The 72089-nt window shown below is 45.7% G+C and overlaps 1 protein-coding gene across 2 annotated transcripts; it reads right to left on the reverse strand.

Annotated features, from left to right (window-relative positions):
- Positions 1-10453: 10453 nt before the first annotated feature.
- LOC142817441 (uncharacterized) lies at positions 10454-40563 on the reverse strand. Of its 2 annotated transcripts, none has more exons than XM_075894460.1 (4): positions 40440-40563; positions 39973-40064; positions 34303-34407; positions 10454-11086 (listed from the first exon to the last, which is right to left on the reverse strand). In XM_075894460.1, exons 2-4 carry the CDS (start codon positions 39994-39996, stop codon positions 10616-10618), a joined length of 600 nt encoding a protein of 199 aa, XP_075750575.1. In that variant the 5' UTR covers positions 39997-40064; positions 40440-40563; the 3' UTR covers positions 10454-10615. The 2 variants fall into 2 exon arrangements, 1 of the variants encoding a protein (XP_075750575.1); XR_012895234.1 differs by lacking the exons at positions 34303-34407; positions 39973-40064; positions 40440-40563 and adding exons at positions 24254-24307; positions 25890-25937; positions 30968-31200 and having other exon boundaries at positions 10964-11086.
- Positions 40564-72089: the final 31526 nt, after the last annotated feature.

The raw sequence follows: 72089 nt of genomic DNA on the forward strand, positions 1-72089 counted from the left end.
CATTCGACGGCAAGGGTATAAATGCCGACGCGCTTCGCCGCTTGTCAGTTGTTGATCGAAGGCCGACGCTGCGTTCGCCGCTATCAGTCCGAGACAGCTATCTGTGCAAGACTGCTGCTGTAATTAGACTTTCCCTTTACCGGGCCCAGGTTCGCCCAAATAAACAGTTAAATCCCGACACGAAGTTTTCTGTCTTTGGCCTTGTCACGACCCCGTGACAGTATTTAAATATACAACATAAAAACGCCTTCAAACTGTCTTCACACAGCCCGACGCTATTTCAGCTATCAAATAATCTTTTTTCCGATGCGTACAACATCACCTAAGATAGCTTATACATTGTTCTCCTTTCTTTTTAATGTAATGGGCTTCCCTCAAGTCACGCACAGTTTTGTACTTACTTCTACCTAGAATCTTGATCTCTTTAAACGTGGTTTGCGCTTGCAGGCTTTGCAATGCATAAGCAAATGTACCAATCCATCCTTCGTTAGATTTGATTCATGCTGCCTAACTCGTTAATAATACAGCGCCTGCTGTACCCGATGTATAAGCTGCCACAAAAAAGGGGAATTTTATAAACCATGCTTTTGGCACATTTACCATACGCCATGCCAAGCTTCATGTGCCCAAGAAATGTTCTAGAGGAGGCGAGCCTTCAGGGATGCAGCAACAAACATGGCACAACCTACAGATAACCTGCCAAAAGCGTGGTTTATGAAATACATTTTTGTGGCAACTCGTACATCAGGCGCACCAGGCGCTGTACTAGTGAACGAGTTAGGGAGAATAAATTTTATCTAATAAAGAATACTTTGGCGCATTTGCCTATGCATTGCAAAGGCTGCAAGTGTGAACCGCGTTTAAATAGATCAAGATTCTAGATAAAAGAAAGTATAAAACTGCGCGTGACTTGAGTGAAGCCTATTACATTAGTATATAATACAAAAAGAAGTATCGAAATGCGCTGTTGATTTTGGGTGGTGTGCTCGTGCGCGTGTTTTTGTCGCTAGCTGTCTTTTCAATGAAACGGTGGTTCAGCTGGCACTACATCGACTATAAATTTTGCCATACATGTGTAACCTATCTCCTGTGAGCTTAAACCATTTTTTTTTGCGTTTAGCGAATGCAATGGGCATTTTTCTTGCCTGTCGCGTAGCTAAAGTAATCTACTGTGATATAATTTGCTGACCCTTTCAGTTTTGGACCGGACGCAAGACTTTGCTGCTTGTCTTTAAAAAAAGTTGGCTTGGCTGTGATGCGCTCCTTTTTGCTGTCTCTGAAGTTTCTGAAGCCTGCGCACATGTTCTAGTTGTGCGATTGTCAGAGAAATGTTCATTTTTTCGAGCATAACTTGATATTTCATTTTGCAGATGCTGCTCAGAACTAGTTAGGGCTATGTTTTATTTTTAAAAAAGCAGGTTAGACCACCTCTGTCTGTTTTCAATTTAGTTTGAACCTGGAGGTCATTTGTGTCAAATGACCCACAATTTGGTGAAGGACATTATTGGTGGTACCGGTACCGGTTGTCGAACTTGACGTGAAGGTTGATTCAAGCTTAGCAATGCGTTAATCCAAATTAGCAACTTTGTTCGGTCAAGCCATCAGTTTTTCCTTGGCTCACCTCACTGCACTGAGAAGGCTACATGACTCTCCTCTGATATCTGTATTGTTGACTTAGCTGCGGCGAACGCTTCATCTCGAGAAGGCTTCAGCCTGAGCCTTGCTCATGGGCCCTGCGCATACGATTCGACGTTCTCGGACAACATAAGCCACATATCGAAGGGGAGTACACACAATGACGAGCTATGCTTAACAAAGATCGTCTCAAAGCATCAGACCATGCCGCTGGACACCAGAATGGCAAGAACAGGTGGAGAAGATACGTCACAACATATCTCGCCTCGAATAATTGAATAATATGATAAAGTGCGAGCGTTCAGCAAGGCATCATTAGCACAAAGAAAGACTTGGGGCGTTTGATCTGCTCGGAATTTTGGAGAAACGCAGCACCGGGTTTTTTCTGGATTCATTGCGTGGGTTTCGAGAAGTGAGCTCAGGAAGACTGCATGGGGTTCCACAGAATGCTTTTCAGGTGCTTCTACTACAGAATCGGATAGGATAAAATTTTGTGACACTGTCTCATTTCCCCCCACACTCTGTAGAGGACAAACTGTGACATTTGGTGCATTTTTTATTTCTTTCTAATACACCCCTTTGAAATGTGGCAACATGGTCATATATATGCAGCACAAACCTTGTGCCTAAAGGAAAGTTTCTGCATTGTCACGTAATCGTAAAGAAATGAAATATATTATTCACAATTATGACATTTTTGCCGCACTTTACCCCAACATACACGTATACCTGATGCATAATCATGGAAGAAGACTCGCCCGCACCAGGGCACTGGCTGCAGACAATGCGAGATTTCCCGACCCGACTGCTTTCGTGGATGCAGCGCACATACTAGGAAAGCATGCCTACTCTGTAGTAGAAATCGAAGGACACGGACGAACGTGCAACTCACTTCTTTTTTTATACCAAGAGGCCGAATGTAGCCGACCAAACAGCGATGGATCTAGCTCTTACAGACTCAGCCTCCAAAGCAATGTATAGCGACTGTAGAGCAGTGACTCGAGCTTTAGCCGTGGGTGAGGTAGACTAAACAACACTGCGAATATTAGGTGTACATGACATGACCTATCATTCCATCGTATGGTTCCCGGCATACATGTCCAGCTTAGGGAGCAATGTTCCGAATCTGAGCGAAACCACACACAAGGTGGTGCGAGGACTCATCGACCGCGGTACTCTGTTTTCCCACGCTAAACTGCACATGAAGTACAGTGATCGACCATGCATATCACTATTGCTTTAAACTAAAGACTGTGAGAGCCTCAAAGAAAATTCGGAAGCCGTGGTTAACAAGCGAATGCCATGAAATGATTCGTGAAAAGAATGCTTTATATCATAGATTTATCAAAAGTAGAGGCAGCAGTCATCTGTCCGAATTCAAGAAATTTAGAAACACGTTAAACAAAACTTTACGGAACAAAAAGAATGCTTATTTTTTAAACCTATTTTAGAGGGCAAGTTTTTGTAGTGATGTTTTATGGGAGGAAATAAATCGTCTGATTCACTCTGGCACTCGCCAAAATAATTAACTGGAGCTCGTAGTGCATAATGAAATACTTAGCGGTGAAAAACTGGCAAATAATTTCAACAAATATTTCACGACTCTGGTCTCAAATAGCACGTCATGTGTGGACAAACGCTCTATTTTGCAATTTATGGGAACATCAAATATGAAATCTGCGTTCTTAGAACCAGTAACGGAACAGGAAGTACTATCGACTTTTATAGGCCTCAAGAATAGTAAAGCGCGCGATATTGATGACATTCAAATTGGCCCAATTAAACACGTACTTGACCTTCTAGTGCCTCCACTTACCTCTCTGTTCAACTTGTGTCTAGCCACAGGAGTTTTCCCTGAGAAAATGCAGCATGCTAAAGTTAGCGTGTTGTACAAATCGAGAAATAAGAATGACTTCTCAAATTACCGCCCAATCGCAATATTGCCTGTTATTTCTAAAGGGCTAGAAAAGGTTATCTGTAAGCGAAATATATCTTTCTGCGATAAGCATTCCTTGATTGCGTCAGAACAATTCGATTTTCGTCAAGGTTTATAAAGTGAGCACGCTTTGCTAGCACAAAAAGAAATCATCTTAAAGGAATTTGAGGAGCAGAAGCTAACACTCGTTATTGATATTGATTTTCCTAAGGCGTTTGACTGAATACACCACCAAACTCTGTTTACTAAACTAGAACAATATGGTTTCCGGGGTGTAGCCCTAAATCTAGTCAAATCTTATCTAGGGAATAGAAAGCAATGTGTAAGCATTAAAGATGAAAGTTCTTCGCTATTAGACATAAACACAGGTGTTCCACAGGGAAGTGTATTAGGCTCCGTGTTATTAAACATCTACGTAAACGACATGGTAAGTGTTAGCGAGAACGTCGAATTTTCAGTTTACGCCGATGACACAAGCTTGTTCTTCCATTTCGAAGACGTATCTATTCTTAGTATACTAGCTCACGACAAGCTAGAAAAGCTACAAAAATGGAGTGAAGTGAATCCTCTTGTTATCAATGCTGCTAAAACAAAGGCTGTTTTATTCAAACCAACCAATAAATAATATATTGTGGCTTAGACTTATACCTCGGTGACAAAGAGATTGGGCTTGTACAAGACGTTAAAATATTGGGGGTCACTTTCAGTGAAGACTTAAACTTGGATTCGCATGTGTATGATGTTGCCAAAAAGCTTGCCAAGGCATTCGGAGTGCTTTCAAAATTCCGAGATATAGTTTCTCCAAAAGTTAAACTCCTTATTTATAATGCTTTATTTCACTCGCACATTAATTACCGTACCCTCATCTGGGGAAACACCACGCAAAAGAACAAATTAAAATTGATCAGGCTACAGAAGAAGGCGATACGACATATTGCAGGTGTGCCATACGACACTCATACATCAACATTATTTACAACATATAACGTGCTCCAAGCAGAACAACTGTACAATTGCAATCTCTTTGCTAAATACAAACATGGTTTGAAAAGTAAAACCAATTTTCTGACACTGTGTCAGCTCAAAGAGTCACCCGCAAAACCTTACAACATAAAGAAAAGAGACACATGGCAAATACCGTTTTCGCGAACGAATTACGGTTTTAAAAGTCTTGAGCATATCATGCCAAACTTTTTGAATCACCTAAACAACAAAGGCATTACGCCTGATACGGTGACAAACAAGCAGTGGAAAGAATATTTATTGAGCAACCCCAGATAGTCTGGGAGTGATCAATTAATCTCGAGTTCATTTTCACTATCTATTATTTTATATTATCATATTCAATTTGATAATTCGTTTGAATAGAAGTGCATTTTTGCCTTTTCATATGCACATGTACAAACATGAACTGTTTCATGTATTTGTGTTTTCGTTATGCATACTGTTTTAAGGTAGTGTTTCTTATATATACAAATTATGTACTTTTGTATTCCTTCTCACTTTGTTCTCCCATATTAAGCCGCATTCTTTCAGTGTTTGAGATTTTACATTATATCTGCAGTTGAAGTTTGCGACTAAATTTGTTGATATTTTACTTGCTTGTGTTATGCGTTCTTGTACTTTTTCTGTTTTACTTGCTTGCGTTTTTTTTTCTTTTTCTTACATCACCACGAGTCTGCGGCCAATCTGCTCAGAGTCAGGAATCCCGTCAAGCTGCTTTTTAGCAGCTTTTAATTCCTGTCCGTGCATCTTTCTCACTTTTTAATCTGATTTACATTTTGTTTTGTATTGACTATTGCCATTGTATGAAAACATTGAATCACTGTACTTTGACATGATTGCTGAAAAAGATTGCTAAAGAAACTGAAACTGAAACTGGACATTTATCAAAATCTTGAAGCAATTTTACCTAGGCTGGTGAGAGCACCCCCACCCCTTCCCGATGTACGCTTGCTCTTCATACCTTAGCCACTGGCGCATGAAGCATATCGACCAAGAATACGACGAACAACATGTGTGTCGATAGTGTCGTGAACGTTTAGTAGAACCATATGCTGCGTGTTTGTGCGTTGAGTGATACTTACGTCAAGGAGTAGGAACAGTGTGCCAAAGTGCTAAAAAGTGCTTTACTCTCAGACCAGCTTCGGGCTATCTTAAGGAGGCCCGAGAAGTGGCGTAGAGCTTCGGGCTCTTTGTCCCACTTGGGAGATTCCCTCTACATCGCCCAGTCGAGTGTCATTCAGGACCCATTTTTGAGTTATAAAGTTTTACCACCACCACCAAGCGTACATTGTGATCAGGCGTCAGAACATGATTATCATGAAATTGGACCACCCGCTACAAAATGCACAAATATTACTGCGGCGTTTTCTTAAGGCCACCACAAGCCACTAAAAGGCACTACGCACGAGAGACAACATATCGTTATTGTGTTCAACTCGAGGTGAAGCGTTAGGTTCCGACAATTTTCATAAGAGCAGTGACATCGACTTTGCGCATGTCCTGTTATCTGTGTCTAGGAGCACTCACTGAAATCTTAGCAGTAATTCAGTACTGATTATCAAAAGAAGGAACGAAGAAATAAGCAATACTCATTAGTAGGACCCGTAATAAGAGTGATTAAAAATAGACTATGTCTCGCTGAAGAGAAGCATGTGTGGATGCGGAGGACCGGACGCTAACACTTAGGCGGCATTGTCAACGGCACTCCTCGCGGCGTTGCGCCGGAGGAGTGCCGTTGGGGACGCGCGAAGCACGCAATGATGGACCGGTGTTTTCTACTGGAGCATGCCAATCACTGCTGCTAATGGGCAATGAGAGAATGAAGACCCCGTTTGAACACAGAGATCCGCAGTTTTCTTTTAGTTAACCTGCACACTGCGAATTCTAGGGTTAAAGCGTGAGTCTGAACGTACTTTGAGGTATGTAGTTGTGACTGGGAATTCTAAGGGTTAAGGTGTGAGTCTGTACGTACTTTGAGGTATGTAGTTGTGGTAGTAGGTAGCCACCTCTGATTTAGTTCTTGCAGTGTTCACTAGATGGCGATACTTGTCGTTGATTGAAAGATGTAAGATGTTATAAAACTATATGGTGGTACTTGTAGTTGATAATGAAAGATGCGATATGTTATAATAAGAATCATGCCACATATGGCGCGTGTCATTTGTGGAAGGCAATCGCTCAATTTAGTGCAGAGACGTACGCTATGAAGAGTGCTGTAAAAAAATTTATACGCTGTTAGCGCGTGCTCAGAGTAGCAGGATGGACAAGGCTTGAGAGCGGCGAGCGCTCGCAGACAGAACCCCAATGTGCGAGCCGGCGAAGCAGAAGCGAACCGTGAAACTGCGCGATGCTGCCACCAATCCTCCCGCATGAGAGCGGGAGGACCAAGCAACACGGCATACACACAGCGTTTCTCACGTCTTTAAATGATGATAGACTGGGCGAATTGCACGGAATAATCACGGTTTACTGATAATTCCCTCCGGAGCTTCGCCCACTCATCATCATTCACCGTGTGCATATGCTGTGAGGAGGAGGTAAAACTTTATTATACCAAGGGATTTGGGCACTTACGTCCTAGGGTCCCCGCACGACCCCACTGCACTATGCGTTCATGAGTTCATGTAGTTCCATGACGTGGGCGGCCCGGTCAGTGGCGATTTTCTGCTTGGCTGGGTCCGTCGAGCGCAGCAAGGTCTCCCATTCCTCCCATGTGGTCAGTGGCTCCGGGCCCCGAGGGGGAGGGTCCGCCGGGCATTCCATGAGAATGTGGGTAAGGGTAGCGTGGGGGTGAGTGCATTGAGCACAGGACGGGGCGTACGCTCCCGGGTAAATGCGGGAAAGAAAATAGGGGGAGGGAAGGGTGCGGGTCTGAAGGTGACGCCATATTATTTGGTGAAAATTTATGCTGTGATTTTTTGTTGCTTCGCAAAGCAAAGAAGAAATTTCCCACCGGCACCATTTCTGAGGTCCAGATCCGGTGCTTATATTTACGGGGTGAACGCAAACGATTCTGCAGCGCGAGTTGTCAGTTTTTTCAATCAAGAAACTCGAAAGCACACTGCCTGCGTTGGCGTTGCGAGGCGAGAGAGGTTAGAGCGTAGGAGAAGAGAGAGGGGGAGGAAGAGATGCGCATGGCCAATGGGAGTGTAAAGAACCTGTAAACTCCGACGTAACTTCGACGCGTGCGCACGCTTGGCGCACCGACACTATACGCTAGCAAAACTCGAGTTCTCTGGTCGAAAGCCGCGCGCGACCGACGCGATTAACGTCCGACAGCACGGCCTGACGGCAGCCGGCACGCTATTCGATACGCTGAATTTCCCAATGACTACGTTACTCATACACATAGAAGAAGAAAAAAGAGAAGGGGGAGGGGGAGCATGACGGAACACAGCCAGCTTCGGCAAGCCATGCCGTCTTGCAGGCATCGTTGTCGGCTGACCAGGTGACTTTTTACGCAAGATCACGCCAGCAACTAGATTTGCCGTTACTTCGTAGTATGGTACCCGAAAGCTTTTAATCGAATCGCCAGACCAGTTGGCTTACGCAGGAGGTTCAAAAACGAAACTGTGCCAAGAGTACTAAAAGGTACCGCATGCTCCGACATTTTGCTCACGTGTTCGGTGGGCATCGTGGGCTTCACTCTTGTGACGTAATGCTCCTTTTTTTTTTCTTCCTCACTGCTCAGATAGCATCGCGTCTGCCTATTTTCGTGATAGGATTTGCTCAGAGTACTTCAAGCTAACAGTTGTGCCCCTACGATCCCGCCGACTGGTTCGCCCTGTGCGGTCTCCTGATGCCGTGAAGCTCTCGTCGAGTGGTGCTTTGTCCTTGGACTTTTTCGACTGGCTCCCAACTTTCTTACCTCTTTCTTTTTCTGTCACTTGCCTTCTCTCTCCATTAATTTTCTTCTATTTATTTTATCCCTCCTCCACTAGCCCCCCCCCCCCCCCCCTTTCTACAAGGTGCCATGCCGTTTCGTCCAAGAGGCAGACAGAAATTAGGAGTTTTTTCCTCGTCTCAAGAACCACTACCACCACAATCTTCATGACAGAGGGACGCCGGCGCGCTCAAATGAGCATGCGTTAAAGCAAGCGCGGCTCGCGCCTGCGAATGTGATGCCTTCTTTGACCGGTTGTTTCGGAGTGCTCTAGAGTGCTCTCCTTAGAGAGAGATGGAGGCTGATGAAAGGAAAAAAGACGCAACCCATCATGATAGCACTCAAAAGACACCAGTCAAAGAGGCAGATCTGCGCCTGGTGCGGCATTGGCCGGCAGCGTGACGCAATGAATCGAGCACTGGGCGCGCACGCGTTGGAAACGTTGGAATATCCCAGAGCCCTAAATGCCGCCGTCATCATGCACTACATATATCCTGACGTCTGTAGTTCTAATCTATGCCAGTACTGTACCACCATAGCCACTCTTGACCATATCCTATGGGAATGTCCAGCATTAGTAAAAAATCCTGGGGCTTTGGCCTCCAATAAAGACATTCGGGCGCGTTGGCGAACTGCGCTGCTCAGTTCGGGCCTGAAGGAGCAATTTTGGGCGATCCAGCAGGAAAAAGAAGCCGCCGGGAAACACGGCTTCTCCATTGGCCCCTTAGTGGAAGCCCATCCCAGCAATCTGCCGGAAATTAATAAAGTCTACATCTCTCTAAACGCCGCGGGGAGAGGTGGGTAGTATACACACATGGGGGAGCGCTAGCAGACGCTGCCTGCATTGGCGTTGCGCGCCGAGAGAGAGGGGAACGTAGGAGAGGGGTAGAGGCAACACCGACTAAATTCCAAGGCCGAAAGGCTGCTGCAGTGACGTCAGAGGGTGGAGGCCCAGTTACGCCGCGAACGCTGCGGAAAGCCGGCGTTTCGTTCGCGTTTTAGGAGAACAAACGCTCCCGCTCTCGCAGCTGCTGCGGCTTGATTGGGCTGAATAAAAGATGTGGAAAAAAAAGTCTTACTCAGCATGCTCAGTTGGGTAACTGGGCCTCCAACCTCTGACGTCACTGCGGCAGCCTTTCGGCCTTGGAATTTAGTCGGTGTTGGTAGAGGACACATATTTTCTATATTGCAGCACACTGGATTGAGCTCGACCTTAAGCGGCTTCACATCTAAATTAAGTACTAAGCCCACCATTGTTCAGCGTTGGCAGTGCCACCGAAAAGACAGTGTTGCCGCGCAGTAACGTCTCGAAAGGGCGTTATCTCATTATGAGGCCAAAAAGGTGGTCACGTAAGCTTTAGTTGCCCTTTCGTCTGCTCGGCGTGCAATGTAGTCATGTCTTTCTCACCATCATCGTCTTCATCGACAACCTCAGTGTCTACGTATGGTTAAGAACGCAGAAGAATTGGGGAATGCAGCAGGGTGATCCATCTGGAAGTACCGAGATGGAGCTTCACGTTTGACGAGAATAATGTAGGCGATTGCCCGTCTTCTAAAGACTATTTAGAGTTTCTTCTGGCTTTCATTTGCTATAATTTTTTGGTATTCGGCATTATTATTTACGTATGCCCATTTTAGTGGTCTTAGCTGTATGAGGGAGTAAGCAGTGTTTATAAGTGAATTTTCCGCTACTATGCAAATACCGCAAGTGAGCTTGCCGTTATGCTCTTGGTTTAGCCTAAAGTGTACCATCAAAAAAGGTTGTCTACAGATGTCGTTTCTTAACAGAATGCAATGTATACATTTGATGCGGATGAACTCGCACAAGTTTCAAGGAAAACTCTATTATGGTGTTTTTCTAAGCAACTCTTGCTCTTTTATTACGATTTTCACTGCTGTTTTTGAAAACTGAGATTACAGTAAATGAGCCTGCTTGCATTCTTCCCAAGTCGGAGTGAATTGGGAACCAAGGAATATAATAAATGCATACAATCTCAGCTTTGTGTTACAAAATCAGCACAATGGTTCGTTTTATTTATTGATTACCCCAAAAAAGAATGTTTTTCAGGAACAAACTGTACTTGTTCTCACATTCACTAGAGAAAAGCACTGAAATTCCGGTGTTCAGTGCGGTCACAACCATGCCGCAAATGAACCTAGCGAGGGCCGTGCCGTGGCCTGCTAGGACCCGCGACGGCCCCGTCGCCGGTACGAACTGCGGGAAACACGAAGTCAGGAATTTCCAGGGTCTGCTGAGACTGCCGATGTGAGCCTCCGAATACGCTCTCATCGGAAGGCGAACGCGCTTTTACTTCAGGTGACGTCACTTCGGATGGCTGGGAGGGACCGTTGGCCTCATTCTGAGTCGACGCTGAGCTGGGGGACATCGCCGTTTTTTCACCGGACACCCGGACGACTTCCTGCACTTTGCTTACCGACTTCCACCCAGTGCTAGCATTCATCGTCGTAGCCGATGATTCCCTGATGAGGACCACCATTGACTCCTGGACTTCGGCTGTTCCCCCACCAGTACTGGCGACGAACGCGACCGGCGCGATGACCGGTGGAAGGGCCGCAGCTTGTTTGCACTCGACGTAGAAACTGTAGATATAGTACAGCACGTACGCCTGCATTGGCAACAGACGCAATGCGAGCAAGAATGTGTTGTGAGCGTGTGTCACAAATGGGTCAGAAGGAACGCGTAAAAAAAATGGCAGATCCCAAGTACAGTGGGAATCGATCATATGCGAAGCACAAATGAGAACTGTTGATATATGTAACATTAAAATCCCCACAACGTTATGAGGTGGGGGTAGATGATGCCGTACATGACTTCCGTGTCGTGATTATCAGGTTTGTGTGTGTCGTTTACTTTCATCATCAATTAACGTCACGTGATACCAAATTTAGTATATGTGAAGCTAACAAAACGGCCCGCTGTGAGCGTGGTATGTTGTCAAGTTTTTGCTTGAGACGCGTGTCAAGATTATCATGTTTGCACCAGTCATATACTTCGTCATTCATTGACGTCACGTAACACCAAATTTGTTATATGTGGAGCTAGGAAAACTCCCGTGAGCACACAATGAAGGGCCAAATATGCTCTAACGTAGCGTTGATGCGTGCGCACTGTGGGCACAGAGACGCTACGTTAGCAAAACGCGAACACTTCACTGTCTGGCACCAGGCGCGACCAGCGTCCGTCTGCGCGGTCAACAGCAACCGGCGCGAACTGCGACATGCTGCATTTCGTGCCGATGCGTTTCCCAAATAACACTGCGTCTCCCTCTTTTCTTGACGGAGGGACGCCAGACGTGCTGAAACGCGCTTGCGTCAAAGCAACGCAGAGCGGCGAGCGCGTGCGAATATATGGCAGGCCCCGCACCTGGCGTGGCAACGCCGGCCTGAAGCGACGAAATGAACAATGGCCAGCACGCGCACCGCGTCACGTCAAAATGTAGTGGCGCCTTGACTGTGGCATGTAGTCATGTTCTCACATTACACACTTCTCATGAGTATCATGTTTGCACCAGTCCTATACCTTCGTCATTCGTTGGCGCCACGTAATACCAAATTTCGTATAAGTGAAGCTTGCGAAACAGCCGCCAGCGCATCACGAACGTGGCAAGTAGTCATGTTGTTGCATGACACGCATGTGATGATTATCATGTTTGCACCAGTCACATACCTTCATCATTCATTTACTCATTGGAATATCAAAATTGGTATGTGTGACGCTAGCGAAACGGCCCCGAGCGCATCGTGACCGTGGCATGTAGTCATGTTATTACATGACATGCATGTCATGAATTTTATGTTAAGGTCTGTCGCTTGTGTTTGCTGTGCAATCATGTCAAACCATACCAGTTTTGCAAGATGTCATGTGGACGAATCCACTGCAAGGGCTGCAGGTCCATGAAATGTAAATCAAGACATTCATGTCATACATGCCAAATTTTTCATGTTTAATTAGTCAAATATGTTCTTGATACAGTATTGTTATGCTAAACTAAGTTTGGTATCGATACCATTATTGAAACGGTCAGGAGAGCTAAAAGTTGTAGGCGGCTAGATAGATAGATAGATAGATAGATAGATAGATAGATAGATAGATAGATAGATAGATACGCCCAAAGTCGCCGAAGTTCGCTAAAAAATGCTTCGTATTTAAAATAGTTCGTGGCAGTCCTTATGCGCACCAAGACGCGTCATAATTGCAGTGCTGCCTAACACTCCATGTGCATACGATATGCTTCCGTCGCATCAGTTAAAAATAGTGATACGAAGATGCACGCTAAGTTTACCTATGGTGATGCCGTTTGGGAAATATGTCTCACCACCACCGCCATCGTCGCCAACATACCGCATCCATACACCCAGGCAAACACTACGGCGTTTTTCGCACGGTATGCTTGGGTGCGCTGCGGTACGCCGTTTAAACTGAAGTGTCGCGTTGCGATTTTTTTATACTTTCGGGCCCTCCGTCCCTGTTCCGGCAAAACCTTTACAGTGCTTGTTTTCAACCTGTTCGACAGTAACCTGCCCGCGCCGCCAGGCACCGTTTCCAGTACCTGTACCTACTTTGAAGCACCATCTGTCGTACCAGTAATATAGTCTATAGTACCTTCGCCATGAACTGCATCGCCCTTAGACTGGAAGGAATTCAACTTCGGCCCCAGCTTGACTTCGTCACATAAAGCTGAGTTGTAGGCATTTCTACAAAACTTCCCTGACTGCGTTGCCATGTCACCCAATGAGCTCGATTATTATGTAGGGTTTAACGTCCCAAAACCAATGATGATTATGAGAGACGCCATAGTGGACGGCTCCGGAAATTTCGACCACCTGGGGTTCTTTAACGTGCACCCAAATCTGAGTACACGGGCCTACAACATTTCCGCTTCCATCGGCACCCAATGAGCTCGGCCACACTCCTTTGGTGCAGCGCAGAATAGATACCGGCGCTGAAGTTCTTTAGCGTTGAAAGTTGGGCAGTCGGGGACAGTTCATGTTTACTTTTGTGCCCAGCCTCCATTTGCTGCTTCCCAAGTAAACACGAATCTAAAGTTTCTGTTCGGAATCACCCATGTTGAGTGTCTAGTTCTGAACGCGCAGTAATTGCTATGAAACTTGATGACATAGTTAGGTGTGGTATCATATCGCGCTCGTAAAACGAAGATGGCAAAACTCGTTTCTGTGCTGACTATCAACCGCTGGACAATTTTTCTAAGCCTCACTTGTATCCGCTTACACGTCCTTACGATGCTTTTCGCCGCCTGCATGGTGCCCGCTTTTTCACTACACTGTATCTTCATTCTGGCTATAAGCAAGTTGAACTAGACCTGAGTGACGCTGAAGAGACCACTTTTATAACTCCGGACGGCTTACACCAATTTAAACATTGTCTCAACGTGGATGTGGCCCGCAGCCAACCCACGTTCTTGAGAGGCATCAGCTTCTCAGAACAATTTGTGAATAAATTTCGTTGACTGACTAATTGACTTTATCATTGAAATATTCGGAGTGGGCCGCACGTGCTTGTTGTGCCGGTAGCCTATAGCGACAATTGGTGATGTTTATGTGCCGCGACGTCCCGACTGCTGGTCACCTCGGGCTACACAGAACACTGGCACGCATCGAAGGCAGGTTTTAGTGGCAGTGCATGTGCAGTGACGTATACGTTTTGTCGTGCACGATCTGTCAAGAATGAAAGGTCATAGCCAATCTCTCCTCCAGAAATAGCTTTCGAGATAGTGGGCATAAATCACGTGGGACCACTTCCACCTACGTCGCTCAGCAAGAAGTTCCTCATCGTTCCCACGGATAATCTCAGGAATGTTAGAATTCGTAAGATTGAGGGAATTGGATCCTGTCGAATTCGGCATTCCACGGCTACTCCTCAGCACTCATAAACAAACAGCCTGGTGGAACGTACAAACTGTACTATAATGGGCATAATGTCGTCATACGTGAGTCCTAGTCATGACTACCGAGAAGAATGCGTCGCCGCAGCTATTTTTGACCTCAGAACGTCAAAGCACGAAATGACGTAGGAGTCTCCGTTCAAGCTTTTCAATGGAAGGACGCCAAGGCTACCACAAGACCTTCTTTGGCTTGACACAACGACGCACAGCCATCCGGATGATACCAGTACATCGTAGATACCAGTACGTTGGAGCTACTTCGGAAGGCTCGTTTTAGAGCGCACCTGGCCATAGCGCATCACCCAGCGAAATACCGCTCGAAGTCTAACCAAGACCTACCCATATGAAACCAGAAGACCTAGCACATTAGACGCATCAGAGTTTTTCACAGCATCGCCAGAATTTTCTTCCCCTGTTTGACATTGTCTTGGGTGGTGCCGACTGAAAGTTATTCTCGAATTAAGCACAAAAAGTAGAAACCGTCTTCTCGACGCCCATGCGCGCCAGCTGAAACTTTATTTTTCACTTGATTTCTGTAATTACACCTTTTCGTCTTCTGGATGAGACCCCTGGGGGGAGGGGGTAGCGAATGCAGTTTATCATACCGACACAGTGATAGACACGTGAGGGGTTGTCCGGAAAAAGAGAATGGTTCAGACAGTGTTGGATTGTGCTCGCCTGAGTTGCTCTTGTACATTTCAATACTGATATAAATTGTCAAAATGGCGGACATGGCGAGTTGATGGTTAATAAGAATGATGAGAATATTGCGACTCTAAACCATGGTGCAAGAATACTTTAGTTGAGCGAACGGCGCGAAGCGAATGCTTGGCGCGGAGGGACCAGTTATGTTGTCGTTTGCGGTGTGCCGATAGATGACTCGCTGGACTGGGGACCGTGGCGGGCTGCTCGCTAATTTCGCAAAGCACATTCGGCACGTGAGCGATGATTTACATATCTGAGAAAACCGGGAAATCGCGTGATATCAATCACGTGACCTGCATATAGCGGCGCCGCGAAAGAGGGGGAATAGGAAGGAAGGTGACGGGGCGGTGAGGGTGTTATAGCGAAGATAAATGAACACCACTAATTTCCTCCGACACGGGGCTTTCCTACACCGAGAAGTGGGAGCGTTCCTACACCGAGAAGGGGGGGGGGGAAGGAAGCCGGGGCAAAGTTTGAAGCGCCATCTTCCAGGCTCCTAGCGAAACAGAACATCATCGGGCAGCGGATACTCCCAGAATTCGCTCATTTAAAGTACTCTTGCAGCGCGCTCTAAACCACAATTAGGCAAAAGGAACAGCTCCAAAAACCTCGATCCTAGTGTTAACGTCCACGTAGGTCTAACTACATGGTCGTTCAGCAGGCCCGCCGCGGCGTTCTAGCGGCTAAGGTACTCGGCTGCTGACCCGCAGGTCGCGGGATCGAGTCCTGGTTGCGGTGGCTGCATTTCCGATAGAGACGGAAATGCTGTAGACCCATGTGCTCAGATTTGGGTGCACATTACCGAAGCCCAGATGGTCAAAATTTCCGCAGCCCTTCACCATGGCGTCTTTCACAATCATATAGTGGTTTTGGGACATTAAACCACACATATCTATCTATCCTTCAGCATTTCGGCGCCATCTCACTGCGGCCGCCGAGATCAAGATTTATTGCCATGTCCTCCCAGTAAGCAGTCAGGCAACATAACAAAAACGCCACGATAGCGGGTCTCTCTCGAAGCCCTCTCAACTATGAAACTAGCTGATGAATTATATCATGCTGAATCACTACATAACTCGTGTCGAGAGTCTGCTGGCCTATTCGCCAGCAGCGATGGAGTAATCGGAATGGCCACACAATAGCAGTGTTACGTAAAAAGTTGTCTCGACACCAGGTGGGCTTCACCAAACATCCGGCCAACGCCATATGCCTTTGCGGAAGTTACTTTATCTCTTTGTGACTTCTAATAAGTGACCCTGCTTTGCATGGAGTGACCCAATAAAGGATTTGATACATCGCTATTGTAGAGCATGTCACGAAGGGGAATATTGTTCGAGTCATCTGAACATTATAAAAGTATGCTAACGTTTTTCGAATAAGAACGACATTTAATTATGAATAAAATATGTTACGCTTGCTGCTGTGTACGTGCGTCAAAAGAACAAGTTATCGCAGCTTGCTGTCGCTATCAGTCACTTATTAGGTCTGTCTGTGTGTGTGCACAATAGCTGAAGCAAACGTTTTATGGAAAACAGTCTTTTTGTGTACATACTTCAGAATACGCGCTGTCTATCACGCAAAAAAAAACTCAGATCGTCCCTTATGGCTTCACTTAACACGACTGGAAGCCGAAATTCAGCGTCTTTTTTCTCTAATTACATGTCCTGGGGCGCTATGTTGGATCACCCGAACTTGGAAAAACTGGGCTTCAGCTCGGGATCTTTCGCAGCTCTGGCAACCATCCATTTTGATTGAGCCAACAGTACAAAAAAAGTTAACGACCCACCTCTCAGAGCACTGCGTTTCGTCGGCTTAGAACTGTTATGCCAGCGAGTCCTCGTCAAACGTCCGTGCCTCTGAAAAAGGCAATCTGGGTCAAGGCCAGCCCGCAGTCCGCCTGACACGAACAACTCAACGGCGTAAACACGCGCGGCGCCTCTCTGGCCCACGTGCAGTGAGTCAGCAGCGCACGTGACAGCGAGCCGGCGTTCTCGTGTCTGGGGGTAACGTGGCCCAGCGGCGACCCCATTGGAGGAATCTGCCCTGATGACCAGCGGCGCTTCTGATTGGACATTGTGGTTGGACCCGGTGCAAATAAAAGAAGCCCTGCGGCGTGTCGCGATCGGCGGTCCTATGAAAGAGGAGTCCCCATGTCGGAGAGCCGACATGTGTGTGAGTCGGCGGTCTTAGGCGAAAAGTTGACCTATGTGTTAGAGAGGAGAGCTCGGCTCTTCGAGTCTGTCGGCCCCAGTGCCGAATTGTAACGCCTCTGTATATATGCTGTACATAAACCTTGTTTAACTCACCGTCGTCTCGTCCGCTCGTCTTATCAGCACTGCGCAGAAGCAGTCGCGAGCTGAGAAACGTACGTTACCAAACGGCTGGTGACCTTCCCGGCGGAGTTGGAAGCAGTGGCGCCTTCGGGACCGTGTTGGTGTCACCGTCATTCGCAACAGTGGTGGCTTCGGTGGGATCGGTCCGTCTTTCGCAACAGTGGAGGTCAGCGGTGGGATTTCGGAGGTGGCTTCGCAACAGTGGTTGGCAGCTGCGGGATCGGCCGGCGTCAGCGACATCGATGCGGTGAGTGCCTGACGTTTTCCCCTCAGTTCACCAGACTACTCTAGCTCAGGTTGTAGTAGTTTAGAGAAGGGCTGTGTGAAGCATTAGAGTGAGCTTTGATCGTTTCAAGCAAAGTCGAAGTGCTTTGAAACCAAAGTTAATGCGGAGGGGGTAAACACGAGAGAGTGAAAAATTGCTTGCGCGTCTTGCTAGTTGATTTATAGTGGGTACGGCAAGTAAATTGTTAACAGGGGCAAACAGCAAGAGGCTAGTGTGAACGATGGAGAACCTTAAAGTGAATGAACTCATCGAAATTTGTGAGGAACTCGGCATTACTTTGGGCCGTGCGAAACGAAAGCAAGCGATCCTTGAGATCATGAAGGATGAGGGAGTGTCGGCTGAGGAAGTCGATGAGGCCTGGGTGGATATTAAAGCACGCCGTGAGGAGGCTGAAAGGCGAGAAGTAGAAGCTCGCGAAGAAGCTGAAAGGCGCGAAGCTCGCGAAGAAGCTGAAAGGCGCGAAGCTCGCGAAAAAGCTGAAAGGCGCGAAGCTCGCGAACGTGAAGAAGCTGAAAGGCGCGAACGTCGCGAGGAGGCCGAGAGACAGGAGCGTCTCGAGTTGAAACGACTAGAATTGGCAATCCTACAGTGTTCGCAGGCGCCTAGCGTAGCTTCTCCAACAGCTCAGGTCAGCGGTTTTAGAATTTGGGACCAACTGCCACCGTTCGTAGTAGGCGAGGACATGGCGAAGTATCTCGTCAAGTTTGAACACGTCTGTGAGCGAAACGCTTTGGAGCGGCCTCTTTGGGCGCGGAACCTGCTAGCTCTTCTTTCCGGCGAAGTGTCCGACGCGATAACTTGCTTGTCGAGGGAAGCGTTTGAGAGCTATGACGAGGTTAAGGAAGTGCTCTTGAGACGTTATAAGTTGTCACCCGAGGCTTTCAGGCAAAGGTTCCGGTATGCTGAAAAGGAGAATGAGTCACACGTTGACTTCGCGTTTCGTCTTAAAGCCGATTTAATTGAATGGCTCAAGGGCGAAGGTGTTTATGACGATCGCGATAAAGTTGTGGAATGCGTTGCATTGGAGCAATTCTACCGCTGCATCGAGGATAATGTCAGACTTTGGCTGCAGGACAGACTTGGGGAAGTACAGCTAAACAAGGCAGCAGAGTTAGCTGAGGAGTATTATACTCGCCGAAAGTTGCACAGCAGGGCAGTGCGCGTTGAAAAGGATGATAGAAAAGAGGGCTTTTCAAAGAAACCTGATCAATGGAAACCCGCTCCGCACCGTAATTTCAAGAAGGACCCGTCTCTTACGAAGGACAGTGTGGGGGAAGGGCAAACAGAAGCGGATAAATCGAGTGAGGTTTCTACCACACAGGCATTTGAATCGGAAAACAAACGGAAGCCGCTAATCTGCTACAACTGTAAAAAGGAAGGGCACATCGCTAGAAACTGTCAGGAAAAGTTTGCCTTCGCAACGATCCGAGAATCAGAAAAAAACATTCGGTTGTTGGAGCCGTATCTCCAAGAAATTAGGGTCAATGAGAAAACGTGCCGAGCACTTAGAGACTCAGCGGCAACCATGGACGTTGTCCATCCTTCATTGGTGTCTCCGGATGACTTCACAGGAGAATGCGCGTGGATCAGGCAAGTCGCCGAGGAGCAGAGTGTGCGCTTACCAATCGCCACGGTTGTCATTGAAGGCCCGTTCGGTGAGCTTCGCACCGAAGCGGCTGTGTCTGCCGCGCTAAATGATCGTTTTCCTTATCTTTTCTCCAACAACTCAGAGCAGCTTCTCAAAGAGCAGGGCAAATCGTTCTTCCCCAACTTAGCGTGCATGGCTCTCACGCGATCGCAAGCGCGGAAGCTATCGCGGCAGCTTGATCTGGTTCAATGCGGTGAACTCTCAAGTGACCTTGTCGGCGGGTCGACGGAACCCCAGAAAGGAAAGTTTCCGCATGAGTCATGTGAGCAGTCACGCGAGCGGCCCGTCGCCGAACCGACCGGCGCGGTTTCCGTAGAAAAGGGAGACGACATGGCGCCATTGAGTCAGAGCGAGAGGGTTGCAACGCTCTCGCCTGTAGCGGAAAGTTGGAGCGAGCTGCCGAGAGTTGATCGAGAGACGCTCATTCGAGAGCAGCGTGAGGATCTCTCGATTGAAGCGCTAGTGGAAAGCCAAATTGAAGCGCTAGTGGAAAGCCAGAAAAACGCGGCAAAAGTGCTGTCGAAGGAGCACTACGAGGAACCGGTGAAGAAGCGTGCTTTCGAAGTAGGGAGTCAGGTAATGCTGCTGCAGCCGTTCAAAAAGAACAAGCTTGAGGTTGATTGGGAAGGGCCCGCCAAAGTATTATCGAAGCCTTGCGATACAAATTATGAAGTGAAATTAGGAAGGCGGCCGGACAAAATTTACAACTTGATGAAACCAGACGTTCAACATCAAGCGGTCGTAAATCTGTTGTTGAATGCTTCAAAGGAAGAGGAAGCAGAAATTTTGAGTTCTAGTGAGGTAATTGAAGGGGGATCGAAAGTAATCCGGGAGCAGATAAACCTAGAGCCTAGCTTAAGTGAAGGAGGACCTGAGAAAGAGGACCTGAGAAAGATTGGTTCCGAGTTTGAAGACGTGTTTTCGGACCGCCCCGGAAACACGAGGGTGATCGAACACGATATCGAGCTAAGCGGTGAGGAGTCAATCCGTAGCAAGCCGTATCGTTGTTCCCCTGTGCAACGTCGCAAGTGTGAGCCGCTCTTGGTGCCGCATAGGTATCGTCGCCTAAAGGTGGCCGGTTACTGAGGTGGAGCATGTTGCTCCACAGCGCAACTTTGACGTTCGCTATCAAAAAAAAGGGGAAAGCTAAACGCTAATGCAGGTGCATTGAGCAGTGCGTTCTAGCTAGTACCTTCTCAACCTTTCGGTTTCTGGCTGGCGATTAGGGGCAAAATTTTGACCTCATCACGACCTGGGCTGAGCGCTCTCGTTCAGAGTGATCTCAAGGGGCCAACTTTGTGGTATTCTAATTCGTTACGTTGTTGTACGTGGGAAAAAAATTGAGTTGTCATTTTAAGAGTCTTGTGTCCCACATGTGCCTCTTGATGTAGAGGGAACAAAACTCCGATAGACAGTTAGCTAGGTATATGTTGTACTATACTTTGTCTGGTGTTCTGTCGGGTGACTGAGGGCACTTGCTTGTGTCGTGTGTTGTCTGTTGTCGATCCGTTCTTGGCAAGTTGCAGAACCATCGACAAGTGCTGAAACCGAAGGTGGTCAGGAGACGAGTGAAGCTGGCCGGAGAGTTGTGGCGACAAGCCAGTGGAGCTGGGATTCGTTGTCAAAAATGGGATGTGTTTCCGGAACAGTCTGGAGCTGTATTCTCCCCATGGCCCTGGAGGCGAACCTGGAGGGACCTGGCGAACGAGCGCACCTGACATCCGAGCCCAGTGGAAGCAGCTCGTCTTTCCGGTGCATTGTCTGGCGGCGGGGGTGCTGTTATGCCAGCGAGTCCTCGTCAAACGTCCATGCCTCTGAAAAAGGCAATCTGGGTCAAGGCCAGCCCGCAGTCCGCCTGACACGAACAACTCAACGGCGTAAACACGCGCGGCGCCTCTCTGGCCCACGTGCAGTGAGTCAGCAGCGCACGTGACAGCGAGCCGGCGTCCTCGTGTCTGGGGGTAACGTGGCCCAGCGGCGACCCCATTGGAGGAATCTGCCCTGACGACCAGCGGCGCTTCTGATTGGACATTGTGGTTGGACCCGGTGCAAATAAAAGAAGCCCTGCGGCGTGTCGCGATCGGCGGTCCTATGAAAGAGGAGTCCCCATGTCGGAGAGCCGACATGTGTGTGAGTCGGCGGTCTTAGGCGAAAAGTTGACCTATGTGTTAGAGAGGAGAGCTCGGCTCTTCGAGTCTGTCGGCCCCAGTGCCGAATTGTAACGCCTCTGTATATATGCTGTACATAAACCTTGTTTAACTCACCGTCGTCTCGTCCACTCGTCTTATCAGCTCTGCGCAGAAGCAGTCGCGAGCTGAGAAACATACGCTACCAAACGGCTGGTGACCTTCCCGGCGGAGTTGGAAGCAGTGGCGCCTTCGGGACCGTGTTGGCGTCACCGTCATTCGCAACAGTGGTGGCTTCGGCGGGATCGGTCCGTCTTTCGCAACAGTGGAGGTCAGCGGTGGGATTTAGGAGGTGGCTTCGCAACAGAACCCAGGACCGTGTCAAGGACAGTCGACAAAGTTGGGCAGTGTTTTCAAACCACACGTATCCTCTTTCATTTGTTTGTGTTTCCACCGGATGCAGAAGTGCACCCATGCTATAAAAGTGTCAGAAACATTTCGTGATGATATTTTTAAAGGCAAAAAGTGTTGGAAATAATTTTGAGCTCTTTATGCGCTCAACAAGTCTGTTTTAGAATAATCAGCATGTTGGCCTCTGAGATTAGTTCTGAAAGAGAATATGTCATCATGACCTCAGAAACTCAAGGCTACGTATTAATCACCACGGTCGACTTGCACGCTCTAGCGTGTTGCTCGGACGGTGCGCACCTTTCTCGTCATTTTCATTGTCTGCTAGCACTCCAGCACGTGTACCTGGCTCATTAGCCATTTGGCTGGTCAGTACACTTGGCTAGATAGGCGAGGATATGCTATGACCAAGCTAATTACGCCAAGTCACGGGCCAAGGTAATCACGCCCGATCTTGAGAACACAATTCTGATCATAATATGTGGGGTTTAGCGTCCCAAAACCACCATATGATTATGAGAGACGCCGTATTGGAGGGCTCCGGAAATTTCGACCAGCTGGGGTTCATTAACGTGCACCCAAATCTGAGCACACAGGCCTACAACATTTCCGCCTCCATCGGAAATGCAGCTGTCGCAGCCGGGATTTGTACCCGCGACCTGCGGGTCAACAGCCGACTACCTTAACCACTAGACCACCGTGGCGAGGCAGAACACCATTCTAATGAAGCCATGTCTGGCTAGGACTGGGCAAACTAAAGCATGATAGTTGGTGAGCTAACTAAATCATGCTAATTAACGTGACGTACATCATAAGCACGTCAAGTACAACTCTGTTAATCACCCCTTACCAACATGATGATGATCAGAATCGTGGTAATCAGGATTACGTTTAATAGATCTATACTGATCATGACCTTAATTACGCCCGAGACAAGTGTGTTTTAATTGAAACCTTATCAATGAAGAAAAAACAGTTAAGTGTAATTGTCATTAAGCCTTAGTGGATGTGTGTAATCGAAATTGAGACAGAAATAGCTGGAGCGGTCTGCACTTCGAAGCCGACCAAGCAGATGATTAGGCGACCGACTTAAAAAGCAGGAAACAGCTATAGGTTATTACAAGCTCCACTATGATTTCAGCCTTGCACAAGTTGGGCAAGCTGACCTAATTATTTTATATGCAATGAAATTGCGACTCAGTCTTTACCGCATGAACACTTGACAGTCACCCCGGCATCATGACAGTCACGAGTTGAACTGGGGCATTCTCCGAATCAACGAGTTTGTATCCGAGTTTATGCGTCAGTTTGATTGACAGACGCCTGCGGTGAAAATCGGGTACGCCCACCACGTTTGCTCTTGCCGAGGAGCAGTGTTCACGCCGAGCGGCACGATTAATCAGCGTTATTACGCAGACTGTGCACACACACATGCTGAAGTAAAAGTGATGTCATCACGTCTTTACAATGCTTCGCACTCAATTTCACCGCGTTACGACGCATTCACTCATGGCCACTTTGCCGCCATGAAGCGACTGCCCCTGATGACCACCTGTCCTTATAATTCTCTGCAATATTAGGTAGTGCGAAACGAGCAGTACGAGAGTGCTGCGTTTCGCTTCTAGCCTTTCAGAGTACAAATTTGCTGCCTTCGAAACTGGAAATTTCTATGTTGCTGGTGGAACAAAAGAACCTGCTCGAAAGCATTTATACGCCCAGAAACACGATTGTGGAAGACACATGTTGAGTTGGCAAAAAGATAGCGCGATAATCACACTGACGTCGGTGCACTGTTGAAATGTGGACGGAGTGGCGACGCTAAAGTGTTCGCACACGGCGTTTTTTTTTCTTTTTATAACCGCAGTTAGTGTTCCACATGACTTTCCAACGTCACGTGCCTTCTTGAAGCAATTTTTTTTCAACACTGATATCACGCGCTCTGCACTGTCTCCATGTCATGGCCACCGTAGAGCTAGGAGCATGTTCGTCTGTCTGAGAAGCTCGCGTTATCCTGAATAACACCCCTTATCCGGCCTCGCCACGCTTTCAATCCTTTCTACACCTAGCCTGGTTTTGCCCAGCCTCGCAGATCGGAGGCACCTCACCTGTCTTGCATTGACTCCGTGATCGGGCCACGTTTGACTAACTTGTGGTGCTATATGGCGACGTCATCATGTATCGTGGTGTTAAGAAAAGTGACGTGACACTTTGGAGATCTGTGACGTCAATGGGTCATTATGGCATTTTTTTCACTACTCCTCCACGACGCCGTGTGACGCAGACAATAGAATTTTACATTTAATGAGGGGTCAAAGGTCCTAAATGTAAAGAGCTTGAAAATAACCGGGGCCCATAATATCTTACCTTTACAAGCGCGATAACTGAATACGTAATGACGCCGTTGATGAATGATGCTCTCTGAAAGAACGAACAAAAGGACCGGCTCTCGGTACAGGTTCTGATCAACCATGAAAAACGAGAGCAGACTGTATTATAAGCAACCCTAAAATTTGCCACATTCTCACATACAGTTCATTCAGGCAAGCAGGCGACCCCTTCTTGAGATTACATGGCTCTTGCATGACAGTATCCTTGTATAGTAAACTATGGTAAAGTATATTACTGTCACTTATCAGTCAAAATTCTGTTGCAGTGTTAAGAGTCTGCTGCAACAGCGTCATTAAATTCAGGTATGTCAACTTTGCAATCTGATCTCCAGCCAACTGCAGTACTGATAACCTTGGCGTAAATCTTACGCCCAGCAGCTGCGAAGCATAATAGTTTGTTTTAGTTTCACGTGCGCAAATGTGAAAAGTCCACGTGCCTTACGTGCACGCCATAAGAAACACGTTTAGCTGCACGTACGCCACCCGTGGTGAGAGCTACCACGTAGCTCCATCTGCTGGGAATCACGAATACTGCGGTAACCGATTCTCGACACGTCATCTTGTTGTCGCGCTCGCCACGCTATCTTGTTTGAGTGCCCATGCGATGCTGTCTACGTGTGCGAGAAATGCACGCAAAAAATATAATCCCCCGTACGTTTGTGAAGCCAATGCATGGCCGCTATGTTGTGCGCATGCGCACTGCTTACACGTAGAAGCTCGACGTACGCAAAAGCTCCGCGTACGTGAAACTAAAACTGTGTAATGTTTCTCAGCGTTCGCGTAGCGTCTCTCATTATGTTATGGTGGCTTTGGGCCATTAAACCCTACGCACCAATGAATCCAGCCTACAAGTGGACTCAACGGGACGCGCGTCTCGAGCCGATGCTAACAATTGATCATCAATTCCATAGCAAAAAAAAGAGGCCCGAAGGCCGAATGGTGCTTGAAGGGCAGTGATCGGAGCGTACTTTTCTTACTGAAAGGGCCAGTCAGCTGGCTCCGGCTTTTTTTACACCACACAAACAAGCTCGCGCATATTTCCTACGCGTGACCAATCTCCCTCCACGTGCAGCGATGTCAACTCGGTGATCGGTGACGTTGACTTCAATACCATTTGTTGAGACCTGATTTGAACCAATCAACGAGCTGTGTGCTGCGTCACGTCGCCGATCGCAGAGTTGACATCGCTGCACGTGGAGGGAGATTGGTCACGTGTAGGAAATATGCGCGAGCTTGTTTAGGGGGTGTAAAAAAAGCCGGAGCCTGTTGAGTGGCCCTTGAAGGTTTAATGATCTGCCCCATTTGGTCATTCCAGCGATGAAAGCGGCGTCATGCAGCCGTGCACCGAAGCTGTCACACGGTGATAATCTGCAACGCGGCCAGTGACGCAGTTGGTCTCTCAGTAGTCGCGAACCAATGAGCGTGTTTTCATGCTCTGCGACGCTGACGTGCACGCTCGCGACATCAACGTCTCGTCCGCCATTTTGACGTACCGTTGCACCGCCTATAGTCGCTGGAATGGTCAAATTGGTGATAGCTGATGCTACACTTTGAGGCGTAATTTTTCGGACGCCTACTTGCGCCTGCACTGCTGAAGACATTTGAATACTTACGCGATAGGACTCTTCATCAACATCAGAGCCAGGGGTATCGAAAACTTCCTGTAGTGAACAAACCCAGCCAGCTTCATTAGGTGCCACATAGTTGAATTCGTATTGTACAATAAAAGCTTCGAAAAACTAAACGCGTCATGATTCAAATTCCCACAACAGGCGAGGGTCGAACTAAGCTTACCTGGCTTGCCCGCGAACTTATCGAAGCGTGAAAATCCACTCACTAGGTGAAAACTGCGTAGGCTCCCCATCGGTTGTATTATCACAGTTATATATATATATATATATATATATATATTGTCAGTTTACCTGGCTGGTCTTCAGAGCAACCCAAGACACGTCACAATTATACAGTATTTGATCTTGCATTTAATCTTCATTTTTGTAATAATTAATTTCGACCTATGCGCATCGCCTATCTGCCAAATAAAGTTAGCTGAAAGTCAGCGCTCTTTCTGCTTAATTTGACTTTTTTTAGTATCTTCGCGCACACAGATAAAGCAAACTTACCAGTATGACTCCGCACTAGCTAGCCCAAGCGCCCACGCTTGTAAAATACTGGGCACCATATATTTTTAGGCAGCTCTTTTGAATGCTAATGTTAGTGTATTTGAGGTAATGATAAAGCTAAATTCTAAAAGTTGATTTAACTAGCTTCAAAACACCTTGTGAGCTGCACACAAATAACTACAAGTAAAGGAAGTAAACGCACGTGCAGCTTTATGTTAACCCCACCAAGAGAGGTTTCGTCAACTGAATTTTTTTTATAAGTGTCCCGCCACGGTGGTCCAGTGGCTAAGGTACTCGGCTGCTGACCCGCAAGTGGCGAAATGAAATCCCGGCTGCGGCGGCTGCATTTTCGGTGGAGGCGGAAATGCTGTAGGCCCGTGTGCTCAGATTTGTGTGCATGTTACAGAACCCGAGGTCGTCGAAATTTCCGGAGCCCTCCACAACGGCGTTTCTCATATTCTTATGACGGTTTTAGGATGTTAAACCCCACATATAACTCAAATCAATCAAGTTTGTAGAAGTGGGCTGCAAGTCACTGCAAATTTAATTTTAAACGCGTTTCGCATGTCAATGCAAAATATTTTTGATTGCCCCGTTCATTACAATACACAGCGCTTAAGGTCGACAAAAGCGCACAATACATGAACGAGGACGTGCGCCAACTGCCAACATTTGGTTTATTGAGCGTTAACATATGTAGAGAGGGCGGTAAAAAGTAAAGGGGAAGCCAGAGAAAGAGGAGTTATGCAGATGGGTGTGACAATGACATTATACTAGGTGCTTCCGGCTACTGTCCAAGATATCGTGGCTCCTTGTCAGTTAGAGGGAGTGAGCGAGCACTCTGACTCATTTTTCGCCCTTCCACGTGATTCTGTACGTTTCAGAAATTTCGCGTACCACACTTCTGCTTTTTGAGCAGTAGAGAGCACCCATAGTCTGCGCGATGAATAGCTACACTGCTATCGCGCTTGTTTTTGACTTTCTTCGCGTGCTTTCGTAGCCGATCGTTGATAGAGCGCGCCGGCTGGCTGAGATATTTTTCGCCGCATGTTATAGAAATTTCATAAACGATCTCGTTTTCTCACTGGACATAGGGTGGAGCATGGTTTTTTTTTTGCATGATTTGAAGAGATTAGAATTTTGCGTTAATACACTTGCACAAAGAAGGTAGCTTATTTAGGGCAGAAAACAGCGTACACACACACACGCACCTGCTCTACCAGCGGCTTTTCTTATCTGATGCAATACTGCATGAACCTAGGAAATGACCAGTAATTTCGACATGCCAAGTAGAAGCTTTCTTTTTCTTCGGTTCATCTCATTCCTCGAACTAAGACTAAAGTGAAAGTAAAAAGAAAGTGATTTTGAAATCCCAAGCACCTAATACAAGTATCGAAGCTTCAGTCTGTTTTGTGTAGGTACTAGACAGTTGCAGAAGAGGACGTTCTGTATTGCTCCGAGTGCCACAACGCATTTAACTGTTCTCGAATAGGCGAAAATAATGGGCTACAGTTTTATCAACGACCGAGGAGAATAGGCCCAGCAAATGTATGGGCGTCGAAGGGGACGTTAGAGGTCTAAAAAGTACCAGTATCCATCTACTCAAAAGTGAATGGTAGGCCACCAAACTTTGACTGAAAGTTCCACGAGTGCAGGAGCTTGGCAGGAAGAAGAACCAGTTCACGTATCGGTATATTTTCACGGGGCGTTTGAACGCAAGTTGATCCTGAAGTTTTACGTGGTAGGTCATTCAACATACGGGCATTGTACGCACACGAGGCATCTCGTAGAAAACGCACGCGCACTTAGTTGGTTAGGCAAATAACATCATTTGATATTCATCCCCATCATATTCACCTTGAAAGCTCCAGAACTTATCCTGTAGTTTAAAAGTTTTTAATGACACACTTACAAAGTGGGCGAAAATAACTGTCACAATGTCAACACGGCAACAGAGTTCACCAAAAGTATGCAGGAGTAGCAGGAAGAGAGCATAATACAACGAGCATTTCCACTTTCTCGTAAGATTGCAGTGGGGTTGTTCTTCGGAGTAAATACTAATAAATACTCTCGGAAAATGATCAAATGCATATAGTGCACAGAGAACTAAAGGGCAAAAATTTATGGGAAATCTACCTCAGCAGCGAAGGGATCATCGGTCTGAAGGTTTCGTATACGAATACGTAATATAGGTAAAAAATATTGGTTGAATAGGGCTTGCGCGAATGACGAATTTTACCGAATCCTTCTTCGAACTGAATCACACATGACCCGAATCGTTATGAAACTGAATACATTACACAAAAATTAAACACTATTTGAGCAGTTTCCGAAATAAGGCAATGAGTTTTAAACAGCCTTATAATTTTTCATTTACATGTATATAGGTAGTTAGAAGAAACAATATACCCAAGTAGCAACTGCGTAAATTTCAGTGCAATCGCAAACAGCAGCAACTCATCGCTTGAATACATTTAGCAACTTTGCCTTGAAGAGGAACAGTTACGGAAGCATTCAAGATGCTACGTTGACAGCGTGTAAGTAAACCTGAAATAATCAAGCAATCTTTTATAAACCATCATGAAAAATCTGAAGAGGGTGATCAAAGTGCATTTACAGCATAGAAGCACTGGGGTTAAGTAAGGGCAACTTTATCTAAGGTGTCATTCTGGACATCGCAAACTTCCGCCTTGCATTCCCATCCCGGAAAGGTTGAACTTCACACCACAATATGGCCAATTTCAGAAAACCACATAGTTTGACACTTTCCATTATGCGTCACTGTGATGCCGCAAATGCTTCGCCTTCAAGTCAGGCCTAAATGTCAATAACTACAACAAGAAAATTAACCCAGCCATGTTTCAATGATCAGTTCCGTCGAGGCTTTATCATCGCGTATGATAAGGAAAGAGTACTCGAAAATATTCGATCTTTCAATTATGCATTGTGCTATTGTAGTAATGAATTCAATAAAGCAGAGTTCTATTCGCAATACCAAGTTTTCGGACATTTGCACACTCCTATAGCATCAACAGCGTGAAGAACTGCCCGCGAAGGTGAGCTGAAGCAAGTTAAGTGCTCGCAGATGCAAAATAACCAAAAAGTTCGCAATGCCCACGCGCTGAAGATGGCGTGCCGTGCAATACAAGATGGCTGTGGGAGAATTATGAACCTATGAACTCTCATAGGAAAAGATGGGACGCATGGATGTACGCCCCATGCCACTCATCTCCCAACTAACTCTTATCCGTCGATTGGATGTATATAGGACCAGAGTAGTTTTCTAAGCGATGTGAACTGTTCTCTGCTAACTTATCCTGCACTTTACCGGTACCATGGGAACGACGTTGTTGTTCGACGAAGTTTCACAATTTCAGCGTTGCGAAAAGCGTACGCGTGTCTCGCTTCAACATCCTTGTTGCGATCGCGCGGAAGGAACCATCAACATCCGAGTGCAGTGAACTGCGCACTGTTGAGAGTCTGACAATGGCTGTGACAAAATCGTTATTTAACGGGAAGCTGAATGCCTGTGTTTCGTTAAAAAAGAATCATCATGATGATTGTAGCGCAAGTAATGACGACGGCGTAATATGTTTTGAAATTATGGATGTGTTAAACATTCGGTCCCGTGCAGCCGCAACGGCGGGCTAGTCGCTAATGGCAAACAACTGCTGCAAATCAGTCACTCAGGCTCGGCACAAATTATCTCGTTGTGCCGTGCCGTTCATACGTCTATTCGAGTTTGTGGAGTTTTCTGTAACACTTACAGAATTACGCAAGCCATCGTTGAAGCACGGTCGATCACCTGACACCACCACCTTTCGCACTGCGGCAAAAAAGGTAGCGAAGGGTGGCGGTGTCAGGTGATCGACCGTGCTTCAACGATGGCTTGCGTAATTCTGTGAGTGTTACAGAAAACTGCACAAACTCGAATAGACGTATGAACGGCACGGCACAACGAGATAATTTGTGCTGAGCCTGAGTGACTGATTTGCAGCAGTTGTTAGCCATTAGCGACTAGCCCGCCGTTGCGGCTGCATGGGACCGAATGTTTAACACATCCATAATTTCAAAACATATTACGCCGTCGTCATTACTTGCGCTACAATCATCATGATGATTCTTTTTTAACGAAACACAGGCATTCAGCTTCCCGTTAAATAACGATTTTGTCACAGCCATTGTCAGACTCTCAACAGTGCGCAGTTCACTGCACTCGGATGTTGATGGTTCTTTCCGCGCGATCGCAACAAGGATGTTGAAGCGAGACACGCGTACGCTTTTCGCAACGCTGAAATTGTGAAACTTCGTCGAACAGCAACGTCGTTCCCATGGTACCGGTAAAGTGCAGGATAAGTTAAGAGAGACGTGGACAGTAGTCGTAACTGAATGTTTCATTGCTCTAACCATTTCGCTTTGCTGGTCTTGCTCGAGCACATTGGTGGCATATACGGTGCTCCGTAATATACACTGTAACTTGGTTTCACATAATGTATAAGAAAAGGTGTGCTTTCCATTTTGAGCTCGCTGAAAGATATTATAGAATACATAAAATCAAAGTAACTTACAATCGTGAAAAAGCATTAACGCACGAGGGGACGTGAAGTGCAACTCGCTGCCCGTGAAATAGCAGCTGATTGTTCATCGTTGCTGTCACTCTCGGTGCGTTCTACATCCTGTAAAAAATCCTCAACGTAAAGACGGTTTCTGTGAACACCACTGATTAAAGAAGTCTGGGGAATTCTCCACGCCGGTCGACGTCGATAACACCAACCACGCTTCACTCACCACGCACACCAACACTGCATTACTCACCACGTTTGTCTGGGCGCGGAGAACAATTCGCTCCGACACCCAGCAAAAGCAAGTCGCTTGCAGTGTGCTGCCATCTATCAACGAACGCAAAAATCAAGCAGCACGGAGTTGGCTAAGTTCAAGTTTTGGAAGAGAAAATCGGGGGCCTGCGATAATACCCGCATACAGTGAATGTTATGGGATCCATAAACTACAAAAGCACTGACGAATACTATACGCACGTAAAACAAGGTGGGTTTCAACTGCAAATGCCAGAAGATAACATTCAATTATTCAACGTGGCTGCAGAAAATTTTGCGAAGCTGATATGTGAACTATGTGGGCTTTATATAATCGAACGGGCGAGTCGGCACGTATATTCACGAAAACTTCGCGTCTCGCATGAACGGATCAGATTTGTTGCTTAACGAAGGGCCCGCTATACTCATTAATGCACGAAGCATACAAAGTGGTTTGTGTTTGCTTTTTGCTAACGCTTCAACAAAAAAGGCTATAGCACAGCCGAAGAAGGGAGCGACTGCCTACTACTGATCATCCTCGAGAGGGCTCTCCCGAATTACACTAGGCGGTGCGACAGCATTGCGAATAATGTCCCAAACTCCCTTAAAAAAATTTTTACAGTTACTGTGTGGCCATAATATTTGCATGTCCGAGTATCCCTACCCTAGCGTATATTAGGTTGTAGGCCGACGTAGCAAACGAAAAAGAGCGGCGAAATTCTGCGGCAATACGACACCTCAACGCACTCTGACGTCAAAACACTTTTGCTGCCTTACCCTAATGACATCGCTGGAATGCAGGAAATCAATATATGTTTTGTCTTTGACCTTAGAATTGTAGAATGCTGAAGACCTCACAACTGTAAAAGTAGCCACATTGAATTTGAAGGTCATGAAAGATTAGTCGTAGCAGCTTCAAATTTCCCTGCCCCCCCCCCTCCCCCCATTTGAGACAGTTCTTGTAAGCAGATCTGAAATATCAAAACTTCGTATAAACCTGTTCGTTTAGTTGTATGAAATACAATTCAAAACAGCATTTTGCAGGCATAAATGTGTTTTTGTTTGTTTTCAGCATCGAGACGAGTCTTGAGGTTAACAGTGGAACAGTTTAAAATAGCAGAAAACTAGCTGAGCGGGTTGTTACGTATTTATTCAAAAGAAACACGGCATCCAAAATGAACAAAAAAAAACAGTGCACGACAAAGCTGCTTCGAATCTAAAAAAATAATATGCTTACACTCGGGCACGGTGCAAGAATACTTTAGGTGAGTGAATGCGACATAGCGAGCGTTTGGCGGGGACGGACTCCTTATGTTCTCGTTTACGGCATGCCGATAGATGGCTCGCTGAACCGAGGACTGTGACGGGCTGCTGGAAAATTCTACAAAGCACATCAGGCACGTAGGCGACGATTTCCAAATACGAGAAAACCGGGTTATCACGCGATATCAACCACGCGAAATGCATAGAGCGGCGCCGCGAAGAAGGGGGTGATAAAGGAGGCTGACTGCGAGGCGAGTGTGTTGTGGCAACGATAAATGAGCGCCACTACTTACCTACATCATGGGGCTTCTCTACACCGAAAAGGTGGGGGGGGGGGAAGAGCCGCGGAAAAGCTCATAGCGCTATCTCTCGTGTCCTTGCGCAGCAGAGCATTACCGGGCAGCGGATATCCCCGGAGTTCGCTCAACTAATGTATTCTTGCAGCGTGTACTCAGGTGTTGCAGCGATGCCAAAGTGGTCAAGTCAAAGCTGAGCGTTGCCGTCCCTCTCTCCCTCGTTCTCAGAAGCTGTCAGCCCCTCCGCCTACTCGCAATACACTTCTCTCTCGCTTGACCCTCTCCACCACCAGCAAAGCTCGACCGCACGTCGAGTGGACACACTAGACAGATTTAGCTGAGCGTCCGCAGCAGCCGTGGGGACGTAACCTGAGAGCAATTCGCAATAGGAAGCTGCGTCTGTACGGCAGCTGCAGACGCGGAACTAAATCTGTCTATGCTTTCAGCTCGTTTATCAGCGCAAAACTTTCACCAGTACCCAACCTACCTCCCGTGTCGTTGCGTCTCAAACAAATGTTTACTGCAGTAAACGTTTCACCGAATTTCTCTTCAAACCATTAATCCAACACCCACGTCGACGCCTGTTTCAACCGGTTCAACGCCGTGCGCACCACTGCTGCTTCGCGCCCTATCAAAGTTCTCTTTGGAGAGATAGTCAATAACGATTGTTTTTTTCCAATTTTTCTACTTATGTAAATGAAGTGTTCTATCATTGTTACCGCACTGTTTTTAGCCTTGAGAACTTGTGCGGTAAATTATACATGCTCTTAAGATATGTATTGACGGTCACAAATGGTTTGAATTGATCCAGGGCCCAATTCATGAATCCTTTCTTTCGTAAATGCTCCTGGCATTGACATCCCCTCCATCAATTATATGTCCATTTGCTTAAACATTCTTTTACGACCAATAATATGTTAGGCACCAGGATTAGACAATCGCATGTTAGCACCAGGATTGTGTCTTAGCGGTTGAAAGCCATGTTCCATTGAGGTGGGGAGAGGAGTGCTGGTCGTGCTTGGGAGAGGGGGGTGATCGCTGGAGAAGCTTGAGGAGGCAAGGTGATATTGTGCACCCCCTACGGACGCAGAATTTTGGCCTAAGAGCTTCTTGGACGCAAGTCGAGTTTTTAACTACAAGTTGTAATTCAGAGTCGGAGACTTACAGTGAAGAAATTAAGTTCAAATGTTATTTTAGTGCCTAAGAGCAATTGATCGTTTTTTGTCGCAAGCAGAAGTTTCTCGTTTGCATGAAACAGGAATCTTAAGAAAGTTTAGGGTTGAATCCCTAAGTTCCGCAGGTGAACAAACAATAGTGCGTGGCTCTCGGTTCACCGACACTGTACCCACGCAAGTGTATAGCTACCATGTTTTTCTTTAGTGTTGTATGAAAACGCAATTGACAATTTTCTGGGGAGGCTGATTGCACCACCGCTGAAGTCAGCAAGTGATCATCTGGTGTTTCCTTTGAAAGTTGACCATACTCTAGTTTTCTAGAAGCAGACTGTCACTAGCTATGCTGAATACTTACGTATTTTGACGCGAACTTGCAAGCAGCAATATGTCCAACGTAGCAGAACAGGGTCGTTCCTGTGTTCAAAATGAGGAAGGCGTTGAGTGTTTTCACCATTGTTTCCTGCGCACGAAGGAGAGTCATTCGCATCGGTTGTTCGTCATAAACATTTCGAGATAGCAAATAAGTGCTGCACTCATACATGAATCTATGGGGCCCATAGTTTGGCGGTTGCCGTTAGTGCTGCAAAGCCGTCTTCAGTACGACATTTATGCCAAAGTGGGAGCAAAGTTACGACAATTAAAAATTGGCAGATCCCACATACAGTGCAAATAGAAGATATGCGAAGCACGATTGAGGAAGGTTGATATTTCACCTTGAAATCAGCACAACATCTCGAGGCAGATGTAAATTATGCCAGACATAACTTCCATGTCATGATTATCATGTTTGCGCCTTAAATTTGTGTTCGTCGTCCACTAACGTTATATAATACCAAACTTTGTATATGTGAAGCTAGCGAAACGGCCGCGAGCGCACTATGAGTGTAGCATGAAGACACAATTTACATGACACGCATGTCTTGATTATATTGTGTGCAACCGTCATACACCTTCGTCATACATTCACGTCACGCAACACCGAGATTCGTTCACGTATAACTAGCAAAACAGCCTCGAGCGCACTAGCAGCGTAGCTTGTAGTCATGATTTGCATGGCATGCATGTCATGACTATCATTTTTGGACGTGTCATATACCTTCGTAGTCTATTCACGTCACATAGTACCATATTTGGTACACGCGAAGCCAGCGAAACGACCGCGAGCGCATCATGACCGTTGGTTGTATTCATGCTCCTACATAACACGCATGTCATGACTATTATGTTTCCACCAATCATATACCTTCGTCAATGATTCACGTCAGGTAATACCAATTTTGGTATTTGTGAAGCTAGCGAGGTGACCACGAGCGCACCACAAGGGTAGCGTGTATTCATGACTTCTATGACATGCATGTCGATTTTCAGGTGAAGGCATGCCAGTTATGTTTGCCATGCAGTCATGTCATGCCATACTATATTTGCAATATGTCATGTACACAAAACCATCGCAAGAGCAGCAACACCATTACATGTAAATCATGACTTTCATGACATACATATCACAATTTTCGTGTTATCACTTATGCTCGTCATACAATCATGGTATGTGATTTGGTATAAATACAATTATGGAAACGGACAGTAGAGCTAAAGTCGTGGGCGGATAGATAGATAGATAGATAGATAGATAAATAGATAAATAGATGGATAGATAGATAGATTGATTGATTGATAGATAGATAGATAGATGGATAGATAGATAGATAGATAGATAGATAGATAGATAGATAGATAGATAAATAGATAGATAGATACTCCAAGTAGTTGATGTTCGTTCAAAATGCTTTGTATTCGGAAGAAAGTCAATGATAGAACACACGTGCACTCCTACCACGGTAGTAATTCGTTTTCATGCACTTACGGTGGGTACAGCATTGTTGACTGAGACGACCTGTGTATAGCAAAGTGAAAGAAATGGGCATATTCGATTTGATGGCAGCATGGAATAAAATTCACCAGGTTTTACAATGATATCTGAAAATATGTAAGATGAAAATAAACGAAACAAAGTATTATGTGCAAGATTGCACAGCTTCTAAAAGCGCTTAGTAGCGTTTTTGCTTGATGCATTAAGGAATATGGCAGCAGTGTGTCCATGCTGGAAGAAACACGAAAACCAGGCGATGGGGGGGGGGGGGGGGGGCTTTAAAGCAAAAAAAAAACACCTTTGGAGGCACCTATGCGAAATCTCATGGTTTTCATACGGTTAATAAGTTATGCTGGCCCATAGTTGTGAGGTGTCGCTCAATGAAATGGTCACGCTAAATACAATTGTAAGCAACATATACAATGGTCAGTTGCTTTAGGTAACGTACGTAAACTTTATTTTGAAGGCTTCAATATTCAGCACGACATTTATGGCAAAATGTATTTGGCTAATCAAGAATGAGGGCTACTAATTGCAGTTTCGTAGAGTATAGTCGAAGTGAGTAAAATAGGTGAATGGCTTCATGCGCCAAAAGAATGCATCGTATAAAAGTAACGCAAGGAATGTTAGTGGGCTCCGGAGTTATATTGAACCTGCGCGCTTCCGTAAGCACGCTTGTCAAGTGCAGACATCGAGTGTTTTTGTCTGTTTAAAGGCCACCAAAATACAGGTACTGTAACCAGAAATTGGTTCTCCATTTCAGCAGTGCAAGGCCTTAACCTCTGAGCTACTATGGTGGGCATTTAAAATGAAGGGCATGAAAAAAGACGCTGTCTGTTCCACATTTGTTAATCTTGAACTAGCTCAAACAGGACAGAAGTTCGCTGAAAGATGAATAAAACGCGTGATGGGAGTTAAAGCAACAAGAAAGTAGCTGCAGCAGTTGGTTTGATAGAAGTACTTGTCTTCATGACAATGACATTTTATTGCACTAGCTTCTCAAAGACGAATCCTCGTTGAAATGATAGTTCCAGTGACCTTCAATATTTAGTTCTCTATATATGAGCATCACCGAAAAATATTTTAGTGTCGATTTGTGTTTTTTGCAAGCATCATCACGGAAAGAACAAGCAACCGTGCTGAAAGGAAAGAGACCTGGCACATTCCCGCCCCCAGTGGGAATAAATATCGCACCAACTATGGTAAACAAAGGCTCCAATTCACGCTACCTGCTATACTAAATGGAATCGGTAGAGTAGTTTTTTTAATATTACGGAAGCCCCATTTTAAGAACCACGGAGTGTTTTCACCACAATATACTAACGCCATCTCTGTTTTTTTTTTCGTTTCTCAAGGGAAATATTTTTAAGTTTCTTCATAATGTCTGTCGAAGCACGTTTTCTATTTTGTATGGTGATACTCTTGTGCAGTATAATATGTGTACATTTCATTTTTCTGTTTTTGTTCGTTGCCAGCGTTTCCGCTGCAACACGTGTAGGGTGGCCAGGATATCCTCAAGCTGATTGTATAAGCTTTTTTACCTAGGTGTCCCACAACATTCTTGTTGTTGTGAATAATAAATGAATATACATAAAAAATTTAGTGCAGACTTTCGTTTCAGGTGGCATCCCATGAGTACAGCATGAGCAGGTCGTACAAAGGGCAATCGTCGGCTTGCAGTGAAAGTCGCTTTCAGTGCTCAATTGACGTTGGTTATTCTTCAAGGCAAGTATCGAGGTGCTTCTTTTGTGAAACTTTCCTCAGTATTGTTTGATTCGCGTATTTGAGAGCAAACTAGTCATTTCTTTTGTATACGCCTGAGTACCGCAAGGTCATCAACTATGCTTCCCAATTTCAGTAAAAGATACTACGCCAAACTGGCTTTGTGATTCATAAAAAAAAGGCTGTGTGAACCTCTGAAAATGTTGAGGCCGAATACGAAACGCCTTATTACGTCACCAGCCAAGCAGTGATGCGTATTTGCGTACAATCTCCCGTGAGAGCTAAGCTAACAGTGGTGAGATAGTGAATCTCAAAAGCTTTTTTCTCGCACTTTCAGAACAAGTACTATTAAAAGATGAAGTAGAATAATATTTATAGTCTGTTGAAAACATACGTAAACGGAGGTTGTGACAAGCTGACGTTTTGATACTAAGCCGGAAGGAACAACGGAGTGGCACTTCCAGCATAGCGGTTAACATAGGCATACATTCTCATCGTACCAGCTAAGCCAAAAAATAGACAGTTAAGCCCAGATATAACGACATGAGAATAGAGGGACAGTTCAGCATACGAATCATGGAGTTTCCAAAATACACACTTAAGGAAACTTCCGTGCTAGTGTCTATGGGAGCTGCAATGCATAGTGCTTCAGCGAGCGTGGGAAATATGGGTATGACATGGGTTTTACTAGTTTTCACGTTCTTTCTGGGTTCGCGTGGCTTGGAGCTGCTTTGTTCATGTTCTTGTAACATGTTCATGAACATGTAACATGAACATGTTCTTGTAACATGTTCGGCAGTTAGCTTCATCAACTTCATCTTTTAGACTTACCACTTCAAATAAGGTCGTGAAGTAAAAAACGGTTTGTTCTTACATTTCAAGCAAAACCAAAACACAGCAATAAACGAAGTCACAAGTGCATTCGCCACTCGTGTGCACGAAGACTAGGCAAACTCATGTTACAGATCCACAGTAGACTCCAGTTCATTTTAGAAAACACTATAATAGGAAAGTCAACCTGTGGTTGGGAGAGCACAGCTAAGACTTTTGCTCTCAAGTTATTTCTTCAGTTTTGCTTATTTGTCTGTCCACGTTTTTGTGCTTTTTCTTTCTCTCAGTTACTTTCTCTTAAGTGTTTTCTCAATTTTTCACCCACTGCAACGCAATCGCATGCAACCACATATATCGTAGTTTGGCTAACATGACTGTTCAGCCGAGTTGTTACAACGCTCTCCTCTGAAGTTGGATACCCGAGTATAAATCCTGCCTCGTCAAGACGCTTGTGTTAATTTGATTACTTTTTCCTCTTGATCATTCTTTTTTTGTCTACCGTTTCCTACTTCCCTCACCAAAAGCAACGCACCAGTATGGTTTCCATAAAGTATATTCTGCTAGAGCTTGCCGAGGTAGTCGACTAATAATGACGGTCAATTTCCTTCGGAAAGTGGGCGCCCACTTCTGTAACCCACCTCGCTGAAAAATAATTCATTTTCTGCTCCTGCTTTCCCCTTCATCTCTCACTTTTTTCCTCGAACGCGTCGCTCAGAGAAGCGTATTGACATCGTACCTCAACTGAGCTTTGCTAACACCATCGGTCACCAGTCAAATACACCTTTCTACAATCATGCACAAAATCACTGTACGTCTCATTTTTAACAATCACCAAAAAACTGCGAGGGTTGCTTACACGAAAGACATCCTACACCTTGCATTCCCATCACACCACCAAAAACTATCTCTACTCTATCCTTTCCTTAAAATCTACTACCAAAACTCATATTTGCATTACATACTTATCAGCCGCCATCATAAATTTACTCTCGCATCGACCATTGCAAAAAGGTAAAAATTAGACACGGCAACACCGTTGGATTTTTACATTCAATTCTCCCCACAACGACAAGAGACTGGAACAATCGGTCTGCATCCCTCGCAAGCACAACTAATACCAATAATATCAAAGTCGCACATGAGAGTTTTATTTCAAGTTAACATCTCTCAGTGTTTGTTCTCAAACCTTTGATTGTTCTGTATGTTCTTTTTCTCGCTATGTTTCTCGTAACTTCGTTTTACTATTAGTTAGTCTTTGTTCATTCAGTTTTTCCATTATATGTTCCTTGGCAGTGTATACATTGATAAAATTTTCTCAATCCTCTGGGACAATTAAGCGTTTCAACGCTGTGTTATTCACTTGGCGCACATTGGCCTTTGTTCTCGTAAGTCATATTTTTTTAAGTGTCATAGTGATATTTTATTTTTGTATTTTGTACCTATAACCATTAGGGGATTATTACATGCTAGCTTTTTGCCCCTCCCTTTCTCAATGTACGTATGTATTACGAGAATATTCGAAATAATAAATAAATATATAAATGAAAATACGCTCAAGCTGAATCGAAAAAAAGTTCGATCGTATTCGTTGCTGCAACGTACGTCTCTATGTAGGGAGCCGATCATCTTGAAGTCAGAGATCAGGTTGAGCGAAGTCTCGACGCCGAAGGCGACATCGTAGGCAGCTCCTTTGCCTGCACACACAAGAAGTGTTCGTTGATAGATAGAGAGATAGATAGACAGCTAGATAGATAAATAGATAGATAGATAGATAGATAAATAGATAGATAGATAGATAGATAGATAGATAGATAGATAGATAGATAGATAGATAGATAGATACCCTCAAAGTACCTAGTGCGCGATTGAATATTGAAAAAGTACTCATGAAGCCATATTTTACCTACCATGGGCCTCAGGGATTTCTCATCGCTGAGCGAGAAGGCATGTTAAATCTCGCACAACAGTATTAACAATGCTTCCACCTGTGTCCCAAAGTTCCTTGAAGTATTTCAAATAGGCCTTAGTCACTAGATAATGCAGAAAACACTCGATAAGGAAGAGCTTACTGTTTATGTTTCGGTAGCTGCCGAAGACGTAGACGGTAATGTTGATCGAGTTGACGATCTGAAGGAAACAAATCAAGCTAAATGTATTTCATACCTACAAGGAAGCAACTGTTTTCAGGCAGAAAGACACGGAATATCTTGCATTTATGCAATATTGTAAACATAGTCAACAACTGTTGCGCTTTTTTGACAACACTGGCGATAATTATGGCGTTTTAAAGATCGGCCATATCTCACATTGATTGATTTGTGGGGTTTAACGTCCCAAAACCACCATATGATTATGAGAGACGCCGTAGTGGAGGACTCCGGAAATTTTGACCACCTGGGGTTCTTTAACGTTTACCCAAATCTGAGAACATGGGCCTAGGACATTTCCGCCTCCATCGGAAATGCAGCCGCCGCAGCCGGGATTTGAACCCGCGACCTGCGGGTCAGCAGCCGAGTACCTTAGTCACTAGACCACCGCGGTGGGGCGGATCTCACATTGAAATCATGCTTTATTTTCTCTGGATATCAGTTAGTTCATTTATGATTATGAACTAATATTTGAAGGGGATATAAATCAAATAGCCGTAATTGTATATGTTACTTTTCACAATATCAAGGTCACTAAGCCCGCTGCGAGAAGACGCTTGGCGATTGAGAAAATGCGCCAAAAGTAAAATCTGGCGACGCAACCTTAAAACTCCCGTAGCGATCACTATGACGTCACAGATTTTTATGTCCTCTGCACGATCATACAACACTGTTTATATTAAAGATAAAACATATTCTATTCTGAAAGAGCCCTAGGCCCAATGTAGTAGAAATTATAATTAACTCAATGCCACCAAAATATGAAACATGAGACTGAGAAATTAATTACCTCATGGGCACAGATTTCGGCGGGTCACTAAAACTGAATAATTTACCTTGATTGTCTCCTTTAATAGTTAACTGTGAGACCGCACGCAATCTAGCAACCTTTTGATACTTTTGATGAAGTCGCGATGCCATTTCGTATTTGTTTCTTGGCACCCGCGTGCGCCTTGACTCTGTTGATATAGCTGCTGTTTATTAAAGTCATTTTTCCTATACCATTGCCTTGTCCACGTTGCCGAGTCTTCACATTGGGCACAGTCGTCGACGAACCATGTCGAGGAAACTTGAGCCACACCTCCGTTTCGTGTGAGTTGCTGTTTTGTGCTAACTGCCCGCCTTACTGCCTTTGCCTGTCCTATAAGCCTTCTTCAATCTCGCCCGCCCGTTCATCGAGTGCAATGCCGTTTATAAACTGGAATGAGGCCACTGTATGAGGACACTGTGGAAGACCTCCACGGGTTTACAGCGCACTTTATACGCTATAAGCTTTCGCGCCGTAACCTCGAGATGACTGGCTCGAAGAAAAAGATGATTGAACGCTTGCTTCATGATATCAAGTGGAACCATCAACCGTCTGGTGGGCCTGACTCGACAGGTGAGCAGTCGGTTTTGAGTACCCAAGTGCTGAGTGACCTACTACAGCAGTTTTTGATTTTGTCACAACGGCCGACGTTTTCAGTTCAAGTCACTACGTTGCCCGATCTTTTGGCCTCGCTGCCAACCTTTAGTGGCGATGGTAGCATTTAAACTCACCAGCGGCTTGAAGAACTCGAGCGTACTCACGGCTTGGCGTTATGGACACCATCTACTCTCCATGCCGTAACGCTTGGTAAGCTCCGTAGCCTTGCTGTAGAATGGGAAAGCGTTGCAGGAAACCAGTCGGACACGTGGGAGAGTTTTAAAACTGCGCGCGTTCTAGAACCAGTTTCGGGAGAAGCTTATGCTCTCGCAGTGGCAGCACATAGTCACCAGACGCGTCCAGTCAGCCAGTGAGAGCCTCGCTGGCTACTTTGTAACAAAACTGCGCGTAATTTCAAAATATCTCGTCCAGCTGACAGATCCTAAGCGCATTGAATATGCACTACATTGTGTGTGCGTCGCACACTTAGCAACAACTATCGCCACACAACGACCACCAACTGTGAGTGCATGTCGTGCCAACGTCACCCGACTCCATCGAAATTTAGAGCATGCCCCTGTTTTCCCGAGTCAGCCGCCCAGAGCATGAACGCAATGAGTGTCTCCTATGTCTGTACAGCAGTTTGGTAATGTGAAAGACAGCTCTTCATCACCAATCAATCCAAATCAGTCAGCAGTCTTGTATAGAATTTCCTCATTAGCATTGGAGGAGCGAGACATCGTTACTCTGCACTCAGCTTTAGAAATTGCGCACTTGCTTATCGCCCTTGGAACGACCTAAGCAAGGCCTCATGCATGCTATCACTGTCAACCGACTGGCCATCTCGCATCCAAGTGCCCTCGATCCAGATGCAAAGCTCAGAGCCAGCAAACCAGTCTTCCTTCCAGGGCCTGATTTCAAGCTACAGTGCGCACAAAGAACCATTTGTGTAGTGGGCCGTAATTCAAGCGTGCATTGCCCTTGTCGGCCATGTTTATGCGTTTCCAGGCTGTGGTTCTAAACACACAATGCTCTCGCTGAGTGTTGTTGGATCTTCGAACCTGTTACCATGGTACAAGCCTCCCATATCTGTTGCAGGTGGTGGTGCAGTCATGCAAGTTGCTACTTTATGTCCTCACATCAGTGTGGGGCCTATTTCTGCAGTGCTTAAAGTTCCTCTTATGACGAGAAACCTCTTGCTTTTGATCCTGCAAGAGAACTGGTTTGAACCCACTCACGCTGAGTGTCTGGCCACCTCATCCAACAAAAATTCGCCATCCCAGCACTTGTGTTGTTATGCTATGCCTGGAGAAGCTGCTGCCAAGAATGTCTTATGCTGTTGTGCTGTCCAAGCTCTACGCCTATTTTACACAGGCAACGTCTTCTACAGCCTGTTTGTCGTTTTTGACGTTGCCGGAAAACACCAAAACCCCATGCTTACCCATCGACCAGAATGAAGAGTTGCCTGAGCTGAAGCCACATGATACGAAGGACGCAGCATTTTGCATGAGGGATGCTATGTTGGACATGACATGGCTACGTTGTGCCCGGATTAGCCCACAGCAGCAAGAAGTGATAGAAGTTAACAACGTCTCGCATCAGCCTATTGACCTGTTCACCACAAATACTGATGCTTTAAGGCTCTGCAAAGAGGGCGAGCATTTCATCGACCTTTTGCCAGATGCATCAACATATTCACATCAACCATGTAGTTGTGGCAAAAGGAATCGCGATTTCGTGGTGCGCCAGCGTCAATTGTTTCCTAGTCAAGGCTCGGTCAACAAAACAGCACAGCTAGAACAAGGACTGTACCAGACAGCAAGCCTGCTGCTGCAGGCCAAGGAACGGAAAACAAAACAAAAAAAAACGACGAGACGCCAAGGCAAGTATTCGCTCAGTGGCATGGCACCTTGTCAGATCTCTGAATGAGCATCGAAAGCGTCTCATCCATACGATTGAGGCTCTCCGAGGTGAAAAATCTGCAAAACGTAAACGCAAAAACAACAAGCCACCAATTCAGCAACTAAGCCAACCCAGTATAAGCAACACAAGCGGAGTAAAGAAAACTTTGCCACTTCGAGCAACTAGAAAGTGGGAAAGGCACCACTGGGTGTAACTGCCTTCCACCGTGACAGCTACATTGTCTACAGTAAGCTTGAATTGACTGACTCATCCACTAGTACAGATCCACGGCCTAAGATTAAAAGGAGAAGGAGGTTGTCCGTCAACAGGAGATGAAGGCGGAAAAAAGGGAAGCACCTTAAAGAGTGTGAAATGTACCGTGTGAAAGGGCCTCAGAAGAAGGGAAAGTGTCAATGAGCTCTGGACAAGAAAGAACGAATCAAGGGCCCAGGTGGCCATATTTTGAGGAAGGCACCGCTACGCTCTGTGAGAAGCAGGAGCAGAAGAGGCGCAAGAAGTGGGATTCAAGCAGTGAGAACGTCAAGCAACCGGAAACTTTGGGACAACATCAAGGCACGCCAACTGGCCAAACTTTAGATCAAGCTTAAGATCCTTGGGAATAAAAATTGGCCCCGTATCTGCATGTTGATCTGCAAATTTCGTCAAAAGACGATAATTTTGCGTGTGGAGAGAGTGATCAAAACATTTATGTGATGTTCTGCGCAAGAAAATCGGTGAATGGTATTCTGGAGGCGCTGCGTTAGAGTGCCTCGAGCGTGCAGCGGAGGTGAACGAGCCCATCAAGTTACGTCACACGTGAGACATAGGCGCCATCTTGCAGTTTTTTTGGAAAATGAAGCGCGTGGCTCTGAGAATGGTGTGCGCGCCCGTCTCAGAGGTGATAAGGTGTAGAACGCGAGGCGACGGGTAAGTGATAAGGTGCAGAACACAAGGCGACGGGTAGGTGCCACCACCGTCTCCTCTTAGCAAAGCGTTTGAAACACTCGCCTTTTCGTGCAAGCATTGCATAGTCAGCGCAGAGGGATAAGTGCTACAGTGCCTAAAATTATTTATGTATGTCTATTCTAGTAATATACGCACGTGTAGAATATATGCGCGTTGTTATGGTGCCCCAGACATGCGCACTAATTGCTTTTTATTGACAATTGCACAAGTAAGAACACTCAACCTTGAGCAACATTGGTGGGCGCTGCGGATGGAGTCGACCGCTTCAAGTACCCAGTGTCGTTAAGAGTGGAGAAACAGACAAAGGTACAGACAGATAAACAAGCAGAAAGACCAAAATTTTTGCGTCGAAGGTTTCCAAGAAAGACTGTCCTTTTTTAAAAACCACTTTGTTCCAGGATTCGCGGACAATATAGATGTTTTGGTGACTGCAAGAATAAGAAACAAAAAAAAAACGGTGTGGGATGTGATATAAAGAGCCACTTGAGCATTTTACAAAAAGAGGGGTCGGATGCGAGATGGCACGTAATCTGGCAACCTTAGGCTACGTGTTCATCTAGTCGCAACGTCATCTCGTTGTTGTCCCTAGGCGCGCGCGTGCACCATGGCTGTGTTTATGCCGTAGGCGCTTCTTAATAAAGTCATTTTCATTATATCGTCGCCTTGTATACGTTGCAGAGTCCTCACACAATCTGTGTATATATGGTGGGAAGTTTCTAGCCACTAGATTTTAAAGTGCCCTTTACGAATTTAAGCAGATTCATTGCTTGTTTCAGTGTTCCTTCAACAATGTAACCATGTGAGCGGGGTTGGGCGAAGCAAGAGAAATCCTAAAGCAGGGGGGATTGGATAGGATGTTCAGAAGAGAGTAATCAGGACTTGATGATCTTTGAACGACTGTCTACCGATTTTACAGTAAAGAGCTCAGTACAGTCACTCTAGCGTAGCGCAGATACCGAAATTTTTCTTTTCAAAGGGCAGCAACAAACACTCGTGTAGCCGAAGTGCTGAATACTTACGCAGCAGAAGGATAGGATTGTAATGATGCCTTCCTTGGTACCCATCATTCACCGTTGGAGCAGGATGCACCGCGATCTCGCTGCGAGGTAGCAGGTAGATGCAACTTCTTCTTCATCTTCTCTATGCGTCGCAATATGAACAGAGTATAGTGATGATGATAATAATGGCGCACGTAGCATGATCATCATCTGTTTTTTTCAGGTACCAAGGGAACACTCCAACCTAACTCACCGAGAAGTTTGTGCTCATATTCAATAAACAAGCCACATCAAGAATTCATTCCGACGATAGCTCAAAACAAGGGAGCGGGAAAACGGGCTAGTTCAATAAATGGGCTCGGGATGACGAACCACCCAGACCTGCAGTACAGGAATGGTAGAAAACACAGTAATACGGTAGTGAACTTAAGTGACTATTTCAGATTAGGAATAAATTCCAACTGTAGTACTTTGCATCTTCGTATTTTGAGAAAGGTTCGTTTTGTTCTCGAAGTTACGTAGGCCAATACACATTACGTGAAAAGAGTTAACTGGGACATTTCTTTGAGAGGATGGGGCTGCAGACATGGACGCACTAGGCGTATGTGCATATTTGGCGAGGGTCTTTGTATGCCTGCTTCACGTTGAAAGTAATAAGCGTGGATCTGTTTAGGCCAGATGCAAAAACTTGGTGTCTGTTGAAGATCACGGGTTGTTATGCACCACAATGAATCGCGGAAGCCCCACTACCGTGTACAGCAGGTGCGAATGTTCAACGAAAATCCTGTTCGGCATATTGGGGCACAGGAAACATGACCTACTGTACTCCTGACCTTCCCAGATAGGCCATCTCCAGCGACCATGTCTAGTTTCTACCTTCTTCCGCTAGAACCAAAACCTAGGATTGACGTGGTGCTAGTTAGAACATGTTCGTTCATGTCACCCTCAGCGTTTGTGGTCATATTTCGGCCAACAGAGCACTCATCGCTCATTGTGCGTAAATGTTATGCAGAATTAAAAAATAATTTTTAAATAATTAAACTGGGAATCATTCAGAAATTTTTGGCAAATAAATAGACGCAACGCCACATAAGCTGTCTTACACTATGTGTTTACGGATTCCCAAGTTTGTCGACTTGTGTGCAATACATACTTGACCGCAGCGAACAGCTTACTTGAACAGCCTTTTAAGTGAAGAAGTAGTCATATATATATGCCGGCACTTTATGAAAGAATGCAGGCATTTCTACTTCATTGCCGTCCAAACAGTCATGGAGTAGCAGACAAGCTGGTTATAAGTAGCGCCATCGACAACGAGCGATCGAAAGACATCGGGGACACGCGTTTCCACAGTAACCCCACCATCCTTGCAGGTCATCAGTACAGTAGGTTGTGACGTAAAACAAGTGAATGATAGAGAGAAAAAAACTTGATAGAAAGAGTAAAGAGTAGAGACAGACAAAGCGATAGAAAGAAGCAGCAATGCGAAATAGAGAGTGAAATAGAAAGCGACAAATAACAAAAAAAATGGTAATAACAAACAGTGAATAAGACGAAAAGAAAAAAATATAAAGAACCGAAAAAAAAACGAAAAGTAACAGAGAGCTAAATATAGATAAAGATGCTCATTATAGATAGCAAGAGAATGAAAGAAATAGAAAGGCACAGAATCAGGAAAAAGAAAGAAAAAATTGGCCCCGTATCTACATTTCAATATGCAAATGTCGTCGAAAGACGATAGTTTTGCGTGTGGAAAGAGGGAACAAAACATCAATTTGATGTTCTGCACAAGAAAATTGGTGAGTGCTATTCTGGAGGCGCTGCGTTAGAGTGCCTCAAGCGTGCAGCGGGGGCGAACGAGTGCGTCTCACAGGTGATTAGGTGTAGAACGCAAGGCGACGGGTAGGTGCCACTACCGTCTCGTCTTAGCAAAGTGATAAGCCCTACGGTCCTTAAATTTACTTATGTATGCCTTTTATAGTAAAAGACGCACATGCAGATTATATACGTGTTGTTATGGTGCCCCATACATGTGCAATATATGCTTTAATGAACAATTGCACAAGTATGAACGCTAAATCTTGAGCAACATTGGTGGGTGCTGCAGATGGGGTTGGCCGTTTCAAGTACCCGGTGCCGTTAAAAGTGGTCAAACAGACAAATGTACAGACAGACAGACAGACAGACAGACAGACAGACAGACAGACAGACAGACCAAAATTTTTGCGTCGAAGGTCCCCAAGAAGGACTACCGTATTCAAAATAAAGGAAGAAAAGTAATGTGAAGCAAGCAAGGCTGCCCAGCTGGGTTCTTCTTTCGGCCATGACAGCACTAGTGCAAAGCCGAAGTAACTTTTCTTTTCTTGGTTTGCTACACGTAGTAATGCATAAAAGTGGCCTTTTATAGGAGACCTTTGCATGACACGTTTTTTGCGACCAAAAATTTTGACGCGTCGACAGCTCCAGCGTCACCGCGGGCGCAAGTGCATTCGCACGTAAAACAAAATGAAAAAAAAAATGCACCATCTTTCACTAGAGGTAACTGTGTGTGAATGCAAAGTATTGGGGAGATGGTTCGACTGAGCGAGAGACTGTGTACTTTATTAAGAGCTTGCCCTGGCACAGGCGTCCAGAGTGCTTCCTATATTCACGCTGAAGGGAACTCTGGCACTGTTGTATATCGTAGTTGCAACGCATAGTTTTTGAGTGAGCATTGGAATTATGGGTAGTACACGCATTTGCATAGTCTTCGTACGTTACCTTCCTTTTAACTTCGCGTGGCTTGAAGCTGCTTTGTCATGAAACAACAATCGGCAACTGTTCTTCGCGTCCTTCACTTTTTAGGCTTACCATTTGAAATCTGGTCACAATGTTGAAAAGGTTTTGTTGTTTTCTTAGAAACAGAACCGAAGCACAGCAACCAACGAAGCCACACGTGCGATTTGTTGCCCGCAACTACAAAGACAAGGCAAATCCGTTTATTGCCCATGGCTCCTGAACAGTAGAAATGCCAGAGCCCTCTCTAATTGATTTTGGAAACTTAACCCTGCCGGCAGCGTTGACGCTGGCGCTCATGCGGCGTTGCGCAGGACAGTTGATGCGCGCGCGCTCCTCATTTTAGACAGCGAAACGAGCGTGGGGCCCTGCGAAATATGCAGCTTTCACACTACCTGTCGTTCGTGCCGCTCCGTACAAAAGATGATTCTAAGAGCAAAGAGACAGAGCATAAAACAGAAGAGAAAGGAGGTAACCTGCATGCGCTGTGGAAGTGTCGACGCTACGATAAATTGGGGAGTACCTAAAGCGCCGGCTCCCTCATGGGCCTTTTGCCGTGAACTGCCTTGACGCGCCGCTGCTGCACCAGACCAATATTGTCTGCACCGGTCCAAATGTGGCATAAATATTTGTCAAGCAAATAATAAATATTTAGACAACATAAGAATACGAATTAGGCCTAAAGAAAACATCGGCTAAGAAAAAGGGGAATGACACAGAGAAGGGGCATGTGGATGATTAGAATGCTCTCGAAATTAGCACTGAAACACTACCGAACTTTCAAGCAGGAAATTGCAAAAAGAAAAGATCTACGATAATTTTGGGGTTGTTCTCTACTTGTCGAGGCCAGAACGGGAGTATTGCAGGCCAAGACGTACTGAGCCAAACACGAAGGCACAGTCACGTTTTGTAGTGCGTGCAGAGAGGAGGAGGAAACGGCTAAACATTTGATAATCTTTTGTAAAGGGCACCACCCTGCATTCTAAGACAAAGGGGCGGAATTTTTTGAAGCATTGTAGCTTAGTAACGGTGAAGGCAAAATATACTCCAAAAGGGTAGAAATAACAAGAAGGAGGCTACCATCAAGGTGCTAATGCAATTCAATCCTTCAACACATAAAGATAATACCTAACTTTTTGGCTAGGTGGCGTGAGCCGCTATCCGATCGAAAGGGCACTGCCATAACATACATACATACATACATACATACATACATACATACATACATACATACATACATACATACATAAATACATACATACATACATACATACATACATACATACATACATACATACATACATACATACATACATACATACATACATACATACATACAATCATTAGCCGTACAAGCTTGGCTTCTTCTATCGCTATGGTAACATCAAAAATGTTACCATAACGATAGAACAAGACAAGCTTTCCACAACCATATATCGCAAACCAACGGATCGACAACAATACTACATTAGAAAAGCGATCACCCACGCCTATGTAAAAATAGTATTCCACCCAGCCAGGCTCACTGAATTAAGCGAATCTGCTCAAGAGGCACTGATTTTGACACGAGCTCACAGAGGCTAAAACTTATGCTGGATAAACAAAAATGTCCCTCACAAGTAAGTGAACACGCCATTCAAAAGCGAGAAAACTGAAGCGTGATGCCTTATTTATGAAGCGACTACCGCAAGAAGACCCACAACAAACAAACCTCTGCTTAACTTACACCACAAATTACCCCAATGTAAACGAAATTCTTAAACGACATTACAACGTTCTGGAACAAAGTGAACGTCTGAAACGCGCATTCCTATCAGCTCCTGGGGTCATTTACCGACGACCACGCAACCTCAAAGACACACTTGTCCACTCTCAAAGCAATACCTCATCCCCTAATAATTCAAGCCGACCTTATTTAAAGTCACGTTGTCTTGTATGTAAAGCGATGCGAGAAACACACAAAGCAACCAGCACACAATCCAAGTTTTCGATTAACATACGAGGAAGCCTAACATGCGATTCCTCTAATGTGGTATACCTACTCGAATGGAACGTGTGCAGTATGCAGTACATCGGACAAACAGAAACACCATTTAGGGTTCGCTTCAATAATGACAGTGCCCATGCGAAATCAGCCCCAAATCTACCCCTATCAAAGCATCTCAGTCTTCCCCACCATGCATTCGACAAACTATCAGTAACGCTCTTATAGACGGAATTTAAATCTAACCGAGAACGTGAACAACGAGAATCGTACCTTATCCACTGATTTATCACCCTCGATAGAGGAATAAATGAGAATCGTGGTACACTTGCAGCAATTAAAGCATTAGAAAACACTAACGGCAATTATGAAAAAAATAACTGAGTGCATGGCAATGCAGCTGCGAAGGGCACTGAACAACTCAAAATAATTCCAAGTGTAACTACTCTTCCTAAGTACGGCTATCATCTGTTTCTGTTTTTACCTCACTATACAATCAATGGTGCCAAACATGACAAGCCCAACAACAACCCTGAAACAGTGCGGAGGTTCTACTGCACGCGTAATGCAGAAGCGGGCGAGAATTGGCATTGCACCCGCTTGCCAGCCTCTCCGGCAATACGCGGCACCCCTATTTCTATGACGAGATGTCGACAGGGCGCTGAGTAGTTAAAGGCTTAAACTTCTTAAAAAGAAGCTCTTTTTCCTCCACACCAAACCGCCAGAGCCAGGAGGCGCCGTCTGGTCGGGAACAATGCGTTAGTAAAAGGAAGGAACACAGCCTTCAGACATCCTAAAGGTGAAAGGAAGAAAGGGCAGAAAAATGGAGGGGAACGAGAAGGACGTGTGAAAGGGGGTGCGCGGGGAAAGTCCACCTTGTATTTTGCTTTTTTTTCCTTTTTCTTTTTTTTTCTTTTTTTTTCGTTTTTTCCCTCTTTCTCTCTCTCACCCTATGATTCAAGATTGTATAAAGCGGAGCACCAACAAACTGTACCCTCAATCCTGATTAAGGCCAGACTGTAGGCCGAAATGTCGAAATAAACCACGTAGTGACCACTCACGGGAGATCTACTTCACCATATATATATATATTGTCACAGGCAAGGAACGAGGCTGAGCCATGCCAATGCGCCATGCCAATGCGAGTATGTGCCGTTTTGTGAAAAAGAAGAGGACTGTTTGTTGTGCTCGTGGTCTAAAATTCGGTTCGGCTCGACGTCCAGTGCTGCTGCTCCTGTGAACAGACGTTGTGAACTTTCTGTAATCACGTGACAGTTTCTGGTGGAGGTGCTGGGTAATGTTGTATGCACTGCAATCAGCAGCAAGATCCCGACACTAGTCCTGACTTGGAAGAACCAGGTGACCTACGGCGTAGCAGGCGACAACTAGGCTTACCACCTGAATTCGGACTGCTTCCACAACTCGGAAGTACTATGGCTACTGCAGGAACGCAAACCCAAGAAACATCGATGCTGCCTCCTCCATGATTCTTCAACGCTCCACGAACCTCGAAGCCATTCCACGGGGACACTTACGAGGACGTCGACGACTGGCTTGATGACTGCAACCGTTGCGCCAGCGTCAACAAGTGGAACGAGCAGCGAAAGCTTCGGTATGTCTAATTTTACCTCAAGGACTCTGCACGCACTTAGTTCGAAAACCATGGAGCAGCTATGACAACCTGGCCAGAGTTTTGCGATCAGTTGTGGAATACCTTTCGAAGCTCTGACCGAAAGGAGCAAGCGGAACATCTCCTCAATTCCCGAAATCCGTGTCCAAACGAGAGTGTTGCCATGTTCGTTGAGGACATGTCACGGCTGTTCAGGCGAGCTGACTCCTCAATGACGGAAGAGAAGAAGGTGCGCCTCCTAATGCGGGGATCGAAAGAGCAGTTGTTCGCTGGACTAGTGCGCAACCCTCCCAGCACTGTAGAGGATTTCCTCCACGAAGCCATGACGATGGAGAGAATGCTAAGGCAGCGTTCGTATCATCATGAGCATCCTGGCAGTCTTTCGTCAGTGTCATCGGCCCTGCCAACACCCAGCGTCACGATTATAAGAGACCTGATGGAGCTCATGCGCAGTATTGTGCGCGAAGAGCTCTAAGAGCTGTACGCGGTGTCTTCCCAGCCCCATGTTGCTGCTCTAACGGATGTCGTCCGTGAAGAGGTCCGACAGCTGGTGCACCATGACGACTCTGCGTCCAGCTGAGGTCCAACCCATGACAGCCCCGCGTCCCCCCGAAGCGCCGCTATTAACGTACGCGGAAGCATTACGTACTTCTACACCGGCTGTTGGCTATCTGTCCCGTCCGTCCACCCTGCAGACAGCGCCGTCATTCTACTCAAGACCACAAGCAGTATGGCGACGCAACCCTCACATGGAAATCCAGTGTATGGCGTGCTCCCGACAACCGGCCTCTCTGTTATCGTTGTGGTGAACCAGGTCGCATCGACCATGAGTACCCATACAGGCACATCGGTCTTCCGGGCTTCCGTCGGGATGCTCGTAGACCCAGAGATGGTGAGCGGCCCCGTGCTATTGCCGAATACTTGACAAGCTAGCAGTCCCCAACCCTTCTTCGTCGCCAATTCCGCTCACCATCTCGACGGCGCTCCACGTCACCTGGCCAACAATCGACCTTTGCGGATGTCTTGGCAGGAAGATCACCTAGATCCACGAGGCCGCACAGGGGAAACTAAGAACAGCGACCTCTGGAGGTGAGGCCGCTGTTGATCAACCGTTACAAGACCCTACCCGAACTGCCTGCCGACATCCGACGACATACTTTCACCGACGTTTGCCATCGAACACAAACGTGTCTCTGCTCGCATCTCTGTTCTTGTCGACAACCACCCAATAACCGCTCTGGTAGATACGGGTGCCGATTATTCCGTTATAAGCGCTGACCTCGCTGCACAGCCAAGAAAGGTAACGACACCTTGGGGACATGGAACCAACCACCGGACGGCGGTAGGTTGCCTATTGACACCGCTGGGATTATGAACTGCCTGGCTCCGAATTCGCGAGGCGACATACATTGCTTACTTCATCGTATTGCGTGAATGCACCCAAAGTTTAATTCTCGGAAGGGATTTCCTCCACGAGCCTGGAGCCGTTATTAACCTTCGCGACCTGCTCATAACGTTCTCTAACGACTATACAGCCAGACAAAAGGATGCAGTTGCGCAGACCACAACACTTCTAATTGCTGATGACACCATCGCACTTCCACCGCGAGCCAGTATGTTGGTAACTGTGGAGAGTGATTGTGACAACAAGAGTAGTGGCATCGCGGAAACTAACCTCTTGGTGCTTTTGGCTCGAAAGATTTGTGTCGCGCGCGCTATCGTTCAACTGAAACATCGGAACACTCAGCTTCTGATCACGAATTTGGGCGGCAAGTACCAACACTTGGCAAAGCGAACAGCGATCGCGAACTTAGAAGCCATTGATGACGAAGAATGTTCCACTATTGCTCCGATTGCCACTGCTGCCGAAAGTGACACTGCAATAGCCAGTACAGTTGACGTGAATTGCCAGCTATCCTCTGCGCAGCAGCAGCAAATACCCATGATTTTACGTACGCATTATGACTGCTTTGCGTCCACCTCCGAAATCAACAGACCCCAACCATGAAGCGCCGCATTATAACGAACCCTACCGAACGCCCTGTACGACAGCACGCCTACCGCGTGTTGCAAAAACAACAAGAGGCAATACGTTTTTAGGTGAAAGAGATGCTCGACGACGACGTCATCCAACCTTCGAACATGGTAGTCACCCAACGTACTTGTTAAAAAGAAAGACGGCACTCTTCGATTTTGCGTCGATTACCGGAAGCTCAACAAAGTGAAGAAGTGAGACGTCTACCCTCTCGCACGCATAGATGACTCACTGGATCAGCTTCAACATGCCCGATATTTTTCATCAATGGATTTACGCAGTGGCTACTGGCAGATCGAGGTCATTGGACGCGACAGGGAAAAAACAGTGTTTATAACTTCCGATGGCCTCTACGAATTCAAAGCGTTACCATTTGAATTGTGAACTGCAGCGGCAACGTTCCAAAGGATGATAGACACCGTCCTGTCCGGTGTGAAGTGGGAATCCTGCCTCGTCTATTTAGACGACGTCGTTGTTTTTTCCAAAACATTAGAGCTACAATTACAACGACTTCAGTCCGTCTTCGACGCTATTCGATCCGCAGGCTTATCGCTAAAACCGGAGAAGTGTTATTTCGGCTACGAAAAACTAAAGTTCCTCGGTAACCTTGTCAGTCACGATCGCATTCGACCAGACCCAGAAAAGACCATGGCCGTTGCTGCATTTTCTCCACCTACGAACAAACGGGATTAGCGCCGATTTTTAGGTCTATGCGCCTACTACAGGCGCTTTGTGCAGAGCTTTGCTAACATCGCTGAACCCCTTATTCGCTTAACGAAAGAGGATACTTTTTTTGTATGGGATCCACAGCAGAAAGCCGCCTTTTCCAAGTTTCAACAGCACCTTCGGAGTGAACCCTTACTAGGGCACTTTGATGAAGATGCCGCAACTGAACTTCACACTGACGCAAGCAACATCAGCCTTGGTGCTGTGCTCGTCCAGTGGCAAGACGGCGCCTCACGTCCCATCGCTCATGCTAGTCGCATTCTGTCATCTGCGGAAACTAACTACTGGAACACGGAGAAGGAATGCCTTGCTCTAATTTGGGCGATATCCAAGTTCCCACCCTATCTGTATGGCCGTCCATTCAGAGAAGTTACGGACCATCATGCGCTGTGTTGGCTGGCTAATCTCAAGGACCCTTCAGCGCGCTTCGCGAGGTGGAGTTTGCGCCTTCAAGAATTTGAGCTTTCAATCGTCTACAAGTCGGGCCGCAGGCACATTGATGCTGATTGCCTTTCACGCGCTCCCCTCGTGACGACATCGAGCGATGATGATACCGATGGCCATTTTCTTCGTGTAGTCAGCAAATCTGACTTGGTCCAACAACAATGGAATGATTCAGAGATCCGACAACCTATCAAATACCTTCAAAGTCACAGCTAGAGTCCACCATCGGCACTCGCACATTCAGGGTCATTATGTCTCTGCAACGACACCGTCTACAAAAAGAACTTCGAACCTTATGTGACTGAATACATCCTCGTCGTTCCACCAGGGCGTCGTGCTGACAATTTATTTGCCTGCCACGACGAGCCTTTCTCCGACCACCTAGGATTCACACGTACCCTTGCCTTGATTCGAACTCGCTACTATTGGCCAAAGCTCACCCAGGATGTCAAGCATTACGTTAAAACGTGCAATCATTGTTAGCACCGTAAAGCCCCACCTGTACGCTCTATTGGTTTATTGCAGCTTGTCAATTGCACCCCCGTCACAACCGTTTAAACGAATTCGCATGGACTTACTGGGCCATTCCCGAAGTCACATGATGGCAACCGCTGGATCGTAGTCGCTACTGACTATTCAACAAGGTACTGCAAAACGAAAGCCCTACAACGGGGCACCGCCAATGAGATTGCCTATTTTTTCATCAACAACATCGTCCTTCACCAGGAGCGCCAACAGTTCTTATCACTGACCGTGGAACAGCCTGTACAGCCCAATTGGTGCAAGACGTAATGAGACCTAGTAGAACAGCTCATCGCAAAACAACCACATACCATCTACAAACCAACGATCTGACGGAGAGATTAAACAAGACGCTCGCTGACATGCTATCTATGTACGTCGACCGCGATCACAAAAACTGGGATGAAATTTAGCCATACGTAACGTTCACTTACAATGCGGTTCAAGAGACTACGGGTTTCACTGCTTTCCGGTTGCTTCACGGCCGAGAAACAATTACGATGAGGGACGCCATGCTCTTGCCTGACATGACCGATATTCCTACTGATGCGAACGACTTTATTCGGCTCGCCGACGCGGCCCGCTAGCTTGCATTCAAGTGGATACGAAAACGACAACGCATCGACTCGCAGAGGTACAACTTCCGTCATCGCCATGTTATTTACCAACCCGGTGATCTGGTGTGGCTGTGGTTCCCCGTTCGCCGAAGAGGCTGCTCGGAAAAGTTACTTCACTGCTACTTCGGTCTCTATAGAGTACTACGGCGCCTCACGGATGTCAACTACGAAACCTGCTTGGAGACACAGCTCAGTGATCTCGGGTGTTCCCAGCAGGCGGACATTGTTCATGGGTCACGGATGAAGTCACACTACCCACAAGCCACCTGGCACTGCTTCAGCATACGTCTTTATGCGTGTGTACGCGATAACTTTAACTTTTGATCGGCATTGAGCAGCAGGGCAGTACTTTTTTGAAGCGGCGTAATGCCACAGGCATGGAACGAGGTTGAGCCATGCCAATGCGAGTATGCGCCATTTGTGAAAAAGAAGAGAACTGTTTGTTGTGCTCGTGGTCTAACGTTCGGTTCGGCTCAACGTCAAGTGCTGCTGCTCCTGTGAACCGACCTTGTAGTCTTTCTGTTCTCGCGTGATATTTAATATATATATATATATATATATATATATATATATATATATATATATATATATGTGACGTATGAAGGTAGCGATGGTTGGTAGAAGCCGAGAAGGAAGAAGTGAGATTAGAATAAACATGGCGTATGAGCCAGGCCACGTCGCCCAGTCATCGTAGCGTCACACGAGTCGACAGGATGAAGACCTCCCAGCCACTTCATCAGTGTCTCATCATCGACGCAGTTCTACCCAAGACGCCCTTACCATACATCGACTACGGAATCATCTCCTATCCGCACACAGCGACCAGCACCATGACAGAATCATCGACCGACCTTCCCATCCCCAAGTACACCGGAGCAGCAGACGATGGACCTGTACAGGACTGGTTCGACCTGTTTGAGTTCCACGCTACCGCTGCATCTTGGTCGGAACGAGAGATGGTTACGAACTTCAGCGACTACGTCACCGGTGAGGCATTTAAATTTTACCTCACCCACATATTCAACAACGACGAGTCTTGGCAAAAGATAAAAGAAAAAATGATCGTCTGGTTTCAAGACTCCAATGAAGATTCGATTAGAACACACGCTCTCAGTGCATTCGATCTCAGTCATCGCAGTCATAAGCAGCCTTCACGCGTTCGAGCACAGAGCAGAAGTTTACGATTCCCGTCAGGCGAAGTCAGTCATCTGCTCATAGAAAGACATCCTAGCCCTCTTTCTACAAGACCGAACCTTCCACCTGGTTTCCCATGTACACAAATATTACCAACGCTAAACTTTTCCATACAATACACATATCAAGACAACATTCAAGCACCCAATGTACTTGACTCTTCATCTTCCTTACGTAAGCCACCACCTGGTTTTGTGCCAAGTAGCTCATCTGGTGCTTGTCACTCTCATCGCACCCCTCAAGATATCACCACATACGCAACTCACCACCTGAAATATCGGCCAAATACCTTGTCAAGCCACTGCCATTTCGAAAGCGATTGTACTTCAGGAACGCTTGGCTCAATTCTCCCGCAAAGAAACGAACCTACGGAATCGGAAACACGTCAAGCGATGTTTGCGGCGATGTCATTCTCAGGAACCGGACAAACCGAAAGTTGAAACATTACGGAGTCACCATTCAATGCGAGTCTCGCCGATAAAAACGAAAATGTATCTACTGCTTTTCTTGACAGAAATCGTGCTTGCATCCCACTCGTAAAGAATGCTGGCAATACCGACTGCGTCTCCTTATTCAACGACGATGACCAACCACAATTTTGTCAGAGCCATCACTAAACCATGAAAACACAACGACAAACAAAAACTTCAACGGAAGCACACTCACGACTTGAACAACTTAAAAAATCAAGGACTTTGATCCAAGGGTCATTTCAAGAAGTAGGACGTTTCCGGATGAAGGAACATCGCCACAGACGATCTCTGCGTCTGCGGTTACACAGACAACACCACGGAAAACGCCCAGAAAGACGCGGAAGCACTTCTTGCACGCCGCCAGCACACAGGCATCTAGCCGTCACCATCTCTCAAGAAGCACGCATTCTAGATACAATGCGTCTGTCGTAGCCACGACTCGAAATCCGACGCATTAGACATCCAACCTTCCAACGCTACAAGGACTCCCAACCTTGTTCTATTTTCGCTACTATCCAGGCTGTGCCTGCACCATTTTCCACGTCGAATGCAGGGTTATGCTCTCCAGAACGCAACAGCCAACCTCGTCCACCTGAGGTCTCCTAGATGTCACTGGACTGCCTTTCCTGTGAAGATTTTTGTGCAAGTGCATGGAACTGCCGTGTTACATAGAACTACTCTATTTTGTGATATTTTTTCCTATGATGAGACACCACTTGTTCATGCTTCATAGTTTGTAGCTCACGCATTCTTTCGGGGGGAGGGGGAATCATGTGACGTATGAAGGTAGCGATGGTTGGTAGAAGCCGAGAAGGAAGAAGTGAGATTAGAATAAACATGGCGTATGAGCCAGGCCACGTCGCCCAGTCATCGTAGCGTCACATATATATATATATATATATATATATATATATATATATATATATATATATATATATATATGGAGAGAGAGAGAGGAGATTGAAAAACAGAAAACCATGAATCATTCTCTGGCCATGCATGTCTGTCCGTCTGTTTGTCGGCATGTTTGTCTGTCTGTATGTCCATTCATCCGTCTGTCGGTCCACCTAAGTGAATACTCCAAGTACCACCATTTCGCGTTTTTATCATATATTCATAGTATACAAGGACGGCCATCCAGCGGGCATTCCAAGGACTCAAACGAGAGGTGGCTAATACATAAAGGAGACACACAACCCACGCCTTGAGGAGCTTCGTCCTTAAAGGTTTGGGAGCCAGCTATGGTCACTCATGCATGCGGTTTTTATCTACAATAATCGCTAGAAATGAGTGTGAAACATTTCCGCGAGATGCGTGCATTTACCAGACGAAATGAAAGGAGTTTCAAAAACCTCCGTTTTAACTTCAGATGTCTAGAAGGTTCTTGATGGTTAACGTTGGCACGGCTCAGAGATATTACAATAACTTACATACGAGGAATAACTACATGACATGTAATTTTTCCCGCAACAATTGAGTGTGTGTCAACATGACGTCGGGCTGCAATTCACTGATTTTATGTGATGAGCCTAATATAGCGCACACTACTTCTTTTTGCTGACATTCTATGCTACTGTGACGCAGCTAAAAAACTTCCCAATAACTAACGCAGGCTATGTGTCTTTTCTTCAATAAACATAAAGAGAAGCAGTGATGGTTAAATCTGCCTCTGAGTAGCACGGCCATGTAGCTAGTTATCACGTTTGTTTCTGGGTGATCGACAGCTCCTAACATGAAGTCAGGCGTAAAGCCTTGGTGTCACGCTTAAGGCCTCGAACTAAGGCTTTCGCCTTAGCTACCTCATCAAACCCGGGAACCAACCGCCGGCGTCCCATGTTATCAACAAAAGTGATGCAAAAATCATCGCCTAATGACGTCACAGATCGATAAAGTTTGTCACATCATGTCGTTACTCAGAGTGTGTCGTATGATGACGCACATCACCTGACATGGTGAGGCTGCGTTGCCTTCGTGGTCTGATCACGGAAGCCATGTAAAACCAGGTGACATGCATAAGCTTTGCAACGCATTCGATCATGGCTGCAGCTTGGTACCAAATTAGGTGCAGAAAGTTTTTGGAGAAATGAAGAGAGGGTCGAGAAAGACAAACAAGTACGTGGCTTTCGTTGTCATGTCGTGTTAGGTGAATGCAAAAGGGACCTTGTGAGTTTTTCTTTTTTGTGTGTGTAGTTTACCTATGCAGTGATTGCTCCAAATCGTGCAGGGAAGTCCAGCATCTTGTTATTGGCGTTGCTCATCACCACATTTTCAATCACTGGGGGAGAGAAATCAGCAGACCAAGGATCCTGAGCATTGTTACTCTCCGTAGAATGTTTGCGCTCCACACACCATATTATTGCCATTAGTTGTTACGAAAATTACAATCGCATCAAGTTAGGGACATCATGTACCTTTCCAGTTGAACAAGACGTGAGAGTTACGTGAGTTATTTTTTACTTTTTGGTACAACAACCATGCTGACCGAGACTTTCCGCTTCCCATGAAATTGTTTGAAACAGCAGAGCGAGAAGTGATGAAAATTGAATCGATTGATTGATTTATTTGTGGTGTTTAACGTCCCGAAACCACCATATAATTATGAGAGACGCCGTAGTGGAGGGCTCCGGAAATTTCAATCACCTGGGGTTCTTTAACGTGCACCCAAATCTGAGCACACGGGCCTACGAAAAGCAAATCGATTTCACGAAGTAAAAGAAACGAAACAAAGTGCGGAAACAAGTTACCATAAGATATATTCCTTCAGTCGGTGCATGTACGGGTGTGAAGCGCGATAAGGTGAACCAGCGATAGCATATGAAGAAGGGGGTGAGCGCTGGAAGACTAGGCAGAAACGAAAATTGTCAGATCCCATGTAAAGTGGGAATCGATGATATGCGAAGCATGAATGAGGAAGGATGATAAGTCCCTCTAAAATCAGCAAAACGTTACGAGGTGGACATAAATTAGGCAATTATCGACTTCTATGCCATGATTATCTTGTTAAAAGGTGTGATTTACCTTCGTCTTGTATTCACGCCACGTGATACGGTACATGCGGAGCAAGTGAAATGGCTGCGGGTACGCTATGGACGTAGCTTGTAATCATGTTTTACATGACACGCATGTCATTATTAGCAGAACTCACTGTATGGCTATTTTGTATGCGATTGCGGAGTGCCTTCTGCAGAAGGTAAAAAAAAGCCTGGCTGAAGTACAAAAGGATAAAGAACGGCCGGAGGTGGTACCTTATATTCATAAGGTTTCACACAAACTAAATAAAAGTGGCGAGTCGTCATAGTGTACCGCTTGTAGTCGCCGCCCCAGACAAATGGGCAAAGTTGCACCCTCGGTGGAGTGTACTAGAAGTGTTGAGTGGCGTGACTGCGCCTTGCCGCCTGATGCCTTCCGTGTTGCCCGTAGCGGCGGCGCTGCAATCGAATAGTACTGACAGAGCCACTCGCCGCGCGCAGATACTGCTATGCGCTCCAGCTTCTGCAGCGCGCTTTTTTCATGCAGATTTCTTCGTGCCTGCTCATCATTCATGTCTAGAACGTGATGTCATAACGCTTGAAGTGTGACACGCCAATCTATTGAATTTGAGCTCCATCAAAGTTCTTGTGAGAGATGAAATGAAATGTTAAAACTTTGTACGTGCATAGCGCGTAGCGGGCGTCTCCCACGTAGGGACCGACAGGGAGTACCTGAGGGCCGCTTCGTGGGCCTGCTGGACGGCTCGTTGTTGGTCGTCGAGAAGTGAGCTCCTGAGGGACCTCTCCCACTTCTTTGAGGTAGAGTCGAAAAGTATTCGGAAAGGGCATGTCTTATTCTGATTTCTTCTCTCAACTCTTTCTTCGTTGAGCAGGCGCATACAATATTAAAAATAACTGAGTTGACTTATTGGAAGTTAACTGCGTTCAGAAACCTGCAGGATAAAAAAATACCGTGTCAAACGCACGCAGAAGCAGGAGGCCATAAGTAGAGGGGCGAGAAAAGGAATGTGAACACCCTACACCACGAAATGTTTTCGTAATTTAACTTTTGAGGGTATACTAAAATATTTACGCGTATTTTTTCGGACCTTGCCGCCAAGGCCAGGCACGGCTCTGTAGTCACTCCGCCAACTCGAGCTTTGGATCCCAGAGACCAGGCACATGTCACCGAGGAAGGAAAGATAGGAAGGTCATAGAGGAAGGAAAAAAAATTGCCCGCAGCTTCCCTCGGGGGAACACTGAGGAGGATGCGGAGCATATAATTGGTTAACGGGGTGTTAAAGTGCGACTTAGTTGGGTCGATGGCTAAATTGGTTAACGTGGTTGTGAAATGGGGTGTTAAATTGCGACTTACTTGGGTCGATGGCTAAATTGGTTAACGTGGTTGTAGGAGGGGGTGTTAAATGAGTGAACACGTACACACGTATGCGAAAGGGTGGCGCTGGTCGAAGGGACGTCGATCATTGTGTTTGTGGATTCGTTGGAATTCATTTCACCGCGACCTTGGACGTCGACGCGCCGTACAAACCAACCGACGAGCGGCAACTGAGCGAGCGAGCGCCGACCTTGAGTATATATACAGCGCGACGGTGCATGCACTGTCAGCTGTTGAATGTTCTCGAAGCGCGACGCCACATGCGCGTCCACTGGAGAATCAGGAGAATTGTAGATGTCGAACGCGGTGTGTAGAGGAGGAAGGGTGCACAGATGGTGGAGGAGTGAAGCGCGCGCGGTGTGTAGAGGAGGAAGGGATGCACAGATGGTGGAAGAGTGGGCGACGGCGCGACGGCGCATGCGCGCGCGTCAGCTGTCGAATGTTCGAGAAGCGGTGCGGACGGCGCACTACAAGGCGCGAGTATAAGATGCTTCCGCATCTAAAACTTAGTAGAGGCCCTGACGTCACTCATTGTGAAGCCGTGGTGAAGCCGGAAGTAGGCCATATTGACTGGGCGAATTCTTCTCGCTTGTTTACATCCGAATATAAAGCAGAAGGCATGACTTTCTTTTCGGTTCGGAAAGCACGTCGGCTGCGCAGCGTGCGTGTCGTGATGACTAATGGAACGGGGTTCAACACTCTGGACCAGCACGACACCTTCAGCGAAATCATTTCATCCGAGTATTAACAGCGAGTAACAGCTCGCCGACAACGATGCAAATACGAGAGAATGCGCTCTAGATGCACTGATAACGGCGATTGTTTTCACGTCAATAATTCAGCAATTGTACAGACATTATGATCAGTCGCGCGCCTTCTTTTACGGTTGCATTCCGACAGGAGGCCGACATAGCGCCCGGCCACTGTGCCCGTGTTCCGCGTGACTCACCGGCGTCAGCATTCTGCGACCGGGGTGACTTTGAGCACGGTGCAAGTGACACTTGAACGCCGTTGTTCTAACGTTGAGATTACAATGCTGGGGGCGAGTATACCAAGCGGAACGAAAAAGGCGTTTTATTACGCTCATGCAAGCTGTTACTCTGCACACACCGAACGCGAAAATACGTATAAGCACATGGACCTCGTTGCGTCTTGCTGGGTACAACAGTTTCGTTCATTGCGAAAAGCAGGAGCACTGCCCAGTCGTCACTGACCTGCAAGGCGTTCGTCATCGTTCCGCTTCGTCATGGTGCCAACGCAATTTCACTGAACACTTCAAATGCGTCATCCGCGTCATACACCGCATGACACAGATATGCGCTTGTTCTAGGCACTTTTCAGGTCCCATGGTGGATGAAATGTTTTGTACACGTTGCTAAGAGTACAGTAACTGCCAGGAAGACACTGCTAAACCAATTACGTGGCGCAGAGCACGTATATTGTCTGCCGCGGCTCAGCACGGGACCTGTCGAGGCACACATGCCGCTGCCAGCCGCTCTCTGCTAGACCAGCTCACAGAACACCTACCAGTTTAGAGAACGGGAACTGTACCTTTGGGCTGTTGTACCAAAATAATATACAAATGCGTAGCGGCGGCGTACTGAACTACAATACCACGAGGTGAGATGGCGTTGGTAGTACTATCGTCATCAATAAACAGACGCATTTTTTGCTGCAGGTGGGGGACTCGCTGACGGTTCGCGCTGCTTGCTTCCTCTGGTTTTTGTTTTTTTCTTGTTTGTCAATCGCGGGTCGCGTGTGTGATTATCGCCAGGTGACCTAACTGGCATCGACTGGCAAAAACAACGTCATTCAAGTAAGGTTTGAATCATTTATTTCAAGTGTCCAAGCCTGTTCGAACCTGACCGGTATAAGTTGGTCAGGTTCAAACAAAACAAATCACTCATCCATATTGAAAGCTTTCCGCTCATGTATAGAGATTCTTGAAAGCTGACAAGCATATGCATATAACTGAACATCGATATCTCTGAATGAACGTCGCCCTCATTGTGTTGCGGCATTTGAGTGTAATAGCGTGGCTTCAGGAGAAGGGTCCGATTCTGCCGTCAGATGCGGTGCTTTCCCTGTAGTGCTGATCTTGAAGTGAAGTGAATGCATGGTGCGGAATCGGTAAGAAAACTTGCACGTTGCCGATAGATAGTTCGCGCAGTGAGAGCAAGTAGTTTGGCTCAATTTGTTAAATAAACAATTGCAGATGTGTGCAGTTCTAAATCTTTCTCGCTCTGCAATGCTACATTGAGTACTTCACAATTGTGCAATGTCACGTCGTGTCGGCCGGGTACGGAATAGTTTTAATTCTCAGCCGTGAGCCCACATCGTAGGTAATATGTATTTAGGTGATGAGCCTAAAAATATTTCGGGATTGCTACATTTATTGTTAGAGTTATGTCATAGTTACTACAGCTAGAATTTCTCGTCGCAAGTAATGACCGGTCTGCTGAGTATGCAGGGAACATGTATGCTAACAGAACAGAGTTATGAGGTGTGTGCTTACATATCGAAAATGCCCAATTTTAGGAAAATAAGCTTTAGGCATGCACTGTACATTTTTGTTGCTTGTACATCTTGGTTGGTGCTCTTACAGTACACTATCTACTCATCTCTGAATCTCTTTTTTTTTTTTTTGCAGAGACATATCGATAGAACTTGAGCACTCTCTTGTAAGCAAGCACTCCTGAAATCAAATGATGGTACATGATGTGAGTCTGTCCAAATACTGGATCAATAAAGGTCACATTTATTACACACTTGTAATTGTGTTTACTTTTTCTGTATATTGGTGTTTGGACGCTGAAGTTGTTTTCTTCCTGCTTTTTATAGAAGTTAAGACTTGAAATACGTATTATCTTGCAGCGTGGCTGTGGGTAAACGAAGATCATATATGTTTCAACTACCTGTGTGATTTGCCAGATATTTTCATGACTATTGTGCACAGAATTTCACTTCATAACGGTAGACACTAGAGCTATGACAACTTAATTTAATGAAAAGCTGATGTGCTTAAAGAAATCTGGGGCGTTTCTCTGCTATATTAAAAAAGCATTGCCACATTCAATGAACACAATCTTGCTCATCCCTACAACATTCACGTGTTTGAGGAAGTTCTGCTGCAAGTGCTCATTGCGTCTATGAATTATTATTTTAGGAGCCCATTGAACATTTGTGCCGAGCTAAAGCAATCTAGTGCAGTCTTATGAGCTTTGAAGCATCTTTTTGTAAACTTGAGTTAAACACAGTTAATTAAGACAACACAGTTTTGGGTTTAGTTCATAAACTGTCACAAGGCACAACTGAATGTCGGAAAGCGTGTTGATGCCCCTCACTGCGGGAGTGTTCACTTTGTGATGCAATTAATAATTTCTGACAATTCAAATGCCAACTTTGAAGTGATCATGAGACGTACAGTAGGGGGCAAATTTAGATTGGTTCTGACTTCCAGGGGTTAAAACAAATGACATTGCAGCCTCGTAGCCTCGCAGGAGACAAGACTGCTTGTAGAAACGTTTTCTCTGACTCCTCGTGTTCACAGATTTTTTATATTTTCAAGCTTCCATCTTTTAAGAGTCAGTTTAGTACACCTGCATCAGTCGGAACTGGTAGCTGTGCACGAGAAGTTCATAACTTGTGCAGCACGAGTTCAGCAGTGCGGTATCACAAGTGAATGACAAGGTGCCGACAAGGTGTAATCCTTATTTTTCTTCGCTTAATTTATTGAGGTGCGAAAATCTTGGCGAAACACGCCGCGTTTGTAGAGGCTGGTACGGCACCTACGTATAATGCTATGTTGTTTGTTATGCTGTGCGTGCGGCTGCACCAAACCAGCGCCATAAGAGTAGAAGGTACAGGAATGTCGTAAACTAGTTTCAGTGCTGTACCTCTTTGCGCTTTTTGAAATGAATGGTATGGTTAGAAGATGTCATTTCTTCACCACTGAAATAAATGGCGGGGTGCAGCACTTTCTTAAGTATATCATGTGGTGCAGGTAAATCCAACAAAACCTTAAGCACACAAGCATCTTAGTATTTCATTCCCATCGAAATATGGCCACTGTGGCTGGGATTAAACCTGTGTTGTTGAGCTCAGCAGTGCCACACAATCTAACTAATAGTGTTACAGTTTCTACGTCATTGAAATGTAGATTCTATGCCACGGTAGAAAGCCAATGCTTGTGGCCAATCGAAAGCACCCCTTCATGATATTCGTGGTAAAACATTCACAAATACAGCATTGCGTGTGTGAGGTTCAAGATGGCCTGTTGTAGTGGACGGTCAGATGTTTCAACGTGCTTGTAGAGTAGACATTCGGGAGTAGTCATCCTGTCATTGCATGGCTGTCAGGAAAAACAAGTAACATCACAAGATATCAATGCATGAAGTTTATGCTCAAAATTTTCCGAAGTAAACAAATAAACTCAAGTAAGGAGTAAACACCAGTATTTTATATATGCAATGGTACCTCATAACACACGCATCACTCGGGGCTGCTTCTCCAGAAGGCATGTCATGTAGCAGGCTCCTTGCCCATTGTACAAAACTGCTTTCATGTCAGGTAGGCCAGGAGGCTGTTGCAGAAAAAGAAGTTTTTCTGATTTATGTGACACTTTCTTTGTTACACTAACGCAAAACCGCACCCATAACTATGTGATCTTTCTCAAATGCGACTGCGATCAACTATTAACTCATGGGGTTTTTCCACTTTAAATGGGCTAGCTACGAACACACATGTAAGCGACAGTGATGTGTTTACCTTCTTTCATCGCAACGGCCTGTTTTGTGTCTCCTGGCGATACAATTTCAGAATTCACTATTGAGCGAACGGCTTGTTCCTACATGAAGCCAAGCCGCAAGTAGTGCACGTGCTTCCGTTGAGAGGTCGAGACGTCAAAAACATTTTAAATTTAATATTGCAGTGCGCTGCCGCCACGTTACGCCTACGCAGTCATTGGCGAAAAAAAAAACTACATATATTTGAATGAACTAACAAGCCCAGCAAGCAACCATCCTTAAAGAAGCGAAGTGGTTTCTACTCACCCGCCCGTAATTCTTCGGCTTGCAACGGGTGTTCAATCGATGGAAGCTTCAACGGTCGCTTCGTTCACCTGAAATCGCTTGAAATCCCTTCACAAAAGCATTTGAACGAGTCAATATAAAAAGAACGAAAGAGAGTGTGTCAGCCAGCAGTGGCTCGAACTATTTACAGCGAAACAAAACAGTGCGAGACACATCCGAACGTATCGTGAGCCGTTACCTGCCGTCACTACCTTTGGCCGCCGTATATATTGAAATGAGGATGATGATGTAGATAGGCAAAAATTATTGCGAAAATTGATTATGCAGCAAACGTTAAAAAAACTACTTGCTATAAGAGCAAGTTGTTTTTTATGTGTAGTGGTAGGCAAGAATTCACTATTTAATCATTTTAGAATTGAAACTTGGCCTCGGTGAGGGCACCCTTACAAAAAAGTGCAATAGCGTGAGTGGCGAGAGAGGTTAGTAGATCCACTCTGGGTGTTCGATGCAAAAACGCTCGGATGGATATGGCTGTATTCTTTTAGATCGGGCGGTGGCTACCGCCACCAAGCCGTAATACTTAATGAACCAAAAACTAGATTTATTGTTTTCCCCCTTAAATAGTGAGGTTGAAGATTCGTACTTTGCAGTGAAGAGTTTAATTTTCACTCGTGCCTTGACTTTAGCCACCAATCAGATCACCTCCTTCTAGTTAATTCTACCCGCTCAAAGTCTATTTTGCCCTCCCTGTCCCTAAACCCGAGTGTTTTCCTGAATCCTGAACTATAGGATGAAGCCCTTTACAGAACATTATCAAGTGTTCGGCAGTTTCTTCTTCCTCACCACACGCACTGCATACATGTCGACCCCTTCGTATTTGGCCCGATCTGTCTTGGTTCGCAATACTCCCATCTTGGCCTTAAACAGTAGAGAACTACCCCGAGTATTATTATAGATCCTTTCCTTGGCAATTTCCTGCTTAAAAATTCGATAGATCTCTAGTACGGACGTTTTAACCATGCCGATTCTCCCCATATCGGTATCAGCTTCCTTCACCTTCTTTTTCATCGATAATTCTTTTTGGGTTGGCCCCCTGCTGTTTTCCAAGTATTCATCAGTCAATTTTCTGGTTCGCTTCCGCCATTTTGTGTCGTCATTCTTCATGTACAAGTAGCTGAATACCTTCCTAGCTGAACGCTCCTCCGCCATTTCACTCAGCCGCTTCTCAAATTTTACCTTGCTGCTAGCTTCCCTGCCCTCAAATGATGTCCATCCCATATAAGCTCGTACTCCCTGATTTTGAGTATTCCCGTGAGCTCCTAAGACAAGCCTACCTATTCCACGTTGCTTAATTTATAATCTTGCTGGAACTTCTGATCTCATTCACAAGACCGCATTGCCGGTTGATTTTTTCGCCCCCTACAGATAATCACTGTAACTTGAGAGTTTCCGAGGCCTGACCAGCGCAACACGTAACCATAGCAACGCCATCATTGTGCCCAGGGAATATTACGACCATGAATTCAGTTCTTCCACACTTTTCGCCTTCCCTCATGCTTTTCACCATAGAGGAAATCTTCCCTTCCTACGTGCTTTTCATGTAGCACGATGGCTCGGCATACCCTCTCCCACGGAGTTTTTCCTTCCTCCATGGCACATAGCTTCGTCTCTCTCTATGACGGTACGCGTTGCAACGCGTACCATCATCTTTTATGTCATCGGATAATCGGGTGGCGCGCCACGCCAGGCGTCTTTTTTTTCCCCACGTGGTGGTGTGACTTCGCGATTTTTTCTGTCAAAATGAGGCGCGCGTCGCTATGAAAACGTGACAACCACGCGTGAAATTGCGCCATGCGTCACCCTACAGTGCCACTTCACGACGACCTTTGTAAAAAAAAAAAGAAGACAAGCGTGCGTACCTCCAAGCACGTGGAAGTCGCGCAATAAGTTGCACCCCTCCGTATACGTGTCAACGCTATGTCAACTTGGGAAAAAATGTAGGCCAAACTAAGCAGTAAATTACAATGGCGAATCCAGAAATGTTTTTGCTAGAAAAAGTGTTAAACCAGAATTAATTAGGCATATTCTTGGATGCATTGAGGGAGTGTGTGTGCGTGCGCGTCAGTGTACACATGCAAAATTGAAGAAGTATGGGTGGGGGGGGGGGGGGGGAAGCTTGACCCTATGAACCTCACGCTCGGGCTACGGTCGTAGAAAGTTGTATTTTTCATTGTTTTATTCACTTTCATGAATATATCAATAGCACCGCCAGGAAGCCATATAATTTATAGCGTACAACACTTCACCGGAAGCAGAAAAGGCACGCGGAGAAAAGAAGAAGTAGCAAGTCGCCAGCCGGAGAAGCTCTTGCTTTCACAAAGGGTCTTAGCTAAGGATTGAGTAGTGCTTTATTTCATAGGGCTTTCATAGTTTTTTGGAGTGCAATATTTGGCTGAGAAGCATTTTTGTGCAGCTTGGACAAGACAGAATGCCTTATTCTTCGCCGGGACCAGGGACTTTCCTCTGCATCCATTCCTCCGCTGGAACTGCCAGTGGATGTTTCCTTGCGCAACGGCATATCGTACGTTCCTGTGGCGCTATTTCCTACCAAAGAGGGCGTCATTCGAATGAACTGCAGAGGTATATGAATTTGCTAGAGGGGTGACTAGAGACTATATGCATACCACTAAATAAAAACAAAAGTTCAATGTTGATATTTCCACTACCAGATTCTATGTCAATAATTATTTGTTTTAAGAAGAGCCTATTCCGCAAGTTGAGTCGCTTAAATATTAGGGAATGATTTTTAATGATAAATAAACTGGACTCCTCACATATAGAGTGTGGCATGTAGGGCGAAACGTGCCTTAGGCATGATTCGCAGATTGACCAGCAGACGCTATGGTTTACGCAGGGACACTCTAGTTATGATGTCAAAAAATGTATATGCGTCCCATACTAAAATTTGGATGTGTATTATTCTCAGGAGGCTCTGCTTATAAACTTAAGCCTTTGATTGTTTTGGAGCGTGAGTCCCTGCGACTATGCCTAGGGCTCCCTAAGTTTGTTGCGAAGAATCGTTTCTATCGGGAGGAGCGTTTACGAATCTTGCTTTGTCAATTTCGTATCCCGACGGTTCAGGGTTATCTAAAACTTTATAGCTATTCGTTAAGACGATCAGAATATCTATTCATCATTAACCCAGACTCTTGTTTTCTTGCTCATTGGCTACGTTTTCATACGAAAAAAATTATTTTGTTCAGAAGCAACTACACAGAATAAACATGAAAATTCGAGATATACCAGCAACAAACTTGCCAAATCAAACTCTTATCATAACATATGCTGAGATTTTTCCCTATCCGCCTAAATTTCAATCACGCAGGGTCCTAAATAGCCCACTGGAAGATAACCTTGCACACGTGGAAACAAACAATGTAATAACTACTCAAGCTTCGGTAATGAATGAAGAGGCAGAATTAGGTAATTACTCCACTTCATTTGACTGGTGTTTTTGAGTAAGTCTACCAGACTTTACACGTATTTTCGAAGCTGAAATTTTGGCAATTGTTCTAGAACTACAAAAACTAACTTTGCACTCCCACACTACTATAATAACTACAGACTCCGTGTTCATATGTGCGTCACTCACGGCTTCATATTTATCAGGTGCCTTCAAGACATTCCTTACGCTAATTCCCCCACAGCTGAAGCTCTTAAAATTATTATAGATACCTGGTCATTGTAGGTTAGAGTGAAAAGAAATGGCAGACTTGTTAGCTCGAATGGCATTAAATGACCCAATACCTTCTGTGCTTTGGGTGCTGTCCTGTATAACGACGATAAGGTATCGAAAAGTTTTTACTCAGCGCTGATGCCATGGAATCAGTAACACCATGCACTGATTTAAAATATTTGAAATATCGATGGAAATCTGACTGGTGTCATACTAGACCACTGGAATTCATGCTAACAAAATTACGATATCGTGGGCCTCATTTAAATCTATATTCGCATAGGGCTGGTCTGGGAATATCTCCCCTATGCAGCTTTTGTACAGATCTGGAATCCATAGAGCAATATTTTTGTCCTGTCGCCGTTACAGACTATTAAGAAAACGTCTCCTTGTCATCCCATTTGCTAACCTTAAGCTGACCTTCACCATTGAGAATATCCGCTCCTTTGGTGCTTCGGTTCTGGGCTACAGCCACATTAATACCTATGATGACGTTTGCAGTTATCTTCGTGAAGCAAAACAAATGCGCCTCAAAATTCTTATTTGCATATTTGTGATTATAGTACTATTAAGCAAATTCTAAACATAACTTTTAATCGTGTTCGAAATTACTGCAATTTCAATGGAAGATACATATTATTCTGTCTGGTTGAAATGGCCAAAAATTATTCCACTCTCTGTATTTACGTGTGCTTTATCCACCTTCAGTTAGGATTACGCATCATTTGAAAGGCCTTAAATTCATACCCTAAATACTTGGCCGATCCCGC

This window comes from Rhipicephalus microplus, chromosome 5 (assembly GCF_043290135.1).
Source record: "Rhipicephalus microplus isolate Deutch F79 chromosome 5, USDA_Rmic, whole genome shotgun sequence".
Classification (NCBI taxonomy): domain Eukaryota; kingdom Metazoa; phylum Arthropoda; class Arachnida; order Ixodida; family Ixodidae; genus Rhipicephalus; species Rhipicephalus microplus.

Excerpts from the sequence above, each read along its gene's own strand:
- LOC142817441 (XM_075894460.1), bottom strand. The coding sequence starts at position 39,996 with ATGATCGGCTCCCTACATAGAGAC. Across the intron at positions 34,408-39,972 it reads TCGGCTCCCTACATAGAGAC|GAAACAATGGTGAAAACACT; the intron begins GTACGTTGCAGC and ends CTTCGTGCGCAG. Across the intron at positions 11,087-34,302 it reads GCAAGTTCGCGTCAAAATAC|GCGTACGTGCTGTACTATAT; the intron begins GTAAGTATTCAG and ends TTGCCAATGCAG.